This window comes from Dendrobates tinctorius, unplaced genomic scaffold (assembly GCF_039654945.1).
Source record: "Dendrobates tinctorius isolate UK_male_01 unplaced genomic scaffold, ASM3965494v1 ptg000505l, whole genome shotgun sequence".
Taxonomy (NCBI): domain Eukaryota; kingdom Metazoa; phylum Chordata; class Amphibia; order Anura; family Dendrobatidae; genus Dendrobates; species Dendrobates tinctorius.
Window position 1 is genome coordinate 260,418 of NW_027362164.1, and position 72,089 is coordinate 332,506.

Here is a 72,089-nt window from a genome sequence, read left to right on the forward strand (position 1 = left end):
CCATATACCCATCACATCCTCCATCCCATAGTCCCGTGCCCATATACCCATCATACATATACACCATCCCATAGTCCCGTGCCCATATACCTATCACATCCTCCATCCCATAGTCCCGTGCCCATATATCCATCATACATATACACCATCCCATAGTCCCGTGCCCATATACCCATCACACATCCTCCATCCCATAGTCCCGTGCCCATATACCCATCATACATATTCTCCATCCCATAGTCCCGTGCCCATATACCCATCATACGTATCCTCCATCCCATAGTCCAGTGCCCATATACCCATCATACATATCCTCCATCCCATAGTCCAGTGCCCATATTCCCATCATACATATTCGCCATCCCATAGTCCCGTGCCCATATACCCATCACACATCCTCCATCCTGTAGTCCTATGCCAATATACCCATCACACATATCCTCCGTCCCATGCCAATATACCCATCATACATATTCGCCATCCCATAGTCCAGTGCCCATGTACCCATCATACATATCCTCCATCCCATAGTCCAGTGCCCATATACCCATCATACATATCCTCCATCCCATAGTCCAGTGCCCATATACCCATCACACATCCTCCATCCCATAGTCAACCATTATGACATCATAATGAGCGGCGGGGGCTTGCAACCTATGATAACATCAGCATCACCATGGCAACCATTATGACATCATAATGGGGGGCAGGGCTTGATACACACACTTTTTCCCCATTATGTAGATAGGGGCAAAATACACACACTTGAGCTTTATATATTAGATTTGCATTTTGCAGTGAGAAATCAGACATGGAGAAGGACTTGTTGATCCTAGTTAATGATAAACTTACCTGGAGCAGCCAGTGCCAGGCAGCGGCTGCCAATGCAAACAGGATCATGGGGTGCATTAAAAGAGGTCTGGATACACATGATGAGAGCATTACACTGCCTCTGTACAAATCCCTGGTTACACCGCACATGGAGTACTGTGTACTAGAGATGAGCGACTTTGCCTTTTTTCTGGTCGAGTCGGGTTTCATGAAACACGACTTTCGCAAAAGTCGGGTCGAAAGAAATCGGACGATTATCGTGAAAAGTCGAAGGCCGACTGAAACATGAATCCCAATGCAAGTCAATGGGGAAGAAAAGTCGGCAGTGAGTGGAGGACAGGAAACACACCTACAGTGCCCATTTTAATGTCAAAAACATCAATTCTTATTACTTAAGCTTGTCAACCTTAATTTACTTCCTAATAATAGGCACTGAAAAATGGGGGTTATTTGGCTAAAGTTGTGGGGGGGTAGGGCTGGCTCCAGGTTTTCGTGGGCCCAGGGCCAAAGAGCGCCCCTTTAACACATAGCACAACTCATGATGCTCCGATACTGCAGAGAAATAGCGGTATAGTACAATGAAAAATACTTCACTTCTTACATCTCATGACTGATATCCATTTTTAATAGCTCCAAAAACGGACAGTATATAACTCCATACAGTATTATGGCCACCGCATAGTGCGCTATACAGAGTAATGAGGCCCATATATTTCTCCATACAGAATCATTGGTCCCATATAATGTTTGAAACAGTATATGATGAGCTCCACATAATGCTACAGTATATGTTGGTCCCCATAGATGAAGCTCCACTGTGTTATGGGTCCAAATAATGCTCCATACATAATGGGCCCCATTTCTAATGCTCCAGTGTATAATGGGCCCTGTAAATGCTGCTCCAGTGTCTGATGTCCACCTTTGGAATGTTCCAGTGTATGGTGGGCCCGATCTATCATTCTCCAGAGTATAGTGCTCCCCAAAAAAAGCTGTCCCAAGATTGAAAACAATTAAATAAGGCTGGTTTCACATTTGCGTTTTTTAGCGCTGGAAAAAAACGCTAACCTGCGCATGCGTTTTTTCCCCTATATTTAACATGGGTGCGCATACCTGCGCACTGCCATGCGCATGTATGCGATTTTCATGCGCTGCGTTTTTTTGGGGTATGCGTTGGTATTTTCCAGACGCAGCATGTTGCATTTTTTGGCCCTGCAAAAAAGTGCATGCGCACATATGCGCATGTTTTGCGCTAAAAATGGCCATTATAGCCTATGGGTGCGCATATGTGTGCATTGGCATGCTTATGTATGCGTTTTTTTGCACAAGCGTTTTTTTTTTTTTAACCATGGAATTTAGGGGTTTGGGTTAGAGTTAGGGTTAGTTAAAGGGGTTTAGGGTTAGGGTTAGGGTCAGGGTCAGGGTTAGGGTTGGGGTTAGGGTCAGGGTTATGGTTAAGTATGGTTTGGTTAAGGGTTAGGGTCAGGGTTAGGGTCAGGGTTAGGGTTAAGTATGGTTAGGGTCAGGGTTAGGGTTAGGGTTAGGGTCAGGGTTATGGTTAAGTATGGTTTGGTTAAGGGTTAGGGTCAGGGTTAGGGTCAGGGTTAGGGTTAAGTATGGTTTGGTTAAGGGTCAGGGTTAGGGTCAGGGTTAGGGTTAGGGTTAGGGTCAGGGTTATGGTTAAGTTTGGTTAAGGGTTAGGGTCAGGGTTAGGGTTAGGGTCAGGGTTAGGGTTAGGGTTAGTTAGGGTTAGGGTCAGGGTTAGGGTTAAGTATGGTTTGGTTAAGGGTTAGGGTCAGGGTTAGGGTTAGGGTTAGGGTTAGGGTCAGGGTTAGGGTTAGTAAAGTCTTGGTTTGGGTTAGTGTGAGGGGCCACCTAATGTTGGAAAAAAACGCAAACGCGGTAAAAACGCACTAAAAACGCTTACAAACGCATAAAAACGCTGCGTTTTTTTTCATGCATGCTCATAAAAATGCTTGAAAAAAACGCAGCAGTTGTATGCTTTTGTATGCGTTTTTTTAATGCGTTTTTTTGCGGGAAAAACGCGCTGCAAAAAAAAGCAAGTGTGAAACTAGCCTAAGTCTCCTCGCTAGGGAATCCGTGTACTAGTCTGGACTCCTCGTCCCCATCGTCCATCTCACTGCACTTGGCTGTTTAGGCAGAGGGCAGTGCAGACATGATGTCATTGCGCTCTCTGATCAGAATATCACTGTCAGGACACGCGGAAGACGTCATGGTGGTGGAGCAGGGAGAGGTAAGTATTTAAACTTTGCAAGTGCTGTGATCCTGAGCAAGCAGGGGGGGCCCACTCGTTGGCAGTGGCACAGGGCCCCTCTAATAGTACGGCGGTGTGTGGCGGTGTGTCTGACGGCGGGTGGGGGTGAGACATCGGCAGAGACACTTTTGCGTACTATGAGGGGCTCTGTGCCAGTGCCGTCGCCCATGAGTATGCCCCCCCACCAGCTCAAGGAACCTACACTTTCATCTGCACCTTCCTCTTTGTCACCGTGTAAGGTGGTATAGTATGCGGGAAGGGGAACCGGAGTTTCCTCTGGGTCAGATTGTGGCTGTGTAGAGTGTGAGGGGAATGTAGTGGTCTGGGTCAATGTACCAGCAGAATCATCTAGCAGTGGCTGGGCATCAGTGCACTTGTGGCGCCCCCTGGAGTACGGTCGCCACAGTGGCATTACCTTCCTCCTAGGGAGTGTGATGTCATGCTTGGGAGCAACGAAGGATCTCTCCAGCAGTTAAACCAACACACAACACAGCTCCCACTCCAGGCCAGCAGGGAGACCTCTGAACATGACTGCTGAGGAGCTGCTCTCTGTGGTCGGGAGGAGGTAAGTTAGGCCATTCTGTGCAGGGAAGGGGAAGTGTGTGGACGTGAGAAGGGGAGCTGGAGGATGAGCAGAGTTAAGGCTCACTCCTAGCTGGAGCGCGTGGTCCGGATTCCGGTCTCCGAGTTTGTAGGGACACTGACGTTCCTGCAGAATCTGGAGGAAGTAGCAGCTGTAAATGCTCTGTACCCAACTGAGGCTCGGAGGCCCCAGCATCGACGTGTGGGAGGCAGAAGGAAAAGGCTACGGCTGCCAGCCATACGAGAAAGTTCCAGAAGAGAGTCAATAGGGGGAACTTCATTGAACTCAGCACTGCGAGTACCTCAGATAAGCGCTAGAACGGAGGCCACACTACCTATCTGCAGAGAGAGAAATCCAAATTGGCTTCCAGGCTGACCAACTCCTTCTCCATCTGTACTCTGGGTCCTGGACAGCACCTACCAAGTACAGGTAAAGGAACTGCACGACTGTGTCTGTCATCTTTCTCCTGCGCCTGGTGCACGGCTCAGCTACATCCTGCACTGTGCACCATCTCCCAACTCTTTCATCTGCCCTGCGACTACGGCCCTACCTGTGCAGGTCTTCTACATCTTAGCTGCACCACAACATCTGTCCCACAGAAGCGACACTGCCGTGCTGGTCAATCAAATCAGAAACCAGAGGTGGCGTCACATATCATTCACCTATAAACGTAATTCACCCCTTTGCATGGACGCCCAGGGTCACTGAACGGGTCACCACCACCGTGACACATCCCTGTGAGACACTGGCCCGGTACCGATTAACCCCACTGCCCTGGCTGGCCACCCACACTCCATGTCAGATTCATCTTGGACTGGGGAATTCACGATTTGACTTGATAACCCAGGCATGGTATGATAGAAAGAGCTACATGGACTAATGTGAAGTGTTGCCTGCTGCCTCATTCAGTTTGGGTGGGGGTGCAGGACACAAGGAAAGGGGTTCTTCCTGACCAGGAGCCAGCACTTAACGACTCAGTGCTTGCAGTTTTTGAAATTTCAGAAGAGGCGGTCATATTTGATGGAGTCTGTTTCGGCAATGTAAGCCCAAACCAGTTCCTTATGCTCCGGCTTTAAAAACGGTTAACCTACTCCCAGAAAAGGTATCATTCCAGGCGTTCCGGAGCCAGACCAGGACGCAGGCTCAACACCTCCTGCCTTAGCTGCTATTGTGCTTTTGCCACTACCAGCAGATGCACCACCACCATCATCACCAGCTGGCCCCCCCACGCGGCTCTTCCACCAAACTTCAAAATTTTGCACAAAATAGACACAAAATAACATCAGATATATGGCACTGTATCAGAAATGTACAGCTCTATTCAGTCAAAGGATAATTGTCAATCTCCATATATATTCCATCAGTCACACAGACGCTCACAGGCTCAGTATGGATTAGACAAGATTATAAAAAGTAGACAAAGTGTACAGTATCAGCAGATAGCAGGTATATATAGCATAGTTTAAACATTAACAATGTACGTCTATATATCAGGATTAGTGTTGAGCCACCACGCTAGTGTTTTGGATCGTCACACAGGAGGCAAGTTCGTCGAATGTTCGTCGAACCCCATTGAAAACAATGGCAGGCAAACACAAACACATACAAACACAAAGAAAACAATTACAAAACACCTTAAAAGGTGTCCCAAAGCAGAGAAAATGCTAAGAAGACAAAAATTACATATGGAAAAGGGCAACTACATTTAGAAAAGAGGTGGAGGAGTAAAAGGAGGAGGAGGAGACACAGATATAGGCTTGTCATTCCCTTATGAAGTCAAGAAAGGCTGGAATAAAAATGTAAAATACCAACCAAAAAAAAAAAAATTCTGAAATCGAACACGATCATATACCATCGGACTTCCCACCAATAAATTATGCCAACTGGCGATCGGGCGTTATTCCCACGAACCTCCAAACAGCGTCCATGAAGGCAAAGTGTTTGCTTTCCGGGGGCAGTATGATTGCAAAGCTGAACCTTAAAGGAATGTCCAAAAGGGCACCACCAGGAGTGGAGCCTGCGGCTTAATTGTACTCCACCCAGGAAACCATAACCATGCCGCCTCAAGAAAAGATGCACACATTGAAAGCTTTGTTGATTCTGTGTGTGGTGTGGTATGTCCGTTTGTAGTTGTGCTAGCAATTTGTCAGCTTTATTCCGTTAACGACCGAGACTCCGGCATGCCCCCGCAGTATGCGTCAAGCTTTCTAGAGAGATACGCGAGGCTCTGGCACTATCATGGTCTATCATGGCGTTACATGTCCGGGACTGCATGCGCGCTACACTGAAAGGACCAGCTTTTGTCACTTACAGGTGCAGATAACCAGCAGAACACCGTTAGTGATGGGGATCTGTGATTCCAATTATTCCCCGCGAACGATGATTTCCCAGTAAGTGTAGGTTAACCGCAATTCCTGAATTAGGCCTAACCGGCATTCCTGAAAAAATGCAAAAAATTACGTGTCCAAACCACAGGTGCTGTAGCTTGCTTAACAGCTCGCCAGCCGTTCTCAGGCCCAGTATGGATTCGACAAGATTCTAGAAAGTTGATAAAGGGTACAGTTTCACCGGGTAACACGTATATCTGTAGCATAGTTTACACATTAAAAACCTATGTCTATATTTCAGGAGGCAGGCTCAGATGGTCTCAGGCCCAGTATGGATTAGACGTGATTGGACAAAGGTGAGAAAGGGTAAAGTATCACCGGATTACAGGTATGTATAGCATAGTTTACAAATTAACAACCTAGGTCTATAGATCAGGAGGCAGGCTCAGACGGTCTCAGGTCCAGTATGGATTTGACCAGCTTGTACAAAGTTGAGAAAGGGTATATTATCACTGGATAGCAGGTATATAAAGCATAGTTTAAATATTTAAAATCTCCATGTTCTCAGTATGGATTAGACAACAATCTAAAAAGTAGAAAAAAGGAAATGTATTTGAAGCGTACACCAGTCTACACTTTTGGTGGTATTTTTAAATCTTCATATATATTTCTGTCTCAGTAAGTCAGTCCAGACTCTCCGCAATAGGAAATGAGATGCATACAATTACTGACATAAATTCTTGTGATGGCAGAAATCTAGGAATTCCTATCCACAGGATAAACGTCCGTCACAATTCTCAAAGGAGATGCAGACCCTCAATTAATTAGTGTGTGGAGACAGCGAAAACCTTTCTTTGTGAAGAAAGTGTTGCTGTATCGCAGTACCGTTGATCCCATCGCCATTACTCATATCCATATAATTTTGATCACAGGGAGAGATGTAAACATGGTGCTCACTGCATATCATGATCTGTCACGTAACTTTGGAGTGCAAAAGACAGAAGCCACAGGCCGTAGGCGATTCTATGGGATTGGCATGAGAGGGCACATTTAAAAATGTGTGCTGGAATGTCACACGTCTGTGGGTAGGAAAACTGTGAAAGCTGATGAGAAACCACCACTGCTTCTCATTGTGAGTCGACGTCCATAAGAAATGGAAGCCATTGATCATCTGAAGCTAGATCCCGGCCTCTTCTATCAGTTCACCAAATTTGTAGTGGTAGTCCCAGTGAAGGATTTGACAGCCCAGACTACACATCAGAGGAGCAGGGAGACGTAAACATTGCAAATGCTGGGGCCCTGCCCAAGCAAGGTGGGCCCACTCATGGGCGTCGGTACTGGCACTGGGCCCCTCATAGTACGGCGGTGTGTCTGACGGCGGGTGTGCACCCCCACCGTCAAAGACACTTGATTGCACTATGAGGGAGCCTGTGCCAGTGCCCGCGCCCAAGAGTCGGCCCACCCACCTGTCCAGGGCAACGCACTCGCACGGTTGCGTGCGCTAGGTGGTGACCCCGGCCATGGGGGGAGGAGGCAGCCCAGTTAGGGAGGTTTACAAAATGGCATAAGTTGATGTGGGACATTCAGCTGCTGCTAAAGGCGAAATTGTTCAAGTCCCAGGAAGAGGAGGACCAAAGCAAGCCATTTTTCTGTCAACCTATGTGTCATCAGGGTAAGGTGTGACAAAATCCTTGGAAACCCATGCATGGTTCATTCTAATGAAGGTTAGATCATCCACATTTTGGGTCGACAGATGGGTCCTTTTTCTGTCAGGATTGATCCAGCAGCACTGAAGACTCTTTCCGATAGCACACTTGCAGCTGGGCAAGCGAGCTTCTGTAAGGCATATTGTGCCAATTCAGGCCAGGTGTCCAGTTTAGCTGCCCAATAGTCAAATGGGAATGACCTGTGAGGGAGAACATCGATATGGGACGATAAGTAGTTTGTAACCATAGTTGACAAGTGCTGTCTCCTGTCACTTTCAATTGATGCAGTATTACCAGTGGTTTGAGCGGGACTTGAAAAATCAGTCCACAACATGGTCATGAAACCCCTGTCTCCAATGCCACTTCTGATGTGTGCACCACCAACACCTCTTCCAAGTTGCCCCGGCCCGTACGGCTCGTGTGAGAACCATCACCACTGCTGTGTGCTGGGAATGCCTCAACCAACCGGTTTACCAGAGTTGCTTGTTTGTTAGCCAATATTAGGTCAAGGTTCTTCTGTGGCATGATGTTCTGGAATTTGCCTTTATAGCGTGGATCCAGGATGCTGGCCAACCAGTAGTCATCATCGTTCATCATTTTGGCAATGTGGGGGTCCCTTTTAAGGATCTGCAAGGCATAATCACACATGTGGGCCAATGTTCCCGGTGTCAATGATGCACTGCGAGTGCTGGGTGGAGGAGCACTTTCAGGGAAATCCACATCCCTCCAGTCACGCACAAACCCAGTACCAGACCTTGCCACGCCAACATTTTCTCTTGCCCCACGAGAAGCATCCGCCTCCCCTAAATAATCATCCCCATCATCAGCCTCCTCCTCCTCTTCTTCCTCTACCTCGTCCATGACAGTTCCCTGAACAGACAATGGCTGACTGTCATCAAGGCTTCCCTTCTCCTCTTCCTCATCATCCTCGGCTGCAGACGCCTGCTCCTTGATGTGCGTCAAAGTTTGCATGAGCAGACGCATAAGTGGGATGCTCATGCTTATGATGGCAACGTCTGCACTTACCAGCCGTGTGCATTCCTCAAAACATTGAAGGACTTTAGTGGTCTTTCAGCTTCGACCACTGCACACTTGTCAACTCCATGTCTGCCCTCAAAGTGCCTGTCCGGGTATCCTCCCACAAATGCATTACAGCCTGCCTCTGTTCGCACAGCCGCTCAACCATGTGCAGGGTGGAGTTCCACCTTGTTGCAACGTCGATAATTAGGCGGTGCTTGGGAAGGTGGAGCAATCGCTGCAGCTTCTGCATACGACTGGAGTGTACCAGCGACCGGCGGATGTGCGAGCACAGTCTTCGAACCTTATGGAGCAGGCCTGTTAACTCCGGATAATTAGTGAGGAAGCACTGCACCACCAGGTTCAAGGTGTGAGCCAAGCAAGGTATGTGTCTGAATTTTGAAAGGGCTATGGCTGCCACAAAATTTCGGCCGTTATCACTAACTACCTTGCCTGCCTCAAGATGTAGACTGCCCAGCCATGACTCAGTTTGTCGCTGAAAGTAGTCGGCCAGCACCTCGGCGGTGTGTCTGTCGCCCAAACACATCATCTGCAACACAGCCTGCTAACGCTTTCCACTATCTGATAGTGGGACACATCGTGTGCACCACTGTCAGCTGCGGATGCAGTGCTCGTGCGACTGCGCTCAGTGGACGAGCTTTCGCTTCTGGAGGGGGAGGAGGGTTGAACGCCTGCAGCCAACTGTTTCCTATACCGTGGGCTAGGCAGCACTGTGCCATCACAGCTGTCCCCTGTGGACCCTGCATCCACCACATTAACCCAGTGTGCAGTGATGGACACGTAACGGCCCTGGCCATGCCTACTGGACAATGCATCAATTGTGAGGTGCATCTTTCCACTCAATGATTGCTTGAGTGCATAGACAATGCGGTCTTTCACATGAAGGTGGAGGGCTGGGATGGCTTTGCGAGAAAAGTGGCGACTGGTAAGGTCATAGCGTGGTACTGCGTAGGCCATGAGTTCGTGGAAAGCTGCGCTTTCAACCAACCGAAAGGGCATCATCTCTAACGAGATTAGTTTGGCAATGTGGGCGTTCAAACCCAGTGTACGCGGATGAGAGGATGAGTACTTTCTTGTCCTACTCATAGTCTCTGGTAGGGTGAGCTGGACTTGAGAGCTGCATATGGTGGAACTAGCGGTGGACATGGCGGACTGAGAGAGGGTTGGTGATGGTGATGGAGTTGGTGTTCTTCTGATGGCCTAGATTCAGTCTTTCGTTGCAATAACAGTGGGATTCCCTGACTGATTTGCCCTTGCGACGACAACTCAACATTTGCTGCTGGTGGTGTGCTAACCGGTGGACTTACAGTGGGGGAAACAATGTAGCGTTGCTGACTACCTTCTTTGGGAGCAGTAGCACATGTGGTACGTGAGTTTTGGTAGTCCATCCATGCTTGCAAGTGTTAAATGTCTTAGCATGCAACTGGTATTCAAATTTCTCAGATTTTTCCCTCGGCTAATAGTCTTTGCGCACTTCTTACAGATAACCTTGGCCTGATCATTAGGATTTTGTTCAAAAAAGTGCCACACTGCACTCTTCCTAGTATGGAAGACATTTTGAGGCCTTGCACGCTGTGCTATTTTGACCGTCTGGCCAAGCTGTCCTGCAACTCTTTTGGTTTTTGTAACCCGTTTTTGGACTGCTCCGGGACTGCCAGATAACAGCTGTTGCGATGTCGATGACCGCTGCGGATGCTCCTCCTCCTCTTCTGAGCTATTGGCAGCGGCACCCTCTACACCCAATGGATGCCAATCTGGGTTAACAACTGGGTCATCCATCACCTCCTCTTCAATGTCATGTGCACCTTCCTCTGTGTCACCGTGTATGGTGGTATAGTATGCGGGAAGGGACACCTGAGTTTCATTTGGGTCAGATTCTGGCTCAGTAGACTGCAAGGACAATGTAGTGCTCTGAGTGAATGTACCAGCAGAATCATCTATCAGCGGCTGTGCATCAGTGGACTCTGTCAGATTCATCTTTGCCTGGGTAATTCACGATTTGACTTGATAACCCAGGCATGGTATGTGAAAACAGCTCCATGGAGTAATCTGTAGTGTGGCCTGCTGCATCCTTCAATTTTGGTTGGGGTGAAGGACACAAGGAAAGGTGTGGTTCATGAACATGAGCCTCCAATGATGACTCAGTGCTTTTATTTTTTAAAACTTCAGAAGAGGAGGCGATAGAGCTGGAGGCTGAGTCAGCAATGTAAGCCAAAACTTGTTCTTGAAGCTTCGGCTTTAAAAGCGGTTTACCTGCTCCAGGAAAAGGGAGCCTTCGAGGCCTTGTGGAGCCAGACGATGACGCAGGCTCAATACCTCCTGCATTAGGTGCGATTTTGATTTTGCCACTACCAGCAGATCCAACACCATCATTACCAGCTGCCAACCCCCGCCCACTTCCACCACACTTCCTCATTTTTGGGGAAAATCTACCCAAAAAAACACCTACTATATGGTACTGTAAAACAAGGTACAAGGTGTATATAGTAGTGGGGAGAATTGGAATCTCTGTAGACTTCAGGACACAGTTGGATTCTGTCAGGCCCTTTTTATTTTACACTGCAATGTGACAGTCAGATTATAGATGGTGTAAGAAAGGTGGATAGAGGACTGTGGAGAATTGGAATCTCTCTAGACTTCAGGATACAGTTGGATTCTGTCAGGCCCTGTGTCTATAACACCGCAATGTGACCGGCAGAAATTGCCTAGTGTATGACAAACTACAAGGTGTTTACAGAATTGGGCAGAATTGGAATCTCCCTAGAGTGTAGGTCTGTAAGAACGGACAGACTGCTCGGCTTTTCCTTACAGAGTCACACACTTAGCTTCAATTTGGCCGTGATAACAGCCGTTACACGGTACTGAGAGAGGAGCGTGCACGTACACCGCTGTACCGTGTATGTAAAATTGTCAAGCTCCTTGGTTTTGTATACGGACTGACACGCTGTCTCTCTCTAGTTTTGAGTGTAATCAAACAGCAAATATACTAAACTGTTTGAAAAACAGACAACTATATGGTATAGGTCTGTAAGAACGGACAACCTTCTCGACTTTTCCTTACAGAGTCACACACGTAGATAGCTTCAATTTGGCCGTGAAAACAGCCGTTACATGGTACTGTGTGAGGAGCATACACCGCTGTACGGCGGTGTGTGAAAAAATAAACGCTCACTACCTCACCAGGACAAAAAAATACAATTTGGATTGCTTTTAAAAAAGTAGTTTGAACACCAGTGTGCACACAGCAATGCAGCTAGCCTTAAAAGGCAGCCTAATCACCACCAGCGCTGCTGCACAAAAGCAAAAATCTTCACCTTTCACTGCACATTAACTACAGTGAAAAGCACTAGCAGCTGAAGCAGTTTTTTTTTTTTTTTTGCCTTCCTAACGCTCTCCCTACAGAATCAGCAGCAGCTCTCCCTATTCTGAGATCAGCATGAGTAACATGGCGGTCAGCGTCCCCGCCCTTTTATACCCCCTGTGATGCCACACAAAGCAAGTCAATCACTTGCCCTTCTCCAAGATGGTGGTGACCGCTGCCTATGTCATCACGTTGCCCACAGTGTCCGTTCTACCTGATTGGCTGAAAAAGGGCGCTAAAGCATTATTTGAAACGCGACTTTGGTGCTAAAGTTGCCGACCTCGTGGCCGACCTCACGCTAAGGTCGGGTTTCATTTCATGAAACCCGACTTTGGCGAAAGTCGGCGACTTTTGAATTTTTTTGACCCGTTTCGCTCAACTCTACTTGTACTGTTTTGGGCACTGGTGATCAGGAAGGATATAATGGAACTAGAGCGAGTACAAAGGAGAGCAGCAAAATTAATAAAGGGGATAATCTCCTCCCGAAATTACCTAATTTCTGGTCAGCTTCCAGTTCGTCACTTCCGGTGGAACGTCACATGCGAATTGGGGCTCCGCCGTGTACTCCTGTGTTCTTGGGAAAAGTAACCTCCCGGCCGGGGAAGTGGGGCAGACTCAATCGGGACTGTCCTGCTGGATCCAGAATGGTTGGCTGGATCCAGAATGGTTGGGAGGTATGAATGCTCCCCTCCATACACCTTGTACATGCATGGCTCCACACACCTCACACACACACACGGTTCCACTTTGTATGCCTCGTACACACACGGCTCCCCTCCATACACCTTGCACACACATGGCTCTACTCCGTAAACCTCGTACACATGCGGCTATACTCCGTACACCTTGTACACATGCGGCCACGCTCTGTACACCTTGTAAACACATGGCTTCACTCCGTACACTCGCGGCTCCGCTCCGTACACCTCATACACACAGCTCCGCTCCGTACACACGTGGATCCGCTCCGTACACCTCGTACACACACGGCTCCACTCCGTACACCTCGTACCCACAGCTCCACTCCATACACCTCATACACACGGCTCCGCTCCATACATCTCGTATACACACGGTTCAGCTCCGTACACACCCGACTCCACTCCGTACACCTCGTACACACACGGCTCCGCTCCGTACACCTCGGACACACATGGCTTTGCTCCGTACCCGGTACCAAGGACCACTGCTGACTACTGATGATTAACGATGACCATTGTTGTGTACTGATGAGTAATGATGAACACTGCTGACTACTTATGAGTAATGATGTCCACTGATGAGTTATGATGCTCATTCCTGAGCACTAATGACTAGTGTTAAGCATTCCGATACCGCAAGTATCGGGTATCGGCTGATATTCGCGGTATCAGAATTCCGATACTGAGTTCCAACACTTTTAGCATATCGAATACCGGAATCGGAAGTTCCCATAATGCTATTAGCCAGTTTGATTTGATTCAGCCAATGACAATCCTCAGAAGTGTGGGCACATCCTGTTAGGCATGTTAAGTAATGGCATGGCTGTGATTGGCTGCTTAAATGATGTCATGATGCACTATAAAAGCCGCCGCCGCCATTTCAGGTTCACTCTGCTGTGAATTCAGTTAGGGACAGGCTGCTGTTCAAGATTCTGAGGGACAGTTAGAGATAGCGATTCCACAAAACATATAGTGCTTAACCCAGGCTACATAATCCACCACTGCAGCTTTCTTTTGCCTTGCAGCAGTGTTCACAGCTGTCTGCAAGGTCTGTGTGAGTGCAGCTCACGCTGTGTAGTGTGTCCTGCAGCAACGTCTGGTTGTAGGCCGCTCAGCGTGCGTCACTCCCTCATACATATTTTTTCTTTTATTGCTGCTCATTTTTCATTCTCCTTTTAGTGTGCATCCATCCGTATCCATATACGTTGGTTGCAAACACTATAGGAGTAGACAGCGGAGCCTCTCTGCAACCTTTCAGTGCTAGTTCCCAGTTATCTGCACTGTTCACGGCTGTCTGAGCGGTCTCTGTGTGTGAGTGCAGCTCATGCTGTAGTGTGTCCTGCAGCCACCTCTGGTTGAAGGCCGCTCAACATGCGTCACTGCCTCATACATATTTTTCTTTTATTGCAGCTCATTTTTCATTCTCCTATTAGTGTGCATCCATACATATCCATCTACATTGGTTGGTTGCAAACACTATATAGGAGTAGATAGAGGAGCCTTTTTTCTGGCTTGTGCCCTTCAGCCGCAGCCAGATTAGTATTACCCTATTTTTTTGGAGCCTCATCTTTTGCATTGCAGGTTACCTTCCTGCATTGTAATAGCTCCAAAAAGTTTGTGATACTATCGCTTTCAAATCTTTGGTCACATCCTTTTTGTTTTTTTTGAAAAAAAAAAAAACACAAAGTTCACCAAACACTACATTTGACTGTTGTGTAGGCCACATTAGCTCATATTAAAGTGTAGTCGACACACACACTTCATAAAATTAGTGTTTCTTATACCTGTTACCAGCTGTTCAGGAATAAGCACACTAAGCCCCCCCTTTGTACTTTTCTGCCTATCTTTATCAGTCTACCAAGATGAAGAAGGCAGGGAGTAAGGCACGTGGGTGTGGGCGTGGGGATTCTGCAGGGAGAGGACGTGGGGATTCTGCAGGGAGAGGACGTTGGGATTCTGCAGGGAGAGGACGTGAGGATTCTGTGCCTGCTGTTGGCACCAGTGAGTCAGCATCCCCCAGTTTTACCAGGCAACAGTCCTTTATGCGCAGCTTTGTATGACCTCGCCGTACCCCACTGCTGCGGGAGGAACAAATTGAAGCCGTTGTCGGATGGATGGCAGCTAACTCATCGACTTCAATGACTTCCACGTCCTCTCAGGGCCAGAGCACTGAAGAGCAACCATCTGTTTCTTCACCACCTACCAAATTGCCCAGGCAGTCAGAGCACTGTACAGGAGCCATCAGTCTCTACTTCTGTTCTCTGAATCTGTTGGCTTGGAAAGAGGGGGCCAGCCAAGCAGCATTCAAGAATGTGAAGAAGAGGGAGTATGCAGTGATGTGCAACTGCTTTGTCCCTCTGAATCTGAAGAGGCGGGTGGGCCAGTGCCTATGGTCAGCAAACCTCAGTACGCATCAGATGATGACGAGACTCAGGTGCCATTTTCTGGTGCATACGGTGCTGGCGACACTACCCAGGAGAAGCAGGTGTTTGAAGAGGGGAGTGTAGATGATGAGGTCCTTGACCCATCATGGCGTGAGGAACAGGAAGGTGGTGGGAACAGCTCTGAGGAAGAGATTCCCCGAACGGCCAAAACAGGAGGGAGAGGGAGGGGTGTTGTGAGTTCATTTTTCCCTTCACCATTGAGGTCTGATGAACTCCCTCCTCTAGTGAAGGAAGGTAGTGAGGCTGATTATCAAACACCTGGGCAGCTAGATGATGACTGGGTGGCTGGAATTGAGGACTGGATATAAGGCTGCCAACGCCCTTCTTCCTGGCTGGTGATTTTCCTGCTGGATTCTTGGAGACCAGTCTGATTCCTGCATCTCAAAGCTAAGTTTTTCTGCTCTGCTTTGTACTCTTCAGTTTTGTTTTTGTTTTGCCTTGTTTTTTGGGAGTTCTGCCATCCCCGGCCGGGGGTGAGCTGAATTCCATTTTTGTCTCTGATCAGTTGTTCTTTTGCTCTGTCTTCAGAATATACCTGAGTGCTAATCTAGTCTTTTGAAGCCTAGCGACTTCAGGGCCTGTCTTTCCTATCAGTCGATTGGCTCATTTTGATAGGGTTTTTGCGGATGGCAGACAGCAGCTTTCCTATCCTGTCCTATGTAGTTAGCTTGGGCCCCATCATTTGCTCAACCTATCTTTCTATCTGTGTTAGTGTTTTCATCTTGCTTCACCGTCATTATATGTTGGGGGCTGCCTATTGCTTTGGGGTCTGCTCTGGGGCAGTTTAGTTTTTCCCCTTTCTGTCTTTAGGCTATGTAGTTCTCCGGCTGTGATTGAGGGGTCTAGGGCACCGTAGGAACCCCCCACGGCTACTGCTAGTTATTGTGGATAGGTTCAGGGGTCTGCAATCCGATAGCTGCCAACCTCTCTGGTTTTTCTGGACTTAGCTGGTATTTTGTTTTTTTCCTCCTTCGGTGACTCATCATAACAGAGGGGGCAGACTTGGTTGCCTGTAGCCTCCACTTCGGCACCCGTTAAGAGCATTCCTTTTCCAAAAGCCAAAACGGGCGCTCCCAAGAATTGCAGTGCGTGGTCTTTTTTTGACACCGTTGCAGATGAGATTTGCTTTGTCAAATGCAAGCTGTCATCAGAAAGTCAAAAGAGGGAAAAGTGTCAGCAACCTCAATACCAAAAATATGTGGAAACATGTGCGGACCAAGCACGTGGTGGAGTTACAAAGACACACTGAAGACGTAGGCCAACCTACAGCACCACCTACCACCTCTTCAGCTCGTGTTGTAGCTTCTTCCTCCAGCTCACACACAGCTGGTTTAGCTTCCTCACTGGATCGCCATGGAAGAACCTCTGGCACTGTTGTCCAGAGACCCAGTGACATTCCACCCACAGCACCACGTTCCCATTCATCCTCACACTCCCAGGCCACTCCACAGCCATCGGTAGCACAGGCATGGGAGAAAAGGTGGCCATACTCGGCAAACCATCCCTGAGCACAGGCTCTGAATGCTGGCATTGCCAAATTACTGGCCCTTGAAATGCTCTCATTCAGGCTGGTGGAGACTGACACCTTCCGGAACTTCATGGCATTGGCAGTCCCACAATACACAGTGCCCAGCCGCTTTTATTTCAGCAGGCAAGCCGTCCCTCCCTGCAAAAACATGTGGAGGGAAAAATTAAACATGCACTACTAAACGCCGTCAGTAGCAAGGTCCACCTGACCACCGATGCGTGGACCAATACCCATGGACAGGGACGATACCATTCCCTCACTGCCCATTGGGTCAATGTTGTGGAGCCGGGTACAGATCTTGAGAGTGGCGCTGTATGTGTTCTGCCAACTCCAAGGATTGCAGGAATCCAGTCTGTACACATTGACTCCTCCTCCTACTCCAGTTCCTCAGAATCAGCGCAGCAGGAGCCTGTTACGACCGATATGAGCACAGCCGTGGCTAAACGTCAACAGGCTGTACTGAAATTAATTTCTTTGGGGAATCGAAGCCACACAGCGCAGGAGCTCTGGAATGCCATCAAGCAGGAGAGCGACGTGTGGTTTCTGCCAGCGAATCTCCAGCCAGGCTTGGTAGTGTGTGACAAAGGCCGAAATCTGGTGGCAGCTCTGGGCCTAGGCAACCTCACTCACATCCCATGTCTGGCACATGTGCTCAACTTGGTCGTGCAGAGCTTTCTGAGGGACCATCCGGATCTTGATGCACTGCTGCACAAGGTCCGCATAGAGTGCACTCACTTGCGGCGTTCCAGCACGGCAAGATCGCGCATTGCAGCGCTGCAGCGCCGATTACACCTTCCGGAACATCGCATCATATGTGACCTACCCACCAGGTGGAATTCAACGTTACATATGTTGGAGCGGTTGTGTGAGCAGCAGGCAGCAGTAATGGAGTACCAGCTGCATCAGGTGCAAACAAGTCGCACTGTGCACCAGTCACACTTCAGCCCCACTGAGTGGGCCTGTATGAAGGACATCTGCATCGTTTTGCGTGCCTTCGATGATTCCACGCGGATGGCGAGTGCCGATGATGCACTAGTCAGCATGACTGTCCCCCTTATCTGCCTGCTTTAAAAACACTGCAGGCACTAAGGGAGGAGGTTTTGGAAGAGGTGGAGGATGAGGAGTCACAAATGCCATCAGCTTCTGGACAGTCTGTGCTACGTGGTTCCTCACAAAGGCCTAGGCAGGGGACACTTTGTGAGGAGGATGAGGAGTCAATGGAGGAGGAAGACATCTCTCCAGAGGAGGAAGGTACACAATGCTCTAGTCAGTATGTAGAGCGAGGGTGGGGTGATGCAGAGCAGGCAGAGATGACGACTCAAGCAGGGGACAGCGTTTCTTGGGCAGTTGGGAGTCTGCAGCACATGGTTGATTTCATGCTGCAGTGCCTGAGAAATGACTGCCGCATCACCCACATTCTCAACACGGCTGATTATTGGGTGTACACCCTCCTAGATCCTCGCTACCGGGACAACTTACAAAGCCTCATAACACCGTTGAACCGGGAGCGTAAAATGCGGGAGTACCAAGACACATTGGTGCAGTCCATCATGTTCTCCATTCCACCCGACAGCAGTGGTGCTAGTGCTTTACAAAGCAGCTCTGTGCGTTGAGGCAGTGGAGGAAGCTCTGCACAAAGAGGGAGCAGAGGCAGCGCCTCAGCACAAGGCAAGACCAGTATGGTAATGTGGCAAAGTTTTGTGTGCACGTCACAAATGTCTACACCATCACAGACGGCTCCAGTCAGCAGAAGGCAACGTTTCCGTCAGATGGTGACAGACTACATGTCTTGCCCTGTCAGTGTACTCCCAGATGGCTCTTCCCCCTTCAAGTTTTGGGTCTCTAAGCTAGATACATGGCCAGAGCTTAGCCAGTATGCATTGGAGGTGCTGGCTTGCCCTGCTGCCAGTGTATTATCGGAACGTGTCTTTAGTGCCGCAGGTGGTGTACTAACAGAACGTCGCACGCGACTATCCTCCGATAACGTTGACCGGCTTACTTTTCTGAAAATGAACAAGGCCTGGATCCCGCCAGAATTTGCCAGTCCTCTTCCAGAATAAATAATTGGTTGGCAACAGGATCCAGGTCTCCCGTTGTGTTCATGTTTCTACCACCTGAACTGTAATCCCTGGGCTTCAACACAGCCAGTTGTTGCTCAGAACTGCCGTCTGCACAGAGAAAAACACTAGCTCCTGTGTTAATGGGGTTCAGTAACGCCAGCTGCTCCCCTGCTGTGTGGACGGCAATGCCTTCTGCTGCCTCCACATTCACACTAATACTGATTTCAAACTTTCTCCAACTAGGCCTCTGGCTCCACTCTGTTTCTAGTATTTCCCCTGGCCTCCAACCCCGCCAGTTGCTGTTCAGAAGTGGCGTCTGCACAATCAACACTTGTTCCTGTGTTACTGGGGTTCAGTAACGTCAGCTGCTCCCCTGCTGTGTGGATGGCAAAGTCTCCTGCTGCCTCCACATTCAAACTAGATCATATTTTCAACTAGCTCCAAGTAGGCCACAGCCTGCTCCATGATTGATCCTGGGCTTCAACACAGCCAGTTGTTGCTCAGAAGTGCCGTCTGCACAGAGAAACACATGCTCCAGTGTTAGTGGGGTTCAGTAATGCCTGCTGCTCCCCTGCTGTGTGGATGGCAAAGTCTCCTGCTGCCTCCACATACAAACTACATCACATATAAAACTTGCTGCAATTAGGCCTCAGCCTGCTCAATGATTGATCCTGGGCTTCAACACAGCCAGTTGTTGCTCGGAAGTGCCGTCTGCACTGAGAAAAACACATGCTCCAGTGTTAGTGGGGTTCAGTAATGCCTGCTGCTTCCCTGCTGTGTGGACGGCAATATCTCCTGCTGCCTCCACATTCAAACTAGATCATATTTAAAACTTGCTGCAATTAGGCCTCAGCCTGCTCTGTGGTGCCCCTGAGGCTTCAGTCGCCACAAAGGTACTGCACCTTCTCCTAAGATGTAGTGCCCCACCATCCAGGTAGGCTGGGAACTCCTGTCCGCATTCCAACACCTGCACCCCACACACAGGATAGTTTAGCAGGGACCCATCCATGCTTTATGCTGGAAAGGTCATAGGGTGCCTTTTGTGGTCCCTGGCTTCGTAACAAGAGAGGTGCTGGAGAGGCGGGTGGAGTGAGATATAAAAGAGAGGGAAGGTATAGGATTTCAGGTTAGTCTGGGGTGAGTCCTAGAGAGGGAGCAGGCTGACAGCAGGTCAGCCTGAGAGGAGCTCAAGGCGGAGGAAGGCAGTCAGTCAGGAGAGGCTGAGGACTGGTCTTAGTGGAACAAGCTCCTCAGGGAAGGAAGAGAAGGAGAAAGAGACGTAGACTGAAGACTACAGACTCCATAAGAGAGAGAGGACAGAACGAAGGAGAATAGAAGGACGTTGGGAAGCAGGTTGAGAAAGAGAGAGAACCCTTCCAGTCCAGAGAGCACAAAGGCCGGGGCCCGGTCCCCGAGATTGATTGGATCTTTATGTCCGGCGACACACCGGAGGAGTAGTGAGCCGCTAACGCCTTGCTCCCATCATAGACTAGGGACACAACAGCAACTGAATAGAGAGCCGGGATGCAGTGAGGAGTCCCCGAGCAGGCTACAGCTGTCTGTCATACAAGTAAAGACTAGGAACACCTAGAGAGAGGCATTTCAGGGTAAGTACTGGAGTGCTTCGCCCCTAAAGGCGCATTGGAGGAGTCGTTCAGTAAGGTACATGTTGGTGGAGTGTGGAAGGGAGAATCCTATCCTGCCTGGAGGTTGGCTGGAGCCCTGACCTGGAGAACACAGTACGGAGGCAGGCAGTGGTGTGAACTGCAAACAGTGAGTAAAGCTTTGGAACCGCATACTCTGGTGTCCTCCAGTTATTCCAGCACCACTACACCTACTATTAGTGGGAATGTGGACAGAGCAGGAGACATTGCTGGACACACATCAGGGGATCAGCAGACGTTACTGAACCCCAGTAACACAGGAACAAGTGTTGATTGTGCAGACGCCACTTCTGAGCAGCAACTTGCGGTGTTGGAGACCAGGGCAAATACTAGAGACAGAGTGGATCCAGAGGCCTAGTTGTAACACGTTTAAAATCAGTAGTAGTCTACAACAGATATTAAACTTGATGAAATTAGGCCTCAGCCTACACCCTGATTGACCCTGGGCTCCAATATCGCCAGTACCTGCTCAGAAGTGTCTTTGGCACGGGTACTCCCTGTAGGACTGTGGGTTTCGGTATCTGCGGCTGGCTCGTGGCCTTGCAACTTTGTTTTTCATGGGTACCTTCTGCTACCCATCTGGGTTCCAGCATCGTCAGCTGGTCCTCGGCAGTGCCTTTGGCCTAGGTGCCTCCTTCTCGGTATCTGAGTTCCAGCAACGTCTGCTGGTCCTTGGTAGTGCTTTGTAGCACAGGTACCTCCAGATTATTAACCGTGTTCCAGCATCGTCAGCTGATCCACGGTTGTGCCATTGGCTCTTGTTCCTTCAGCTGCCACTCTGGGTTCCAGCACCGTCAGATGGTTCTCGCTAGTTCCATTGACTCTTGTAGCTTCTGCTACCCATCTGGGTTCCAGCACCGTCAGCTGGTTCTCGGCAGTGTCTTTGGCACGGGTAATCCCTCCTGCCCAGCCTGGTTCCAGCACGCCTGCTGTTTCCGGGTAGTGTCAACATCACTTTGCCACCAATACGTTGTCCTGTCATGTTGCGGTCGGGTTAGCCGAGTCTATGGTGCCTGCAGTTTCGGTGCTTCCTATGTGGTCTGCAGGTTCTGGTAATAAAGGCTGGTTCCGTAGTGCCAATAGGACAAGCACCCTCTGTAGGACTGTGGGTTTTGGTAACTGCGGCTGGCTCGTGGCCTTGCAACTTTGTTTTTCATGCGTACCTTCTGCTACCCATCCGGGTTCCAGCACCGTCAGCTGGTCCTTGGTAGTGCTTTGTAGGACAGATACCTCCTGCTTATTAACCATGTTCCAGCACAGTCAGCTGGTCCACGGTTGTGCCATTGGCTCTTGTTCCTTCTGCTGCCCCTCCGAGTTCCAGCACAGTCAGCTGGTCCTCGCTAGTTCCATTTGCGCTTGCAGCTTCTGCTACCCATCCGGGTTCCAGCACCGTCAGCTGGTTCTCGACAGTGCCTTTGGCCTAGGTGCCTCCATCTCGGTATCCGAGTTCCAGCAACGTCTGCAGGTCCTTGGTAGTGCTTTCTAGCACAGATACCTCCTGCTTAGCAACCGTGTTCCTGCACCGTCAGCTGGTCCACGGTTGTGCCATTGGCTCTTGTTCCTTCTGCTGGTCCTCGCTAGTTCTATTTGCGCTTGCAGCTTCTGATACCCATCCGGGTTCCAGCACCGTCAGCTGGTTCTCGACAGTGCCTTTGGCCTAGGTGCCTCCTTGTCGGTATCTGAGTTCCAGCAACGTCTGCTGGTCCTTGGTAGTGCTTTCTAGCGCAGGTACCTCCTGCTTAGTAACCGTGTTCCAGCACCGTCAGCTGGTCCACGATTGTGCCATTGGCTCTTGTTCCTTCTGCTGCCCCTTGGGGTTCCAGCACCGTCAGCTGGTCCTCGATAGTTCCATTTGCTCTTGCAGATTCTGCTACCCATCCGGGTTCCAGCACCGTCGGCTGGTTCTCGGCAGTGCCTTAGACCTAAGTGGCTCCTTCTCGGTATCCGAGTTCCAGCAACGTCTGCTGATCCACGGTTGTGCCATTGGCTCTTCTTCCTTCTGCTGCCCCTCCGGGTTCCAGCACCGTCAGCTGGTCCTCGCTTGTTCCATTTGCTCTTGTTCCTTCTGCTACCCATCCGGGTTCCAGTACCGTCAGCTGGTTCTCGGCAGTTCCTCAGCCTTCTTGTACCTTCTGCTACTTTTTCAAGTTCAAGCTTGTGGAAATGGTTTTTGGTTCTCACTCTGGATCTCCCTGATGACGACCCTGAAGACGACGACCATGAAGACCACACAGAAGAAGACCAAAAAGATGACCCTGAAGAAGATGACCAAGAGGACAAAGAACATGAAGACAACCACCAAGATGCAGAACAACAAGAGACAGAAGACCAAGAAGCAGAAGAACATTAAGCATAAGACTAAAAATCAGAGTAAAAAATATTATCTAAATTATAAGCAGAAGACTAAGCAGTGTATGGGGGTGAGTCTGTTCCTCCTCGTGGTGCCCCTGGAAAATGCCTGCTGCTGCAGGCCTAACCGAACACGGACAAATCCTGTTGTAAATCTTTTGTGACAGGCTGAACGGAAGGTGTAATCTTCAAACTTTTATAGATAACAACTACAGGAATGCCTGTCACAAATAAGAATATGATGAAGAAGAAGAAGAAGATGAAGAAGTAGAATATGAAGAATAATCGTTGAATAAGAAGAATATGAATAACTAGCTGAAGAGCCCGGCGCTGCCCGGGCATAGTAACTAACTGTGGTTAGTTATAACAAGTTATAGTTATCCTCCATCCCATAGTCCCGTGCCCATATACCCATCATACATATCCACCATCCTATAGGCCCGTGCCCATATACCCATCATACATATCCTCCATCCCATGGTCCTGTGCCCATATACCCATCATACATATTCTCCATCCCATAGTCCCATGCCCATATACCCATCATACATATTCGCCATCTTATAGTCGAGTGCCAATATACCCATCACACATCCTCCATCCCATAGTCCCGTGCCCATATACCCATCATACATATCCTCCATCCCATAGTCCAGTGCCCATATACCCATCACACATCCTCCATCCCATAGTACCGTGCCCATATACCCGTCATACATATCCTCCATCCCACAGTCCAGTGCCCATATATCCATCACACATCCACCATCCCTTAGTCCCATGCCCATATACCCATCATACATATCCTCCATCCCATAGTCCCGTGCGCATATACCCATCACACATCCTCCATCCCATAGTCCCGTGCCCATATACCCATCATACATATCCTCCATCCCATAGTCCAGTGCCCATATACCCATCACACATCCTCCATCCCATAGTACCGTGCCCATATACCCGTCATACATATCCTCCATCCCACAGTCCAGTGCCCATATATCCATCACACATCCACCATCCCTTAGTCCCATGCCCATATACCCATCATACATAACCTCCATCCCATAGTCCCGTGCGCATATACCCATCACACATCCTCCATCCCATAGTCAACCATTATGACATCATAATGAGCGGCGGGGCTTGATGACATCAGCGTCGCCATGGCAACCATTGTGACGACATAATGAGGGGCGGGGCTTGATACGCACACACTGTTTCCCCATTATGTAGATAGGGGCATTATGACATCATAATGAGGGGCGGGGCTTGACACGCACACTTTTTCCCCAGTATGTAGATAGGGGCAAAATTGTTTGGTGAATTGGAACGCGCAGGGTTAAAATTTCACCTCACAACATACAGTAGCTTAGGATGCTCTCGGGGTCCAGACGTGTGACTGTGCCAAATTTTGTGGCTGTAGCTGCGACGGTGCCGATGCCTATCCACACACACACACACACACACACACACACACACACACACACACACACACACTTTGAGCTTTATATATTAGATGTACAAAAAAAGAATAATAGGAAGAAGGTGAAGAAGAAGATGAAAAAGATGCAACTGCTGCTGAGGATGATGAAGGAGAAAGTGTGGGAGAAGTAAAAAACGTGAAGAGCATGGAAGTAGTGAAACATTCATATCTGACAAAATATAAAAGAGGTTAACATAGTCAATATCTTTGTAACTCCAAACGTCTTTAAAATAAAAAAAATATTCCTGCTATTCCATTTGATTGGGCTAAACCTCTATGGCTTTAATGTCTCCTCCACCTCCCCCAATACATTCTACATTATTATTAGTTGTTTTTCTTCATGTAGAATTAACCTACAGGGAAATAAAGGGTTTATTTTAATTCCGATATTTCTGTCCCATTGACTTGCATTGGTTTTCGGTATTGGAATCGGCGATACCTGATACTTTTTGGGTATCGGCCGATCCAATCCTATCCGATATTTCTCAATGTCGGATGGTATCGCTCAACACTACTGATGACTATTAATGGACACTGATAACTACATGGTGTAGGACACAAGAATGGAGCTTGATGACTGTCATCTGTGTCTAGTCACATGTGGAATGAGGGTCATTGGAGTCGTCATTTTGCCCTCAGCTGCAAGGCCACTGTTGGATAGAGCCGACATTGCAGAAGACCAAACCCTGATTAATAATAAATGTTGTAGTGAATGCTCAAGAGTAGAGGACCAAATCCAATTTGTGGAGTTAAATCTTCACTAAACGTTTTAATTAATTTTTGATTAGTTGTAGAAGTCTAATTGTTAAGACATGAGGAGAAATCCTCATGCGCCTGTAATTCCATTTATCCCCGAGGAACTCCATCCTCACAAGCCATGTGTGGGATTAATTTTGGGATGTGGAGATGACAAAGACCCTCATCCTTGAATTTTACATAGCCTTTCTTGGTTTATCGTGAGAATTTCAAGAACCAAGACTAGGGATCAAACCATCTGATGAGAACAACTGATAATACAGTATCTACAGAAATACTACAACCAAGTATGATAGAAGGAGCAGGGTGGTGAGAACATTTTAGTGTCCCGATTGCACAGTGACTGGTCAGGAAGGGCTGTGTCTGGTCAGCAGCAAAAGCGAACCTGTCAGCAGGATTTTAGTAAGTAAACTACAGACACTGTCAGGCTGCCGCTGTTATACTGATTCAAATGATAACTGGGGTGAAGAAATCTGTCTTGTGGTTCTTCTATAATCCGTGTTAGAAGTTTTCAGTTAATGAGACCCCCGTGCTCTGGGGCTGTAGGCAGAGTCTTATCTTATTCCTCTAAGCCACAGAAACCAAAGAAAGACCAGGGAGAGACTTTGCCCACAAGCGGTCCCGAAGCACAGTCTCTCTCTCTTTCTGTCTCTATGATGAGGAACATGTTTGTGCTTTAGGACCACCTGTAGGCAGGTCTCTCCTTGGTCTTTCCTTGGTCTTGTAAGGCGGCCAGGGTGGTAGTTGTGGCAATGGGCTTTACGGTTCCCACATCCTGGCACCCCACCAATAAAACACAATGTCCCTTCTGCTGCACATGCAGCGTGTGCAGCAGAACACTTACAGTTACTGGCAGAGTTCCTTCCAGTTCTGGCACTCTGGCTCCATGTTTCCAAGTTTCTCATAACACCTTGGAGTCACGGTCTTTTTCAAACAGTTCAACTTTCCTTATCAAAAGGGCACTCATCACCTTGGCAGCACAATTCACACAGAGCCATGTATCCTGCGCTTTCCCTGCCTTCTGGGCAGACTCTACTCTTTCTGTAATCTCTCTCTCTTTCCTCCTGGCAATCCCTGCCATCTCTTTGGACAATTTGTGTTCCATCCATGCCGCCATCAATGCAAGAAAAAAAGGGCCATAACATATGACTAGTGCACACTTGAAAGTACAAAATGTAAATAATCCTTTATTAACATCACAACACACATGAAGTTAAAAACAAGTAAAAACAAACTGCCCATGTCCCACTAGGGACAACCACAAAGTGTCACACATGTGCATGAACATGAATATAGTAATGGGTAAGCATTAAGAGGTGATCTGGCTGCTGATGATCATTAAACAGAGTGACACCTATAATATAATGCACCCCAATAATGGGGAATGAGAAGTGGCTGAGTTACTAGTCTAGAGATACATACAAGATAAGTCAAAAACCTCAAGAAAATGTACAAGCAAGTACCCCTAGTTTAATCCAAATGAGCATATCGCCGTCAAGGGCGTCCCCATGAGCAGCATATAACCAACCTGATGGAAAAACATGAAATGTTGAAGCACTGGGTTGTCCGCCTCCCTGAATGATATTAAATGTTGTGCAAAAAATGCCACCAGCCCACAAGGGGTCCAGACCAAATGAAAACCAATTGTGAACAGTCAGTCAAAACTGTGTTCAGAAAAATAGCAGCAACAAGTCACTTTATGTGGGAGAAGTACCACCTAACCGTGACTGCCAGAGGAAAATACCAAAGAGAGATCACCTACAATACAGGGATAGGAGGCTCAAGGATTATTTACATTTTGTACTTTCAAGTGTGCACTAGTCATATGTTATGGCCCTCTTTTTCTTGCATAAATTGCAGTTTCTTCCATACATGTAGTAGCAACTTGCTATTTAAGTGATTATATTATCCCAATGTGGTGCACCCAGCGTTTTTTGTCTTCCATCCATGCTGCCAACGTCACATCAGTCCCTTGTCCAGTGTCAATTGGGAAAGGTGCTGGAATGCCATTTCTTCTGTTTCCACCCTGGACATAGGCCCTGGATCCTTCCTGGGGATGATCCTGTTGAGCTGTTGCCTGATTGCACTAGTCTCGGCTTGGGGCCCATTACTGCCATCACAGCTTTATCCCCACAGGCAGTAACTGTCTGCTCCACTGCTTCTCAAACAACCTGCCCTGGGCAGGCTGCCGGGGCTCTGCTGCCTAATCAGGAAGTGTCCTGACTATATCTCCCTACTCTGCGCTGCGTGCATGACAGCACAGCAAACACCACTTCTGATCGGCAGTGAAATCGTCCCCACCGGTCAGAGAGACACGTTTCCCATGCTGTCAAAAGACAGTGTGAGCATTCAGCTGTGATTGGAGGTATGAAGTTTACCTCCGGTCACTGGTGTCAGAGCATTGGACTAAAACTCCCATTAACACCTGCTGCCGCTAATAAACGTGAGAGCAGGAGGAGCGGCTGATGAGTGTATTCATCAGGAGAATAAGGGCTTCGGTGGAGTAGGGTTTTGGTGAGTATAACTGTGTTTGTTATTTTTAAATAAAAAAGTAAAACTGTGTTTAGTCTTATTTCTAATAAAGGACCTTATTCTGGCTGTGTCTTTATTTACCATACAACTATAGGATTAGTAATGGATAGGTGTCTCATAGATGGTTCTCCATCAGTATTCCGTGGGCTCGATGTCACCTGACAATACAAAGGTGACATCAATCCCACAAATATGAATCCCACTTGCTACTGCTACAGGGCAAGTGGGAAGAGCCAGGTTAGGCTAGTTTCACATTTGCGCCGTTTGGCGCAGTTTCATGCACACATAAAACGCATGCCAAAAACACTTACAAACGCTTGTAAACGCTGCGATTTTTTTATTGCATCAGTGTGCGCATGATGACAAAAAAACGCAACGTTTGTATGCATTTTTGCATGCGTTTGTGTTTTTTATGCGCATGCGTTGTCTAGGTGTCACATTTCACAGGAGGAAAATCCTTGCAAAATTCTTGAAACAGACTCCACCAATGGGACAGCAGTGGGCGTATGTCATGGGAATTCTTTATATAGACCCTGTTTACAGCTGAATTCTTCAGATTTGGTTGCTTTTTCCTTTGTGAATATGGATCTGCGCTGGAAGAGTTTTCACTTCAACTTGGATCTGGACATCAGGATGGCTCAGGCTTTTGCATTTGTTTGCCACCAACAAAGGGGGAGAGAGAGACAGCGAAGACGGCAGCGGGGGCGTTTGTGGATACATCTGATTATTGAACTCCGGGAGAGCCGTGGGGCATACCACACCCTCTACAGCGAGCTCCAGGCAAACCCAGAGAAATTTACTGATTACACACGGATGTCCCAACAAAACTTCAGGTATTTGCTTGGTCATGTCCAAGAAGCCATCCGGAGACAGGACACACAGCTCCGTCGTGCGATTCCTCCTGAAGAACGGCTCCTGGTGACATTACGGTACGTAGTATTGCAAAACCAATGCCTGCATAATTTTTTTTGTTCTGCCATCTACTATTCTCAAGCCTGCAGAATTATTGTTCTGCCATGTAGTAAACAAAAGGCTGCAGAATTATTTTTATGCTGTGTAGTAATCAAAAGCCTGCAGAATTATTGCTATGCCAGGTACTTTTTTTTTTTTATTTTATTGGTTTAAAAAACCATATACATAAATATTAATTTTTGTTCTTTCTTGGTTTTGCAGATTCCTGGCTACTGGAGAGAGCCTCTCTTCACTCCACTTCCAGTACCGGATTGGAATCTCCACCTTGTCGGGAATTGTTGCAGACACCTGCCGGGCTTTGTGGAACGTTCTCTGTCCAGAAATTATGCCCCTGCCCACCGCGGAAAAGTGGATTGAAATAGTTGAACAATTCTTGACAGTCTGCCATTTCCCCAACTGTTTGGGAGCGGTGGATGGGAAACACATCCGGATAATCAAACCCAAAAGAACTGGATCTGAGTACTATAACTACAAAAAGTACTTTTCTACAGTACTCATGGCCATTGCAGATGCAGACTGTATGTTTGTTGCAGTGGACATTAGGGCATTTGGCCGTGGCAATGACTCCCAGGCTTTTATTGCAAAGAAAAGGAGACACAAAAGCGCAATAGGGTCTTATCCACGTTACAAGGAGAGATTACACCAAGAAACTTGCTCACCTGGTTAGGAAGAAAGCATAAAGGCTGGCGACTGCTCCAGATCCACAGGTCCTCAACGACCAGAAGTAATCAGGTATTCAGGGGAATTTGTAGTTATATTCCGCGCTGCCGCAAGAAAGGATTCCAGGAGATAGATGTCAAAGATTCACAGTGGTTTATTCAACGCGTTTCAGGGGTCTCATGCCCCCTTCGTCAGGTGTGGTATTTCCTGACGAAGGGGGCACGAGACCCCCGAATCGCGTTGAATAAACCACTGTGAATCTTTGACATCTATCTCCTGGAATCCTTTCTTACGGCAGCGCGGAATATAACTACAAATTCCCCTGAATACGTGATCCCAGGCTTTTAAGAACTCGGACATGGGTCGGAGGTTGTATGGCAACCATTTCAATTTCCCCATGCCACGGCCTCTTCCCCCACACCCAAGGTCTGCCACAGCCATTTGTAATGGTTGGGAATGAGGCCTTTCAAATGTGCCAAAACCTGCTGAAACCATACTCCAGCCGGGACTTGGACCACAACAAAAAAATCTTTAATTACAGACTGACCAGGGCACGAAGAACTGTAGAGTGTGCCTTTGGTATTCTTGTATCCAGATGTCGCATTCTCGCCACAGCCATTAATCTGAAACTGGAAACAGTGGATGAGGTGGTGAAGGCCTGTGTGGTTCTTCATAATTTTGTGATGGCTAAAGAGCACCCTAACTTTGAATTAGATGATGCAGCTCCAAACCCATTGCCTGAATTCACTCCGCACCCTCTCCGGTCATCCGTTGAAGCTGGACAAATGAGGGACCAATTTACTGCCTACTTTATCTCAGATGTAGGACCTGTGGAATGGCAAGATCAAATGGTGCAAAAATGTTTTCTTGTGTCTATGTTAATAAAAAACCTGTTTTGATACCTGTACCGAGTGCACTCTGCTTTTATATACTCCAATACCATAATCACCTGCCCAGGTGTACCAGTGACTTCACGATGCTGTGTTTTGTGCATCATGAATTTACTAGTACTCCTGACCAGGTGACTATACATACACACAAGTTGTATGACCTTTATCATCTCTACAGTCTGTGTTCAATTTACAGCGACGGTGGAGATAATACAACTAATATTTGTGTCACATGTCTTGATGCAATAGTATCCTTCACTCTTTATGACACCTGACCATATGACTATAAATATTAGTTGGATGATGTCCACTGTGGCTTGAGTATGAACGCAGACTGGAGAGATAATAAAGTTTATACAACTTCTACAATCCCCAGGCCTGGTGTCTTTCTGAAGTGAGGACGCCCAAAATAATGCATCCTGACTTCAGAATGTTATCATACCTGGGCAGGTGAATACACATATGAGTTAAACTGCAGCATCGCTCCAGTCTGCGTGCAATAGATAATGCAGACTGAAGTGACGCTGCAGGTTAAATCATATTCACCTGCTCAGGTGTGATAGTTATGATATGAGGCCAGGATATTGTACATGACGTGTATTTTCTCCATCTCAGTTTTCACCCCGCACACTGAATAGAGGATGCGGTTAATTACAAGGTATATCTAGAATCCCCTGGCCTTGTGTCACAAAGAGTGAAATGATGATGGTAAAAACACACCATTATCAATTAACTTTTTATGATACCTGGCAGGTAACAATAGATATGCCTTGCACTCAACACCATCCTCTATTCAGTCTGTGCAATATTAGACTGAAGATACTAATGGTGGTGAAAATACAAGTCATATATTTTTGTTTTGACAACATATATCTCCAGGACTGACACAAGAAAAATGTGTCATTAATGGAGCTATGTGGTGGCAAAAACACAAAGTGTACGGCACAGTGTGTGTAGGCGGCAAAAAAAACAATTATCAAACAGTATTATGGGAAACCAAGTTTTATCATTTATTTAAAAAAAAAAAGGTTTTATTGGGAACGACGTTTGGGGGAAGATGATGGCACGTTGGTCATGTGGAGAGACGAGGAAAGGCTGGAAGGCGTGGAAGGGGTTCGATGGGAAGGGGCGACAAAAGTTGGGGGGAAGTGAGCACAGGGATGGAACGAGAGGCAGGTTGAGAGACAGTGGAAGGTGAAGGGGGAGAGACGCTCAAAGTTCTCCTCTTTTCTTTGTGTCTCTTTTCGGTTTGTGTCCTGCCTGGACCCTTTGGAGCTCCCTGACTGCCTTCCTGACCGCCTGGAGCTGGGGGACCTTTGCTGCGTTGGAGCAAATAGAGAATGTGGGTCCCCACTTTGATGCTGCTGGGTGGTGGCGGCAGTGCTGTTCCAGGCGGTAGCAGTGGTGGCGGCAGTGCTGTTCCAGGCGGTAGCAGTGGTGGCGGCAGTGCTTGTCCAGGCGGTAGCAGTGGTGGCGGCAGTGCTGGTCCAGGCGGTAGCAGTGGTGGCGGCAGTGCTGGTCCAGGCGGTAGCAGTGGTGGCGGCAGTGCTGGTCCAGGCGGTAGGAGTGGTGGTGGCAGTGCTGGTCCAGGCGGTAGGAGTGGTGGTGGCAGTGCTGGTCCAGGCGGTAGCAGTGGTGGCGGCAGTGCTGGTCCAGGCGGTAGCAGTGGTGGCAGCAGTGCTGGTCCAGCCGGTAGGAGTGGTGGCAGCAGTGCTGGTCCAGGCTGGAGGAATGGTGGTGGTGGCGGAGATCGAAGAAGGCGTGGTGGTGGCGGTGGTGATCCAGACAGGAGCAGCGCTTACCATGGTGGTGGCGGTGGAGTGTCCAGCAGCACTCGGACTTGAGGTGGTGTAGTGGTGTCAGGCTTGGCTTGGAATGCAGGTGGCCGTGCAGTGGTATGTAGCAGAAGTCGGTAGTGAGGTGAAGCGAGTCAGTGGTGATACAGTTGGAAATGACACCACTGACTGCTGCACATACCGATTGTGCTGCATAGCCTGCAAGTAAGCAGTGTTGCAGGCCTGCAACAGTCAGCTTTTGATCAGGACTAAGGTGTTCCGCCATGGCCAGTTCAATTTTGCTGAAAAAATGGTGCGCCGGTCTGTTGAGATCGGCTTCCAGATGGTCAAGGCAGGCGACTGTTGACAGAGTGGAAGCGGTGGTCCATGTGGTTAAAACCGGGCTCCATGAGGGAAAAACCGCTGTATGACACCGCCTTGAGGGCATTCTGAAAGGCCGAGCTCAAGTGAATGTACTCAGGCATGACATTCCTGTCTGAGGCCCTCTGCCGCTGGCGGGAAATGCCCGCAAAACCAGTGGCAGAGACCTGGGACAGGGGAAGACCTGACATGCCAGCTTCCTGGTCTCCAGTTGTCTGTGTGGCTGACCTGCAAGCTACTTCCTGGCTGTTGGATGGCTGGGACGGGTCAGAGGACGTCCGATGAAGGACCGCTCCAGGGACAGGTTGCAGGGTGCTGCTCCAGGTGCTGTGAAAAGAAAAGAAAAACATTAGTATCGTACATTTACAAGCGCCAACTGCTGTGGAATAAAAAATCACAGAGTAAAAAAATAATACAATACGAAAAATACTTACGCTCTGGTGGCAAGGAGCGGTCTTAGGAACTCCATCGCCTGATGGTATCGGTATTTGGTTCTTGTCCTTGCCCCAGCACCACTGTGAACCTGGCCCTCATTACGAACATCCCTGTTGAAGCGGTCCTTCATCAAGCGCCAACGGGTTCTGACTTTATTCACTGTGGGAAAAAGAAATAAAAAAATTAGACAATGCACTGATGGCCAAATCACTATCATCACACCCACCTGTGTGATCACGGCAAAGGTGACTGCAGCATCACACAGCAATACAATAGACAAAGCACTCACTGTTGGCCATGATAACACAATTGTGTATGATGCTAGAATATATCTGGCATGACACACACCTCTGTCATCACGGACAATAGTCACTGCCGCATCACAGACCATTGAAATACTTACGAAAATCCTTGCGGACCCTGGTACAGGCCTTGTCCCAGCCTTCCATCAGCGCTGCGGCCACCTCATTCCAGAGCCGACGGTCACCACTTTGTCTGCGTGCTGTGGATCACGGCTGGAAAAAAAACATTAGAATCTTTCAAATATTTAAAAATTAAAAAGATAGAAAAGAAGTCAGATTTAAGATGAAAAACAGGACAGAAAAAATACCAAGGAAAAAAAAAAAGGACATTCACAGTCAGTCTCTACTTACAGCCCGTCTCACCACCGGCACTTGGCTTGGCTGCTCCTGCACTACGGACTCTGATACCGTGTCCGATGATGTCTGAAAAGAACAAAAATTAATTTTACCCATGTGTAGCTGCAGCAGCTATACTTACCCAAAATGTAGGGCAGGAAGATATGCTGCAATAAAAAAAAAATAAAATAAAAGGCATTAGTACATAATACATTTGAAAGGACAGGCAGACATTAAGTTTTATAATGCTCACATTCTTGATGTTGCAGCTTTGCTCCAAATTCAGAAAGGGCTCTGGTCTCTTGCAGGCTGTCTGTAGAGTATGGTTATGCCACTGCAGACACCTTTTTTATCTACACAGTCACCAAACAATGTTGCTTTGTGTAGGAGGTGGCTTAAATCAGTGTCTAGACATTGTTTACTCAAAAAGCGCATGCGCTCAAAAGCACTGGAGTGCGCATGACCAAGCGCACGCCTACGACCCCATAGACTGTAATGTGTTATTTTGGCGCATTCCATGTGCACACGATCGCATGCTTTTTTTGACGAGTTTGGGCGGAACAAAAAATGCAACATGTAGCGTCTAGCGCGTCTGGGCGCACACCTGGAAAAAGCGCACGAAAACGCTGATGAACGCGTGCAAGCGCTAGACCATGCGCCCGCCATGTTAAACATAGGGGCGCATGGCGCATGCGCCCGATAACACACAATGCACTGTGCGCAAAAACGCTAATGTGAAACCAGCCTTAGGTGCCAGAACTGGTGCATCTAATAGATGCGCCTTTTCTGGGCAGCTGTGGGCTGCTATTTTTAGTCTGGGGGGCACTACCAATGGCCCCTCACCAGCCTGAAAATACCAGCCCCCAGCTGTAGCTGTCTACTTTAGCAAGGCTTGTTGCCAAAAATGCCTGGCTGTTATCAAAAATATAGGGAAACCCATGCTGTTCTTTTTTAATTATTTACAGCACGGGAGGCAGCTAATGAATACAACCATCAGCTGCTCCTGCTCTCGCTGTTATTAGGGGCAGCAGGTGTCGATGATGGGAGCTGTAGTCCCAACCGCTGACACCAGTGACTGGAGGTAATCTTTATACCTCCAATCACATCTGAGCGCTCATGCTGCCTTTTGACAGCTTGGGAACCCCGGCTCTGACCGGCAGGGATGATTTCACCGCCATACAGAAGCGGTGTTTTGCGCTGCCATGCACATGACAGTGTGACAAACACCTGGTGTTCGGGCAGCCGAACCCAAACAGTAACACGGACTTCCTGGTGAAGTCCATGTTCGGTGTCAGTGCCCAAATAGTAGGTGTTTGGTACCGACACTGAACTTTATTGTTCAGTTACACCCATTTCTACTCGTGACTCTTCTCAGCATTACCTGAAGGATAAAGCCGATGGAATTTTAATACCCAATCCTTCCATTTTCAGAAGCTGCTGCCAGAGGGGTCTGTAAGTGAGAGGTGGAGATAATGCAATGTGCTGTCTTCTCTACAACTACAGAAACAATGTGATTGTGATGCTGTAACAAGGTGGCACGGGGTGGTAGTTGTGGGAGAGTCTACTGCAGCAGAGTCAGTCCACACCCCGGCCCTTTGCACATAAAATGACAGTTCTGGTCCCAGCCCCGGGTCACAGTGGGTTACCTCAGTCCTGCGGTTGTTCTCCATGATGGGACGGCATCCTCCGGATGAACCACACTTCACACTGTATAACAACAGTGGTAACTTGTATTTTAATAATAAAGATGTAGAAAGAAACCAGAGACATAGAATTCCTGCTCTGTCCCTAGTCAGAGCCTTGGCGGCGGCAGCAGCAGATTCCAAAGCTGCCAGTAAGCTCTCCGGAGCTAAAAGTCTCTGGTGAGTCCCGGAGCCCAACAGTCCTGGCAGAGAAAAAAATTCTCCATAGCGGGGGTCTGTTCCGTCCCAGTAAGGGGGCACACATATTCCCCAGACGGATGTCCCTTCTGTCCCAGACAGGGACTCACATCCTGCCTCAGGCAATCCTGCCTGGCCTCTGAACAGCCTCAGCCTCCTCTTCCCTTGAGGCTGTTGGCTCAGCCCACTAAATTAACCTCTTCTGTCCCTGCCTCTAGCATGTGCATTACAAACACAGCACAACAGTCATACATGGCAGACACAGCCCATTTAACAGTGTAAAACACAAGAGGATAACATTAATATGTTAACATAGAGGTACATCATTCGGGTACCGCATAAGGTGCACGGGATCAGCACATAGGAGAGAGGGGAAGCAATGAGGTCCTATGGAAATCACCTACATCACATTGATGTCTGGTGACATCTGGCACCCAGTCTCTGCAGAGGAACTTACTATGGTGGGAAAGACGCAGCAGTGGTGGCTCTGGTGTTGCTGGGTAAGTCTCAGAACTCTGTGGTCCTTATTTGCCCTGCACATTGGAGGGGTCACACCAGAGGGACTGGCTATGGTTGGGAGGAGCCTGGGGTAGTGGTGTTGCCAGGCAGGTTTCAGAACTCTGTGGCCCTAATCTGCCCTGCACATTGGAGGGGTCACAGCAGAGGTGAAGCGATGGCAGGGGGCCCACCACAATGCAGGGAGGTGCAAGATGAGGTGCAAACAGCAAAGGATTGATTTATTGACAGGTAAGGAATGCAATGTTAGGAAAGTGCAAATCAGGGGTATGCAATGAAAACAGACAATATACAATAGTGATATTCTTTAGCTGGGCCGTCAAGCAGCATGGTGCACCAACTATCACAGCTCAGTGTATTTATCCAACAGGCAAAACAACACAGTAAAGTACAGTATGATGCTACTCTAACTATAACCTATTTGGCCTTTGCTACCCAGGCCACACGGCAGCCGTGCTCTATCTACTGCAGCCTATCCTAGGCACTAGCATGTGCACAGAGGGAGTTAACACTCACAGTAGCGTTGGTATCTCAGTCCACTCCCGGGGGCCCCTGCAGCTTTGCAAGATGGTGCGCACGTCTTCCTGGAAGCTCTGTGCAACGTGGTCTTCCCCTTATGTGTGGGTCCGGAGATGCTCAAAGAAACAGTGGATTCTCTCCTCTGGGTTCCTTACTTGTATTTCTTCGTGGCTCCTCACGGCAACACAGGAAAACCACCTTGTTATCCCCACAATAGTTTACAAAGTCACGCAAGTTCAGTCTGTCTCAGGCTGTACTTTCTTTTCCTCACAGCTCCAGGCATGTCTGCTTCCTGCAGAAATCTTGGCTCTCAACACACACAGAAAAGCAGTCCCTCCCCTCTCCAGTGCAGGTAGAATAATCCACACAGTCTCTTCTGCAGGGGAGAGCAGAATGTCCCATTGCTCTAACCAAGGTGGGTGCTGTCTCTTAAAGTGGCAGCTTATCTCTACTGTTCATAGCAACACCACCCCTTTACAGAGGGACTGGCAATGGCGAGGAGGCTGCTATAGTGGCTTTGGTGTTGCTGGGCAGGTTTCAGAACTCTATGCTTCTAATTTGCCCTGCAGATTGTAGGGGTTATAGCAGGACTGGCTATGGGGAGGAACGGGCTGCGGTGGTGGCTCTGCTGTTGTTAGACAGGTCTCAGTACTCTGTGGCCCTAATTCACCCAGCACATAGGAGGTGCCAAACCAAAGGACCTGGCTATGGTGGGGAGGAAACTGCAGCTCTGGCTCTGGTGGTGTTGGACAAGTCTCAGTACCCTGTGGCCCTAATTAGCCTGGCACATTGTAGGGGTTACAGCAGAGGGACTAGCTATGGTGAGGAGGAGGCTGCGGTGATGGCTCTGGTGTTGCTGAGCAGGTCTCAGTAGTACTGCGTGGCCCTAATTCGCTCTGCACATTGGAGGCGCCACATCAGATGAACTTGCTATGGTGACAAGGTGTAATAATTATGAAGGTACTATGGAATCTGATTGCGTGGGATATAACGAATCTGAGACTAATGTTGAGACAAACTGTATTAACAACGCAAAGAGTATAACCTAAACTAACAGGCAAATTCCTGAAATTACAGCGAAATGCAACCAGCAAAAAAACGGAAATGTCTAGAGACTGTGCTAGCGGAGCTCGACCGCTAACACAAGCAAGTCCAGAAATGATATGAGGCAAGAGTGCGACCTGCACTCATACGTGGTAGTCTAGAAATATGCAAACAGTGAAGCCGGCACCTTTTAATAGAAGTCCAGAAATATGCAGATGGTGAACTACAAGGAGAAGGTTTTCCAGTGCACTTCTTTTAGGGCTGAAAAAGTCCCGCTAAAGTCCAGGACCGCAGCCCGCACAGACATAGTCAAGGAGTAAATACTCAGATAACAATGTCAAAAAGTCTTACAGACCACAGCAGTTCCAGAGATGTGTAGCTCCTCTCCTTAAAAGTCTGGGCAATAGCTAGCACAGCCTGGATCAGGAAGCGGTGCAGAGGACTGAAGGCAGCTGGAAGTGATGAGGCAGAGCTCAGAGTAAGGCCGGCTTCACATTTGCGTTCGGCAGAGCTGCGGAGGGCTGCATAGTTTCTCCGTGAAGCTCCGCTCACTGCCGTACCGCCTCCAGTCAGCTCCACCTATGTCTGCATGCAGCATGCGTACCTATCTTTAACATTGGCTACGCAGGCCATGTGGATGTATGCAGATGCGTCCGCTTGTGTTGTTGTGACGCTGTGGCGACCCGCTTCAAACGCAACGTGTTGCAATTTGTCAAAATGATGCATGAAGATGCATCAGTATACATCTACATGGCCTGCGTACCCAATGTTAAAGATAGGTATGCAGACGTAGGCGGAGCTGACTGGAGGAGCTGCGGCGGAGCTTCACAAAGGAACTACGCAGCCCTCCGCAGCTCTGCCGAACGCTAGTGTGAAACTAACCTAAATGAGCAGCAGTAGGAACTTCAGAAGCAAGTCGGGAGGAAAATCGGAAGCTACCAGCAACAAAATACTCAGGCAAGGAATATTTCCCAACACGGACTTAAACATTGCGCAACAAATTTCAGGGAATTTCTTCTTCCCTGAAAAAATGTTGCTGTATTGTATAGATTTTGATATGCTGAACATGAATGTGCTCCAAAAGTCTGTATTACTTAAGGTTTTTAACAAACAACAGTTTACAGTCTACTTTATGACATCTGAGACGCTACTTTACATACATGTGCATAGATGTCAGTAGCAAAAGCAATTGTTCAAAAGTGTTTTGCAGACGACTTTCATTTATAATCCGTGTCAGATGCTTCTCGAATAAGATTCCAGCAATAGTCAGCCAGCATTGATGTACTCCACTTTCCCTGGTACCTTTTCTCCATCAGCGCAATGTCGTGGCGAAATCTTTCATTGTGTTCATCGCTAATGGCTCCAAGATGGGCTGGAAAAAAGTCCAAGTGAGAATGTAGAAAATGCATTTTTAATGACATCTTGCATTTCATCAAATAATATGCTGTGAGCATGTTGTCCACGAGTTGTTCAAAGTTCGGTGGGTGCCCTGCTGTTGAGAAGGAAGTTGAAGGTCACATCTTTAAAGGCTCTCCATGCCACTTGTTCAGCACCTTGCAAAAGACCATCAAAGCTACTGTTCATTATATCTCTGATCAGTGGGCCAATAAAAATACCTTCTTTAATCTTTGCATAACTTATTCTTGGAAATTTCTGTCGCAAGTAAGGAAAGGCTTCCGATTCTTTGATCATTGCTTTGCCAAAATTCTTCATAAGCCCAATTTTAATATGCAAAGGAGGGAGAAATATCTTTGCTGGATCATCGAGAGATGTTGTGAGTTCATTCTCGGGTTCACCAGTTGTGAGTTCCCCTTCTTGACTCCCTCTGATGGTGACGGGAGGTGGTGCAGCTGGTTTGATCAGTGGAGATCTGCCACCTGAGAAGAGGATGACGATTGGATCTCAGGATTCTCAGATTGGATTTAAGACAGCTGACGCCCTATTCAGTTGCTGGTGATTCCTTCTGGCTTGTCAGCTCTTGGTTTTCAGCTCTGTTCCAGTCATCTAAAGCTAAGTTTTTCTGCTAATGTTCACACTTGATTTTGTTGGTCTATTCAGTTTTTTGTGTGGTCTGCCAGCCCCAGTTGGGGGCTGAGCTGAATTTCCACTCTTATTTATCAGTATTTTGCCAATTGGCTTTTTGTCCCTTACTAGTTCGGTCTCTTTTTGCTCTGTCTCAGAATATTTCAGAGTGCTGATATAGTGGGAGAAGTCTAGTGACTTCAGGGTTAAATTTGCTATCAGAAGTGTTGGACATTATTTTTGTAGGGTTTTTTGCAGGTTTAGACAGTGTCTTCCCTTTCCTGTCTAGTTAGTTTGGGCCCCATCATTTGCTCAGCCTATTTTCCTGCCTGTGTTTGTGCCTTCATCTTGTTTCACCATCAATACATGTGTGGGGGCTATCTATTCCTTTGGGGTCTGCTCTGGGGCAGTTAGTTTTCCCTTTTCTTGCTTTAGGCTTACGTATGTCGTCCTCCGGCCGTGACGAGGCGTCTAGGTTCATCGTAGGCAAGCTCCACGGCTACTGCTAGTTGTGTGGTAAGATCAGGGATCTGCAATCTGCATAGTTACCAACCACTCTGGTTTTCTGTGGCTTAGCTTGCTTTGCTTTTTTCTCCTCGGTGACCCATTCATAACAGAGATAATTATTTTTTACATTCTTCTGTCCAGCAACCAGGTTTTTGCGGAGTGGCCAGACCTTTCTGAAATAGTGCATTTCTTGTGCACGACTATCCCATTCAGAAATAAAACAACAATACTTGGTATATCCAAGCTGCAGTCCAAGAAGAGTGCAACAACTTTTAGATCACCACATATGTTCCAGTTATAAATTCTACAATAAATGTTGGTCAACAGTAACTCCATATTCTCATACGTTTCTCTCATGTGTACGGCATGTTCAATAGGTATTGAAGGATAGATATTTCCGTTATGTAGCAAAACAGCCTTCAGACTTAAAACTGACACGTTTGTTCTTTTGTGCTTTCATTGTATATTCTCCACATATGTAGCAGAAATTATCACTGCTGTTGACACCAATGCAACATTTCAAAATAAATCTTCAGTTTTTAAAATGAAAAGTATTCAGGTGAATCGCATATATGATAGTAACTAGATGGAGGCCCGATGTGACAGCATCGGGAGGGTGGTAATGTCACGATGAGGGCAGGTTTTGCAGCATTGAGAATCTCTTCCCCCCTCATGTGCTCACCCACCTATCCACTCCCTCTTCCCCCATGTGCCGACTTCTCTCACCTGTGCTCTCTTTAGATCGCAGAGGATACATTTTGTGAAGTAAAATATTGTTTAAAAACAGTCAGTGAAATATTTTACCTCACAAAATGAATCCTTGGTGATCCCCTGCTGTAATGTCAGTATTGTCTTTTGATTCCTCCACTGCCCAGGAGATGTGGCATGCTCGCTACACGGTCAGCGGAATGATTCATTGCGCCTGCGCGAAATTCCCATAATAAGTGCTTGCATATGTGTAGATCAGCGATTCATGTTATTTCAGTGGAAAATTCAGAATATACTGTTTCAGAAAAAGTTCATATGAGTTTTTAGAATTCTAACAGAATATTATAATGTTTCGTATCATTTCTCAAAAACCTTACCTGAAGTCATTTCTGAAATCAGCATGAAAAAATCAGGAACATTCAAAATTGTCCGAGGGACAAAACCTTGGTAAAACAGTGTAACAGGACAGACAGGAAGTTTAAGAACAGGGCGAAGTATCAGACTCCATCTTGGACGAGGGCACAACAGGCTCCATTGAACATTCGGAAACCTTACATTACTCTCATCTTAGAAGAGGCCTCAGTATGATCCAGGACTAGGTTTCCCAGGATATTTCTGATGAAACAGCAATCTTTTGCGGTGCACAGATATTACTTACAGGCTCCCAAGAGTTCTCTTCAGATAAATATCCCTGCCACTTAATGAGGTACTGCAGCTGATTCCTGCAGATTCTGGAGTCCAGGATCTCCTCCACAACAAATTGTTCTTGCCACACACAGGCTGGAGGAGGAGGCGTAGTACAACCCTGAAAAGTATTTGGAAACACAGGTTTTAATAAGGAGACATGGAACACAGGATGTACCTTCTTGGTCCTTGGTAACTTCAGACAGCAGGCAACGGAGCTTAGGATACTAGAGATATTGAATGGTTCGATGAATTTTTGTCCCAGTTTCTGTGAGGGAACAGTCAATTTCAAATTTTTAGTGGATAACCACACAGAGTCTCCTACCTTGAACATGGGTGCAGGTCTCTGGAACCTATCGGCTGATTTTTTTTGTGTCTCTCTTGTGCAGGAGATAGCATTTCCTTCAGAGTTTCCAGATTTCGTTTAATCACTGCCAACCTCTCACCTATTGCAGGCACCGGAGCATCGATCGGGGATCTGGGAAAAATGCTAGAATGATAACCCTGATTGGCAAAGAAGGGTGTTACCTTAGTAGATGCACTCTGTGAGTTATTGTAAGTGAACTCTGGTAGAGGAAGCAACTCCAAGACAGTCATCCTGCGAGTGGCTGATGAAGCACCAAAAGATACTGCTCCAGAGTTTGACTAGTCTGCTTCGTCTGCCCATTAGTCTGAGGATGATACGCTGAAGACAGACATTGATACCAAGCTCAGAACAAAATCCCTTCCAGAATCTGGAGGTAAACTGCACTCCCCGATCAGAATTGATCTCATCTGGAACTCCATGCAGCTGGAATACATTCTGAATGACCAGATCTACCGTCTCAGCTGAGGGAAGACCAGTATAAGGGATGAAGTGAGCAGCTTTAGTAAGGCGATGTACTACAACCAGAATAGAATTCTTTTCCCCAGAGGTGGGCAATTCCACTATAAAGTCCATAGAAATAGACCCCCAAGGGCGAGCAGGAACGGGTAGTGGTTGCAGCAATCCAGTAGTTGATACACGAGGAGTCTTAAAACATGCATATATTTCACAAGAGAGAATGTACCTCTTCACGTCCCTCAGACAGGTACGCCACCAAAGGAAATGGCTCAGGAACTCTTGTGTCTTCTGTACCCCCAGATGACCATCCAACTTGGAGTCATGGACAAACTTGAGGACCTGCAGCCTTACGACCTACAAAACGTATTATCGTCGATCCCAGACCCACATACCATTCTTGAGAACCAAGTTCACATCATCAGACAGGTTAGGGAGTGGGTATGTGTCATAGGCCTCTTTAATAGTTTTACATAAGTCCTTATTCTGGACGACTCAGACAAAGTTGGCATCCTCCAAAATGGTCTTGGACGGGGTCCCAGGTACGGTATCCGTGGTATGGATTCGGGACAAAGCATCCGCTTTCCAATTACGTGAACCTGGGTGGTACAAAATGACAAAGTTAAATTGATTCAAAAATAGACTCCAACAAGCCTGACATGGAGAAAGACATCTAGCAGATCTAAGAAATTCCAGGTTGCGATGAACCATGAGCACAATAACTTGCTGTGCCTCCCCCTGCAGATGGTGTCTCTGTGGCGCCCCTGAGGGTTCAGTCGCCACAGAGGTACTGCACCTCCTCCTGAGGTGTGGTACCCCACTATCCAGGTAAGGTGGAGACTCCTCACCACGCTCCAACACCTGCATCCCACACAACATAGTAGTGTAGCAAAGCACCCTTTGGTGGCTCCCTGCTTGGAACACGAAGCGTGCTGGGAGGCGGGTGGAGTTTATTTTTGCACCAAAAGAGCGGGAAGGGTGTAGGATTGAGTCAGTTAGTCACAGGAGTATGACGAGGTCAGTCTGTGAAAGGAGATCCGCGGAGTGGGATTGAGGAAGGAAGTGCTGCAGCCGACCTCAGTGACCTCGGTCCGCTGGCACAGGAAAGGAACATTGATAGAAAGCCTGACTCTCCATAAGAAGGAAAGGATTAGTACGGAACATGAGGAGAAGAAGAGAACTAAGGATCAGGGTTAGAGGAGAACCTTTCCCAAGTTCTAAGCGCAATGCCGGGGTCCGGTCCCCGAGGTTGTATGGATACTAATGGTCATGCAGCAGACACTGGAGGAATAGAAGTTATGACCACTTTATTCCCACACCAGACTTGGGGGCACAACAGCATCGTGAGTGAGCCGGGACTAGGCAGTAAGGAGTCCCCGAAGCAGGCTACAGCTGTCTGCCGTACAAGTACAGTTGATAGGAACATCGGACAGGAGGAACTCCAGTGTAACTCAGTACTGGGAGTACTTCACTAAAGGCGCTATAAGAGGGAGACGTTCAGCAAAGGCACATGTTGGCGGAGTGTTGGAAAGGAGTACTTCATCTTGCCTGGAAGTTGGCTGAGCTCCTGATCCGGAGGACACGGTATGGATGCGGGCTCTTGTGCCAAAACAGACTGAGTAAAGCTTTGGAACTACATGCCCTGGTGTCCTCCACTTATTCCTGCGCAAACCTGCTCGGCACTGCTACATCCCCCCCGCGCCTGACACTACACCATCTACGTGTCACTTCACCTACTCTGCCCTGGGACTACAGCCCTGCCTGTGGAGGGCTATAACATCATTGCTGCACCACACCATCTGTCAGAGGATCTGTCTGCAGCGTCGGCTTAACATCTTCATTGCCAAACAAACAGGTGGCGTCACGACTCATTCATTCATAAACTCTAACCATCATAAGCACACTGAACAAACCCCTTTTACAATGGGCGCTCAGGGCCACAGGCCGGGTCCCAGCTGCTGTGACATCTCCCATTGAAGCTCATCGGGCCCGGTACCGAGTACCCCACAGCCCTGGGAGGGCGACCCATCTCCATTCCTTAAATGCAGCGATAATGGCTAGAGGCTCTTTATCTCCCACATCATAATTCTTTTCCGCAGCAGAAAGTCCATGAGAGAAATAAAGCACACAGATATAACAGACCTTTCTCTCCTGTCCTTTGCTAAAGGATGGCCCCCAGAGCACAATCCGAAGCATCCACTGCCACAATGAAAGGATGTGCTGGCTTAGAATGAATCAACAGGTGCAGAAGTGAAACGGGACTTAAGACAATAAAAAGCCTCTTGAGCTTGTGTAGACCACAAGGAAATCTTTTCCTTCTTGGTTAGTTGCGTAATATGTCGAACAATCTCATAGAAATTACGAATAAACCGTCTATAAAAGTTAGCGAACAACGATAAAACATTGTATCTCCTTGACATTTTTAGGTGCGGGCCAATCAAGAATAGCCTGGATCTTACTTGCCTTCATGTTGAGCCCCTGTGGCGAGATGACATAACCTAGAAATTGAATCTCTGTGCGATGGAACTCACATTCCTCAGGCTTGATGTAGAGAAGATTCTCTTTCAGGCGTCTTAAACAGTCTTAACATACTCTTGATGTTACTGCAATGAATCAGAAAAAAATCAAAATATCGTCCAGATAGTTTGCGACAAAATGATCTAACAGATCTCTAAAAATGTCATTAGCCAACTGTTGGAAGGTTGCCAGAGTGTTACAGAGAACAAAAGACATCACAAGGTTCTCGAAGTGCCCATAACGACATCTAAATGCCGTCTTCCATTCATCCCCAGAGCGGATCCGAATCAGATTATGCGCTTATCGAAGACCCAACTTAGAGAAAATCTTAGCATGTTGTACTCTTTCCAGCAGTTCAGGACTTAACGGCAAAGGATAACGGTTCCGAATGGCTACCTTGTTGAGCTCCCAATAATCAATACAGAGTTAAAGAGCTCCATCCTTCTTTTTTTCTAAAAAGATGGGTGCTCCTGCCGGTGATGAGGAGAGGGGAATGAAACCCTTAGCCAGATTCTCATCAATGTCCTCCTTTAAGGCCTGCAGCTCCGGAGCTGCTAGTGGGTAGACCTTCTTGAATGTTCAATGCGACAATCATAAGGTCTGTGAGGACGAAGCTGATCTGCCATTTTCTTATCACAAACATGAGAAAATTCATTATAAATGGATGGCAACATAGATACCTTAGTGGTACATTCCAAATCCCGAGAACTTGCCTGACTTGCTATTGGTGTGTCCCTTGGTGGAAAAGTGATCTCCTTGGCCTCCCAGTTGATGACTGGATTCTGTGACTGCAGCTAGAAAATTCCTAGAATTAAAGGGACATGTGGAGAAGAAATTAACATAAAGGACAGCACTTACTGATGATTGGGTTCTATGAAAATCTCCAGAGGTACTGTCTCCTGATCCACCAGTCCTGAAACTAGAGGGGAACCATCCATTGTTTCCATGGTTACTGGGGTGGCTCTCTGTTGAATGTGTATGCCATTTTCTTAGGTCCATAAAGTTACCTCCTGCCCCAGAATCTACCATGGCTGCACAGGAAATCCATTGTCTCGACAACAAGTTCTTAATGGGGAGGGAGCAATGAGTATCTTTATCCTTCCGTACTTTAGGAGAGGCAGTCACCTACAGAGAATGAAAGATGGCATTCAAAGAAGAACTGGACCCAGATACAACAGATTCAGCATCCTGATCCTCATACTCCTCTACCACGGCTAGTACCTTGTGAGGCCGCTTGGGACAGTTCATCAGGAAATGGTCTTATTGACCGCAGTAGAAATACAAACGCTCACAGAAACTATGCTCCCTGCGCTCATTACTCTCACACCACTGTAAAGCATCCACTTGCATGGAAATTGGTTCCAATTCCCAGGAGGATTTGCCAGCAGGTTTTTTAAGAAAAAGTGTAGCGTTAGTGAAATGATTAGAGGTTGGAAATTTATCCTGTCTATGTTCAGTAATACGTATGTCAATGCGCACGCAATGCCGTATGAACGCCTCTAAGTCTTGAGGAGCATCTGTATGGACTAACTCGTCTTTAACCATACTACAAAGTCCCCTCCTAAAAATGGGTAATTGAGCATAACAGTCCCAAACCGTATCCACCGCCAGCCGTCTAAATTTAGTAGCGTATTCAATAACCGAGCGCTTACCCTGATGTAGCGATAACAATGCAGTTTCAGCAGTAGTGTGGCGATTAGGATCATCAAACACCATAGACTTGGCAGCAAGAAAATCATCTGTTATTCAAAAGGGGGGCATGAGTCTCAATCAGGCCCGGATTGGCAATGTAACCTACCGGGCATTTTCCTGCTGGGCCGCAAAGTTTTCCATCGTAGTGGGCCGCGGGCCGGTGATGCCCGCTGATCCGACTACCGGCCCGTTTTTCTGACCGCCGGCTCTTTAAATCTGCCGCACGAGGGTTGAAAATAGAATGGAGTGGATTGTATAAGGTAATGATGTCACCGGAAGGGGCGGGACTAGCGCCGTCTAGATTGGAGATGATTTTTTGTGATCCTCGTCATTTTAGCCACTTCAATCTAGACAGCGCTAGTCCCGCCCCTTCCAGTGACATCATTACCTCATACAATCAACTCCATTCTAGTTGCTACTGTCCCGGAACTAGAGGAGCTGCTGCTGCCAGAGAGATCTCTGTGCCGGCAGCTCTGTGACTGTCTGCTAGAGATCTGTGCCCGCCTGTGATATAAATGTCCCCCTGTGATCTCTGTGGCCCCCTCAACTATGTGCCTCCCAGCTATGTGCCCCCTGTGACCTCTATGGCCCCAGCTATGTGACCCCCCCCTGTAATCTCTATGGCCCCAGCTATGAGCCCCCCTGTAATCCGTGCCCCATAGCTTTATGTCCCCCCGTGATCTCTCTTCCCCTGTGATTTCTGTGCCCCCCCATGTGATCTCTCTGGCCCCAGCTATGTGCCCCTTGTGATCTCTGTGGCTCCAGCTATGTGCCCCCTGTGCTGTCTGTGACCCCAGCTATGTGACCCCCTGTGATCTCTGTGACCCCAGCTATGTGACCCCCTGTGATCTCTGTCGCTCCAGCTATGTGCCCCCTGTGACCTCTATGGCCCTAGCTACATGCCCCCCTGTGATCTCTCTGGCTCCAGCTATGTGCGCCCCCGTGATCTCTCTGGCCCCAGCTATGTGACCCCCTGTGATCTCTGTGACCCCAGCTATGTGACCCCCTGTGAGCTCTGTGGCTCCAGCTATGTGACCCCCTGTGATCTCTGTGACCCCAGCTATGCGACCCCAGCTATGTGACCCCCTGTGATCTCTGTGACCCCAGCTATGTGACCCCCTGTGATCTCTATGGCCCCAGCTATGTGACCCCCTGTGATGTCTGTGACCCCAGCTATGCGACCCCAGCTATGTGACCCCCTGTGATCTCTATGACCCCAGCTATGTGACCCCCTGTGATCTCTGGGGCTCCAGCTATGTGCCCCCTGTGATCTCTGTGGCTCCAGCTATGTGCCCCCTGTGACCTCTATGGCCCCAGCAATGTGTCCCCCTGTGACCTCTATGGCCCCAGCTATATGCCCCCTGTGACCTCTATGGCCCCAGCGATGTGCCCCCCATGATCTCTGTGGTTCCAGCCATGTGCCCCCACCCCCTGTGATCTCTCTGGCCCCAGCTACATGCTCACTGTGATCTCTCTGGCTCCAGCCATGTGCCCCCCGTGATCTCTGTGGCTCCAGCCATGTGCCCCCCCATGATCTCTGTGGCTCCAGCTACATGCCCCCTGTGATCTCTGTGGCCCCAGCTACAGGCCCCCCTGTGATCTCTCTGTCTCCAGCTACATGCCCCCCTGTGATCTCTGTGGCTCCAGCTATGTGCCCCTCTGTGATCTCTCTGGCTCCAGCTATGTGTCCCCCCCTGTGATCTCTGTGGCTCCAGCTATGTGCCCCCCTGTGATCTTTGTGGCCCCAGCCACATGCCCCCCTCTGATCTCTCTGTGGCCCCAGTTACATGGCCCCCTGTGATCTGTCTCCAGCTACATGCCCCCTTGTGATCTCTCTGGCTCCAGCTATGTGCCCCCCCGTGATCTCTGTGGCTCCAGCCATGTACCCCCCGTGATCTCTTTGGCTTCAGCTACATGCCCCCCTGTGATCTCTTTGGCTTCAGCTATGTGCCCCCCTGTGATCTCTATGGCTTCAGCTATCTGCCCCTCTGTGATCTCTCTGGCTCCAGCTATGTGCCCCCCCGTGATCTCTGTGGCTCCAGCTATGTGCCCCCTCAAGATCTCTGTGGCTCCAGCTATGTGCCCCCCATGATCTCTGTGGCCCCAGCTATTTGACCCCCTGTGATCTCTGTGGCCCCAGTTACATGCTTCCTTTTGATCTGTCTCCAGCTACATGCCCCCTGTGATCTCTATGGCTCCAGCTATGTGCACCCCTATGTGATCTCTCTGGCTCCAGCTATGTGCCCCCCGTGACCTCTATGGCACCAGCTATGTGCCCCCCGTGATCTCTGTGGCCCCAGCCATGTCCCCCCCGTGATCTCTGTGGCCCCAGCTATTTGACCCACTGTGATCTGTGGCCCCAGCTATGTGCACCCCTGTGTGATTCCTGTGCCCCCTATGTGCCCCCCTGTGATATTTGTGCTCCCTTGTGATCTCTGTGCCCCTGTGATCTCTGTCCCCTCCAGCTATGTGCTCCTCTGTGATCTCTGTGCCCTTCAGCTATGTGCCCTCCTGTGATCTCTGTGTCTCCCCGGTGATCTATGTGCCTCCCCGGTGATGCCTGTCCCCGCCAGTGCTGTATATCCCCCTTTTTTTTGTTTCCTGCTCTACTTACTGTCCAAGCCAGAGACCGGCTCCTGTGCATGCCCACAGATGGACGCACCTCAGCTGTTGATCCTCCCCATCTCAGGGACCTGGGTGAGTCCCAATATGGAAACTTTGTTTTATGTATCTACAGCACTTGCACTATCGCCTGTATACTGTGTATACAATATATAGGTGATACTGGCTGCTAAATCTGTGTATACTCACAGTATCACCTATATAATGTATATACAGCACTCACCTATATGATATATGCAACATAATATAGTATAATGCTGTCTTAATATAGTGTATAATGTAGAGTTGTGTGTGTATATAGTATAGAATGTACAGATGTTTTATATAGTATGTTGCTGTGTATATAGTATATAGTGTTGTAGATTGTGAGCCTTCGCGGGCAGGGTCCTCTCTCCTCCTGTACCAGTTGTGACTTGTATTGTTTAACATTATTGTACTTGTTTTTATTATGTATACCCCTCCTCACATGTAATGCGCCATGGAATAAATGGCGCTATAACAATTAATAATAATAATAATAATAATAGTTTGGAATCCACACTAAATACACTGGCACATCTCTACACTATATATTATATACACAGCTCCACTCAATATTCCTTAACACAGTATATATTGTGGAGCTGTATATACTTCTCCTATCCTCCAATAAGTTTTGAAAAAAGTGGCGGACTCTTTATTAACCCATGTGGCAACATTTCAGATCCATAACATAATCTTTCTCTGCTATGGAACTGAAATGTTGCCACATGGGCTAATAACGAATCCACCCCTCCCCGCTTGCTCAGGGCCCCGAAACTTGTGATACTTACCTCTTCCCGCTCCCCTGCTGCGGCATCTTCTGACTGACGTTTCAGGTCAGAGGGTACAATGACGTCACGTCTGTGCTCCCTCTGCCTGAACAGAGAGCCAGTGCAGAGAGCCAGAAGATGCCAAAGTTTAGGAGTTCAGAGCAGAGCAGCAGCCAGCAAGGAGAGGTGAGGATTTCAGTTTTTGTTTTTAATGTTTTGAGCAATATATGGGGCCCATCATACCTTGGAGCATCATATTGGGCCCAGTATATATGGAGCCTCATATGGAGCCTAATATAGGGCCTATTCTGTTTGGAGCAATATATAGGGCTGATTTTAACTGTATGGAGTATTATATGGTGCACATTATAGTGTTTGGAGCATTATATGGGGCTCATTGTACTGCATGGAGCAATATATGAGGATCATTATTCAGTATGGAACATTATATGGTGCTCATTATACTATATGGAGCAATATATGGGGCTCATGGAGCAATATATGGGGCTCATTATACTGTATAGAGCACTATATGGTATCCAAAATACTGTGTGGAGCAATATATGGGGCATGTTATTCTGTATGGAGAGCTATATGGTGCCCACAAAACTGTATGGAGGACTATGTGGTGCCTATAATACTGTATGGAGCAATATATGGGGCTCATTGTTCTGTATGGAGCAATATATGGGCTTGTTATTCTGTATGGAGCACTATGTGGTGTCCACAATACTGTATGGAGGACTATGTGGTGTCCATAATACTGTATGGAGCAATATATGGGGCTTATTATTCTGTATGGAGAAATATATGGGGCTAATTATTCTGTTTGGAGGGCTATGTGGTACCCATAATACTGTATGGAGAAATATATGGGGCTCATTATACTGTATGGGGCAATATATGGTGCTCATTATTCTGTATGTAGCAATATATGGGGCATGCTCTGTATGGAGCACTATGTGGTGCCCATAATACTGTATGGAGCAATATATGGGGCTTATTTTGTATGGAGCAATATATGGGGCTCATTATACTGTATGGAGCACTTTATGGTACCCAAAATACTGTGTGGAGCAATATATGGGGCATGTTATTCTGTATGGAGAGCTATATTGTGCCCACAAAACTGTATGGAGGACTATGTGGTGCCCATAATACTGTATGGAGCATTATATGGGGCTTATTATTCTGCATGGAGAAATATATGGGGCTCATTATTCTGTTTGGAGGGCTATGTGGTACCCATAATACTGTATGGAGAAATATATGGGGCTCATTATACTGTATGGGGCTCATTATTCTGTTTGGAGGGCTATGTGGTACCCATAATACTGTATGGAGAAATATATGGGGCTCATTATACTGTATGGGGCAATATATGGGGCTCATTATTCTGTATGTAGCAATATATGGGGCATGTTCTGTATGGAGCACTATGTGGTGCCCGTAATACTGTATGGAGCAATATATGGGGCTTATTATTCTGTATGGAGCAATATATGAGGTTCATTATAATGTGTGGAGGGCTATGTGGTTCCCATAATACTGTATGGAGCAATATATGGGGCTCATTATTCAGTAGGGAGCAATATATGGGGCTTATTATACTGTATGGAGCAATATATGGGGCTCATTATTCAGTATGGAGCAATATATGGGGCTTATTATACTGTATGGAGCAATATATGGGGTTCATTATAATGTGTGGGGGCTATGTGGTGCCCACAATACTGCATAGATGATTATGTGGTGCCCACAATATTGTATGGAGCAATATATGGGGCTCATTATTCTGTATGGGGCAATATATGGGGCTCATTATACTGTATGGAGAAATATATGGGGCTCATTATACTATATTGAGCAATATATGGGGCTCATTATAATGTGTGGGGGCTATGTGGTGCCCACAATACTGTATGGATGACTGTGGTGCTCATAACACTGTATGGAGCAATATATGGAGTTATTCTGTATGGAACAATATATGGGGCTCATTATACTGTATGGAGCAATATATGGGGTTCATTATAATTTGTGGAGGGCTATGTGGTGCCCATAATACTGTATGGAGCAATATATGGGGCTCATTATTCAGTATGGAGCAATATATGGGGCTCATTATACTGTATGGTGCAATATATGGGGTTCATTATTCTGTATGGGGGGTTATGTGGTGCCCAGAATACTGTATGGAGGACTATACTGTCTGATTTATGACCTCTTGTAGAATGTACAATAGTTATCACTCATGTAATGTAAGAAGTGAAATCTTTGGCATTGTATACCTATATTTCTTTGATGTATCTGTAATTATGAATTGTGGTACGTGTTAAAGAGGCCCACTGAGACTTTCACCCGGGGCCCACAGAAACCTGGAGCCGGCCCTGTATACACTGCACATTACCACTTCTCCTGTCCTGTTGTCGAAGAGGCAACATTGGACTTTGGAAGGGTCAATGTTGGTTTAGTATTTTCAATATTACTATGGCCAAATAAAAATAAAATATTGGAAAAGCTGTTTAAATGTATTATCCCAAGTAATCCCCTCTCCTCTGGATAGGGGATAACTTTCCAATTGCTGGAGATCTGACTGCTGGAACTTCCATGATCCTGAAAATTGGAGCTCTGTAGAGCACCATGTAAATGCAGCTGTGGTCGATCATATGCACTGTGGCACCATTCACATGTGGCTCTTCAAATATCTCCTTTTAGGAGAGTGAGGGGCATGATAAAGTATAGCAAAATTCACTGATCGGGGTGAGGAGTGTTATAGTTTGTGGGCTGGTGGGGTTTGTGTGGCAGGGCTGCTTTTTTGTCCCCGTCCGGCCCTGTCTCAATAAGCGGATTTTCCCAAGCGAGATCTCGTGAGGTAAGTAACATGATTATACATAGGACCTTGGATAGATCTGTACGAAAGTGGGCAGCATGCACAACAAAATACATCGATAAATAAACCCATGAAATTTGTAGCGGTCTCCATTGAATCTAAACGGTGATACCTTGGGTGTGCTAGTTGGCAGTGGCTGCACCAGAGGTAGAAGTGCCTGTGCTGTTATTTGATTGCTTATTCCCGCAGAGCCTGTCTGAGTCAGACCTCACAGTTAGCAACCTTGTTTTGCAGAGCCTCCATGTCCTCTTGTAAATCATGAGTTAATCATGGAGAACAACTGATCCAACCTTGCCTCAGTCGTCATTATCCCAGCAGATTCCTTATTTGTCCTGAGTATCCTGTAATAATTATGAAGGTACTATGGAATCTGATAGCAGCAGTAGGAACTCCAGAAGCAAGACAGGAGGAAACTCAGAAGCCACCAGCAACAAAATACTCAGGCAAGGAATATTTCTCATTCAGACTTAAATAACAGGACAGACAGGAAGTTCAAAAACAGGGTGAAGTACCAGACTCCATCTTGTACTAGGGCAAAACAAGCTCCATGGAACATCCAGAAACCTTACACGAGGAGGCTTTGTTGCTGGCTCTGGTGTTGCTGGGCAGGTCTCAGTACTCTGTGGCCCTAATTCGCCCTGCACATTGTAGGGACCACAACAGAGGAACTAGCTATGATGGGGAGGAGACTGTGGTGGTGGCTCTGGTGTTGCTGGGCAGGTATCATTACTCTGTGGCCCTAATTCGCCCTGCATATTGGAGGGGTTACAGCAGAGGGACTGGCTACGGTGGGGACGAGACTGAGGTGCTGGCTCTGGTGTTGCTGGGCCGATCTCAGTACTCTGTAGCCCTAATTCACCCTGCACATTGGAGAGGTTACAACAGAGGGACTGGCTATGGAGGGCAGGAGGCTGCAGTAGGAGCTCTGGTCTTGTTGGGCAGTTCTCAGTACTCTGTGGTCCTAATTCGCCCTGCACATTACAGGGGCCACAAGTGGTGGCTGCGGTGGTGGCTCTTGTGTTGCTGGGCAGGTCTCAGAACTCTGTGGCTATAATTCGCCCTTCACATTGGAGATGTCACACCAGAGGCACTGGCTTTGGTGAGGAGGAGGCTACAGTGGTGGCTCTGGTGTTTCTGGGCAGGTCTCAGAACTCTGTGGCCCTAATTTGCCCTGCACATTGAAGGGGTTACAGCAGAGGGACTGGCTATGGTGAGGAGGAGGCTGCGGAGGTGGCTCTGGTATTGATGGGCAAGTCTCAGAACTCTGTGGCCCTAATTTGCACTGCACATTAGAGGGGCCACAGCAGAGGGACTTGCTATGGAGGGGAGGAGGCTTCTGTTGTGACTCTGGTGTTTTTTGGCAGATTTCAGAAATCTGTGGCTGTAAATTGCCCTGCTATCACGATTCATTTTTGGATCTGTGACAGATCTGGCTCCTCAGATTAAAACTTTTTTCCTTTCAGGCCATCGGGGGTTAATGTAAGTATTTTCCCCAGTGGCCTGCTGTCATAATTGCATTGCTGATGGGTTGGCTGATGTGGGTGGTGACTACTCCCACCATTCTTCAAGAGGTCACCTGATGCATCAGCTGACTGTCGGTTTTAGAGGTTTCTACTGTAACCAAACTGGAGGAAGGAGCTGGCTGGGTGCAGTGGTGCTTTGCTGAGTTCACTGATCTGGTGTCTTTATTCTGCTGTGCGGTGCTTTGCAGCAGAAAGCTAAGTGTTGCATTTTTTGTTACGTTGTCCCTTTTGGTGTCCGTCTTTCCATTCCTTTTGTTGTATTAGTGCAGCGGTGGGACTAGTGCTCTCATCTGCCAGTTACAGGGCAAGTGAGGGACTAGGTATCCTGCTCAGCGACGGGGTGAAAGAACCCGTATAGGGATGAGAGTGAGATCAGGGCACATCCTCAGGTGAGTGCAGGAGGTGTCCATTCACCGTTCCCTATCGACAGGGCCCACCGTTGTTACTGTTTCCCTGGTGTTCCCTTGTGTGTCGTGCTGTTTGGAGACCAACCAACCGTTGGATCATGTCAAACTGGGTCAGTCACGCCGTGACACCTGCACATTGGAGGGGTCACAGCAGAGGGACTGGCTATGGTGGGGAGGAGGCTGCAGTGGTGGCTTTGGTGTTGCTGGCCAGATCTCAGTACTCTGTGGCCCTAATTCACTCTTCACATTGTAGGGGTTGCAACAGAGGGACTAGCTATGGCAAGGAGGAGGCTGCGGTGGTGGCTCTGGTTTTGCTGGACAGGTCTCAGTACTCTATGGCCCTAATTTGCCCTGCACATAGGAGGTGCCAAACCAGAGGAACTGGCTATGGCAAAGAAGAGGCTGCGGTGCTGGCTCTGGTGTTGCTTGGCAGGTCTCAGTGCTATGTGGCTCTAATTTGCCCTGCACATTGGAGGGGTCACAGCCAGGGTCTGACTGGGGTGTCTGGGGCCCACCAGGGGAATGGACTCTAGGGGCCCACCCTACGGTTATATGCAAATATCTGTCAGTCGTTATCCCCATTATAGTGGAGCATCGGCTGTAAAACACAGGCGGCTCCTGCACATCTACTGTGCACCCCCATAACTGAGGTGTATAATTACAATAGCTTACATTAATGGGGTTCTTTGGTTAAAACAAGTCATCACCGATCCATGGGCTCCACAGGATAGATGATCACTTAGGTCAGACCATTAGAAACTGCACTGATTGGAAGAATGAGGAAGTTTTATCCCTGATAGGACACTTATCCCCATTTTAAAATGGAGCGGCAGGTGGGATATCTGACCGAAGCTCCATTCATTCTCTTTGGGGCTTCTATAAAAAAACAAGTTCAGCCACTGAGGGAATGAATGGATCAGTGATCAATTCAGACATGCCACTCCAATCTAATGGGGATAAAAGCTCCACATTATGCTGACTGGGTCCACATAGTCTGCCAAACAATATTATGGGCAACCACATAGTCCACCATACAATATTATGGGCAACCACATAGTCCGCGTGTTACGTGTTACAGAACCACTCAGCACTCAGAATATGTTGTGCAGTTATATGTATGTATAATAGGTTCTATGTGAGATGCATATCCCTAATGCATCAGCGTCCGCCCTCCCCCCACCTTTGTAATTCCCACAGTAAACATCGGCAGGCTCCGGCCACCTGCAGCTTTTGTAATGCATGTCTGGCCTGCTGCTTTTCTATTGGCCGGGCCTCTGTATCTGTGTGATATATTCTGTGTCCTGTGAGTACGTGGAGAAGCTTTGATCTTTTATATGCGCCCATGTAACCAAGGAATTCCAGCCAGCGTCTTTCATTCAGACTCCAGCCAACGCAGAGCAGTCCTCCGAAAACACGGGGTGGTACTGAAAGAGGTACCCCAGCTTGGGTAGACCCCGTTACACTGGTGGCAGACAGCGGGATATGATACTCCTTCTACAGGAGGAAAGGAATGAATGGAAAATAACTACCAGAAGTTAAAGAGGGCTACATTAAAAGATCTGGTGGAAGCCCTAGGGTTGATCGCCAGCAACAAAACAAAAGCGGATTTGATAGCAGCCATCATGGAACACGACAGTGCAGCACCCCCCAATGTGAATGTGGAGGAGACCGAATTCTAGAGGGAGGTAAAGAACAGACTGGCGTTCTGTGGCCTAAACCTTGCAGTAGAGATCATACGAGAGGTGATGGCTGATGTGCGTACTGATCTGAAGGAAAAGATGGCCGAGCGGACCAGGATAGAGCTAGCCAAGATGGAGATGGCAGAGCGGACCAAAGTGGAGCTGGCCAAGATGGAGATGGCAGAGAGGAGAGTCAACGAGCAGGGAGAGCTCTGGCCTTCGACCAGGTACCTTCAACAGTAAGCCACAAAAAGATCCAGTATAATGCCTTCCGACAGTGGGGGAGGCAGAGGAAGACATTGATGGTTTTCTGCAGGACTTTGAGAGGCAGTGCGCCCTTCATCAAGTGAATCCGGAGGAACGGGTACAGATTCTGGCCAGCAAGCTAACAGGCCGGGCAGCGGACACCTATCGCACGGTACCTGATGAGGACTGTATGGACTATGACCAGATTAAAGAAGTGATCTTGGCCTGGTATGCGCTGACACCAGAGGCCTACCGCCAAAAGTTCCGCTGACTTATAAATCGTGTAACCGATACCCACACTGAATGGGCCTGTAAATTACGGCGGTCACTGCTACAGTGGGTACAAGGGAGCCAAGCAACCACTAAGGAGGATGTCCTCCAGTTCTCCCTGTTAGAACGATTCTTTAATGGACTGAACCCCGAGACACAGGAATGGCTTCGGGACAGGCGGCCAACGACTCTTGAGGAAGCCGCTCATCTGGCCGATGAACATCATGATGCCAGGAGGCCACAGTTGTCTGGATCGAAGGTGTTCACTAGGGGCCTGCCCATGGACCTGGAGGGCCCCAAACCACCGAAGATTGTAGGGGGACCAGCTAGAAACCCGGCCTACCACAGTCCCCCTGGGGCTCGATGCCACACCTGTCATCAGCTTGGCCACCTGCAAAGACAATGTCCTAACCGGACTCAGCATACCCAGTGGTCAAAGGCGGGAACAGCTACCTTCAGCCGGGCTGCTGTACACTGCTACCAAGGCGACGCTGACCCGGCATTGGGGGCTGCGACTAACCAAGGGGTGGAAGAGATGGAGGAAGAGCTGCATGAAGTAGACCGCATGCAGGCAGCCCGGGCAGATAATCGACAACAACATCGACAGGTCGTGTGGGTTAATGGGAAACATATGCAGGGACTAAGAGATTCTGGGGCAACTTTGACCCTTGTGAAGCCTCATCTCGTCCGGGACCAAGAAGACGGACCGGACAGTGGCAGTCCGTGTAGCAGGGGGAGCTATACATCGACAGCCCACTGCCAGGATTCACCTGAACTGGGGAGTCGGGGATGGCCTTGTTGAGGTTGGCTTGATGGAGGATTTGTCTGCAGACGTCTTGCTGGGAAATGACTTGGGGCCCATGTTGTCTGCATTCTCGGTTGCCCCTCTGGCTGAGACATATCCTGTGACCACCCGGAGACAAGCTCGAGCTGCGGAGGCGGAATCACACTCAGAGGAGGCTCAGTTAAGACATCCCAGCCCTACATGCATTCCCATAGCCAGACACATTTCTTGGGCCACCCCAGATGAATTTAAGAGGGAGTTACTTGAGGATCCTTCATTAGATTAGGATTAGGATATCGTGGGAAGGCACAGGAGGGGAGAGAAGTACTGGAAGGGGAACAGTTTGTATGGAAGCAGGGACTCCTCTACCGGATCACAGAACAGCACCACACAGGTACGAGCCCCACTATAAAACAACAGCTGGTAGTTCCCAAGAAGTATAGGCAGGAGTTGCTGCGAATCTCTCATGATATACCATTGGCCAGGCACTTCGGCGTTAGTCGCACCAGGCATTGTCTGACACAAAACTTCTTTTGGCCGGGGGTGACCTATGATGTTCGTCAGTACTTCCAGACCTGTGACAGTTGTCAGCGCATTGGCAAGAGGGGGGATCGATGCAAGGCCAAATTACGCCCCCTCCCCATTGTGGAGGAACCATTTAGCCAAGTAGCGGTCAATCTGATAGGGCCGTTAGCCAAACCTAGTCCGTCAGGGAAAAAGTATATATTGACAGTGGTAGATTACGCCACACGGTATCCAGAGACAGTTGCGTTACCTAACATACTGGCAGAGACGGTGGCGGCCGCCCTGCTCCAGGTTTTATCACAGGTTGGATTTCCCCGGGAGATTATCTCGGACCAGGGTACCCAGTTTACAGCAGAGGTGACCAACCAAATGTGGAAGCTGTGAGGCGTAAAGTCCATTAGAAGCGCCCCGTACCACCCGCAAACCAATGGGTTGTGTGAACGCTTTAATGGGACATTAAAACAGCTCATTGGGACTTTTACCAGGACCTACAGGGACTGGGAGAAATTCTTGTCACACCTCCTGTTTGCCTATCGGGAGGTGCCCCAAGAATCCACGGGGTTCTCCCCTTTCGAGCTGGTATACGGGAGACGGGTAAGGGGACCCCTAGACTTAGTGCTGGAACACTGGGAGGGGGAGGGCATCATAGAAGGGGTACCTATTGTACCCTATGTGCTGGAATTCCAGGACCGCCTACAGGAGCTGACCCAGGTTGTACGTGAGAACCTGCAGGCGACACAGCGGTGCTAGCGCGTATGGTACGATCGGACTGCCAGAGAGCGCACTTTGGAAATAGGGCAGAAGGTCCTGGTGTTAGAGCCCACTAAGAAGAATAAGTTTCAAGCTGCATGGCAGGGGCCCTACCAGGTAGTGGGGAAAATAGCCGACACAACCTATAATGTCGCCGATTGTGACGACCCCAGGGTTATCCGCATGTTCCACGTGAATATTCTGAAGCCCTACCGGAAGCGCCCTGAAGAGGTAGTGGTCATCTGTGCACCTGAAGCAGAGGATTTAGCCGGACTTCCCTTGCCGGATGTCTTAGGGGAAAGGAATCAGTTTAAAACATGGGACCAGGTACACTGGGGTGAAGGCCTAGGCCCCCGGGAGAGACAGCAGGCGGAGGCGTTGTTGAGGCTGCGACAGAGGATGTTTTCAGAGAGACCGGGGTACACTCGCCTGGCACAACACAAGGTTGAGACCCAGAATCAGACCCCCCTACGACAAAACCCCTTCCGCTTCCCTGAGTCTGTACGAGAGGGGATGCGACAAGAGATACAAGAGATGCTGCGTTTAGGGGTCATTGAAGAGTCAGTCCCTGGGCATCCCCCGTAGTGTTAGTGCCCAAGAAGGATGGGACTACACGGTTTTGTATAGACTATCGTAAGCTCAATGAAAAAACAGTGACGGATGCATACCCCATGCCGCGTGTGGATGAGTTGTTAGACCGGCTGGCGGGGGCAAAGTATTTGACCACCACTATGCAAAGGCTACTGGCAGATTCCCCTTAGTCCTGATGCTATTCCCAAGTTGGCATTTGTCACCCCATTCGACTTATTCCAGTTTTGAGTTATGCCATTCGGGATGAAGAATGCCCCGGCGACCTTCCAAAGGCTGGTTGACCGCCTTCTGGATGGTCTCCAGGACTATGCTTGTGCCTACCTGGATGACATCGCCATCTACAGTGCAACATGGGAAGAGCATCTAAATCACCTAGAGACAGTATTGGACAGGATCCACCAGGCCGGAATCACCCTGAACCCAAACAAGTGTCACGTGGGCAAAGCAGAGGTTCAGTATTTAGGGCATTGGGTGGGAAGTGGGAAACAGCGACCAGAAACAACCAAGATTGAGGCCATAGCCAAATGGCCCATCCCACGCACTAAAACCCAGGTCATGGCGTTTCTAGGGACAGCGGGGTATTACAGGAAATTCGTTCCCAATTACAGCAGCGTAGCCAAGCCCCTCACTGATCTGACCCGTAAGAACCAACCCCGCCAGGTAACCTGGACCCCAGAGTGGGAGGAAGCCTTCCGCCAACTAAAGGACGCCCACACCAATACCCCTGTATTGGCCGCACCCGATCCAACTAAACGTTTCCTGGTTCACACAGACGCTTCTATGTTTGGATTGGGGGGAATTCTGAGCCAAGTCGGGCCGGACGGCCAAGAACACCCGGTAGCTTACCTGAGTTGCAAACTACTGCCCCGTGAAGTAAGCTATGCGGCCATCGAGAAGGAGTGCCTGGCGGTAGTATGGGCACTCAAAAAGTTGCAACCATATCTGTATGGACAACAGTTTTCCCTCCTAACGGACCATAATCCCCTAGTCTGGCTTAATCGGGTCTCCGGAGACAACGCCAGATTGCAGCAGTGGAGTTTAGCCCTACAACCTCTGGACTTCACCATCCACCACAGACCTGGCAAACAAAACGGTAACGCCGATGGACTAAGTCGACAAACGGAACTTGTACCAACCCCATAAACTTCGGTCATCCCCAAACCGATCCGTTGAGGATCAGACTGTGTATGCCGATCGCGTCGCTGAAAAGGGGAGCTGTGTTACGTGTTACAGAACCACTCAGCACCCAGAATATGTTGTGCATTTATATGTATGTATAATGGGTTCTATGTGAGGTGCATGTCCCTAATGCATCAGCGTCCGCCCTCCCCCCACCTTTGTAACATAGTAACATAGTAACATAGTAATTAAGGTTGAAGGGAGACTTGAAGTCCATCTAGTTCAACCCATATCCTATCCTAACTTGCCCTAACATGTTGATCCAGAGGAAGGCAAAAAAACCCCATGTGGCAAACAGTAAGCTTCACATTGGGGAAAAAAATTCCTTCCCGACTCCACATACGGCAATCAGACTAGCTCCCTGGATCAATGCAACACTAAGGAAACTAGTGTATATACCCTCTAATATTATACTTTTCAAGAAAGGCATCCAGTCCCTTCTTAAATTTTAGTAGGGAATCACTCATTACAACATCATATGGCAGAGAGTTCCATAGTCTCACTGCTCTTACAGTAAAGAATCCGCGCCTGTGAGTATGCTTAAACCTTCTTTCCTCCAGACGTAGAGGATGCCCCATTGTCCCCGTCACAGGTCTAAGAGTAAAAAGATCATTAGAAAGGTCTTGGTATTGTCCCCTCATATATTTATACATTGTAATAAGATCACCCCTAAGCCTTCGATTCTCCAAACTAAATAACCCCAAGTGTAATAACCTGTCTTGGTATTGCAGAGCCCCTAGTTCCCTAATAACCTTGGTTGCTCTTCTCTGCACCCGCTCCAGTTCAGCTATGTCTTTCTTATACACCGGAGACCAGAACTGTACACAGTATTCTAAGTGTGGTCGCACTAGTGACTTATCTAGAGGTAACATTATGTTCTCATCATGAGCATCTATGCCTCTTTTAATGCATCCCATTATTATATTTGCCTTTGCAGCAGCTGCCTGACACTGGCCACTAAATGTGAGTTTGTCGTCCACCCATACACCCAGGTCTTTTTCAGTGACAGTTTTGCCCAGTGTTTTACAATTAAGCACATAATTATACAACTTGTTCGTTCTACCCAAGTGCATGACCTTACATTTATCCCCATTAAAGCTCATTTGTCATTTATCAGCCCAAGCTTCTAGTTTACATAAATCCTCCTGTAATATAAAATTGTCCTCTGAATTGATTACCCTGCAGAGTTTAGTGTCATCTGCAAATATTGAAATTCTACTCTCTATGCCCCTTACAAGGTCATTAATAAATATGTTAAAAAGAAGCGGGCCCAAAACTGATCCCTGTGGTACCCCACTGCTAACCGTGACCCAGTCCGAGTGTGCTCCATTAATAACCACCCTTTGTTTCCTGTCCCTGAGCCAGCTCTTAACCCACCTACACATATTTTCCCCTATCCCCATTGTTCTCATTTTATGTATCAACCTTTTGTGTGGCACCGTATCAAAAGCTTTTGAAAAGTCCATGTACACCACGTCCACTGCATTCCCTTGGTCCAGTCCGGAACTTACCTCTTCATAAAAGCTTATCAGATTAGTTTGACAGGAACGGTCCCTTGTAAACCCATGTTGATATTGGGTCATGAGGTTCTTCTTCTCCAGATACTCCAGTATAGTATCTCTTAGAAAACCCTCCAGGATTTTACCCACAGTTGAGGTTAAACTTACTGGCCTATAATTTCCAGGTTCAGTTTTTGTCCCCTTTTTGAATCTTGGCACCACATTTGCTATACGCCAGTCCTGTGGTACAGACCCTGTTATTATGGAATCTTTAAAGATTAAAAATAATGGTCTATCTATGACTATGCTTAATTCCTGCAGTACTCGGGGGTGTATCCTATCCGGGCCCGGGGATTTGTCAATTTTAGTGATTTTTAGACGCCGCCGTACTTCCTGCTGGGTTAAGCAGGTGACATTTAATGGAGAATTTTTATCCCTGATCATGTTATCCGTCATGGGATTTTCTTGTGTAAACACTGTTGAAAAAAAGTCATTTAGCATATTGGCTTTTTCCTCATCCTCATCCACCATTTCACCCAGACTATTTTTAAGAGGGGCAACACTATCATTTTTTTAGCTTCTTACTATTTATGTAGTTAAAGAATATTTGGGGATTATTTTTACTTTCTCTGGCAATAAGTCTCTCTGTCTCAATCTTTGCTGTCTTGATTTGCTTTTTACAGAATTTATTTAATCTTCTGTATTTAGTTAATGCCTCATCACTACCTACTTGCTGTAATTCTCTGCTTTCTTTTTGCCCCTTACTGCGCCCCTTACAGCTCTATTTAGCCATAGTGGTCTCCTCCTATTTCTCGCAGGTTTATTCCCATACGGTATATATTGTGCACAGCTCCTATTCAGGAGGATAATAAACGTCTCCCATTTTCTTTGTGTATTTTTATGTCTCAGGATATCGTCCCAGTTAATTGCACCAAGATCATCTCTCATCCGTTGGAAATTTGCCTTCCTGAAGTTTAGGGTCCTTGTAACCCCTCTACTACACATCTTATTAAAGGATACATGAAAACTTATTAATTTGTGATCACTATTACCCAAGCGACCCCCAACCCTTATATCTGATCTGCGGTCCGGCCTGTGGGGTAATATTAGGTCTAGCAGTGCCCCCCCTCTTGTTGGGTCCTGAACCAGTGGTGAAAGGTGATTGTCTCTCATAGTGGTCAGACACCTATCACCTTTGCTGGAACTGCAGGTTTCAGTTCCCCAATGTATTTCAGGGTAGGTGAAGTCCCCCATAATAATGACTTCTCCTTGAGTCGCAGCTTCATCTATTTGCTTTATGAGGATATTCTCTGCTGCTTCCATTATTTTTGGAGATTTATAACAAACCCCTATCAGTAATTTATTATTTTTCCCCCCTCCCCTTATCTCTACCCACAGGGACTCTACATTTTCATTAGATTCATATATATTATCACGAAGGATGGGTTTTAAGGATGATTTTACATATAAACACCCGCCGCCCCCTCGCTTATTTGTTCGGTCATTTCTGAACAGACTATAGCCCTGTAAATTATCCCCCGGTCACGGCTCTCGTCCGGCCATGTCTCAGATATCCCCACCATGTCAGAATTATGCTCCAACAACATTAACTCCAATTCCTCCATCTTGTTGGCGAGGCTTCTGGCATTAGTATACATGCACTTTATGTATCTCTCTGTACCTCTATTCTTTCTTAAATTATTAACTGTTCTAACCCCACCCCCCATGCCACCCCCACCCCCAATGTCATTATCTGTGCCCAGGTCTCTATCTGCACTGTCTTCCCATCCTATAAAAGGAATACCCTCCCCCCCGTCCCTAGTTTAAACACTCCTCCAACCTTCTAGCCATTTTCTCCCCCAGCACAGCGGCACCCTCCCCATTGAGGTGCAGCCCGTCCCTAGCGTAGAGTCTGTAGCCAACTGAGAAGTCGGCCCAGTTCTGCAGGAACCCAAACCCCTCCTTCCTACACCAATTCCTGAGCCACTTATTAACCTCCCTAATCTCCCATTGCCTCTGGCGTGGCACGTGGTACAGGAAGTATTTCTGAAAATACCACCTTGGAGGTCCTTGCTTTAAGCTTACAGCCTAATTCCCTGAAATCATCTTTAAGGACCTTCCACCTACCTCTAACTTTGTCATTTGTGCCAATGTGCACCATGACCGCTGGATCCTCTCCAGCCCCTCCCAGTAATCTGTCAACCCGATCAGCGATGACGGACTCGAGCGCCAGGTAGGCAGCACACCGTCCGACGATCCCTGTCTTTGTGACAGATTGCCCTATCTGTTCCCCTAATAATTGAGTCTCCCACTACCAGCACCTGTCTGGCCTGCCCTGCTCTCCTATTTCCCCCCTTGCTGGAGCAGACACTCCTCCGGCTTTCAGAGGACATGCCTTGCTGCAGCAGCGCTACTCCTGCACTGACAACTCCCTCATCTGCCAACTTAGCAAACTTATTGGGGTGTGCCAGATCAGGACTAGCCCCCCTGGTGCTCTTCCCTCTACCCCGCCTTCTGTCACCCAGCTGGCTGCTTCATTGTCCTGCAGCTCCAACCTAGCATCCCCCCCCTCATCTGTCCCATTGAGCGTCTGCTCAGTGAGCAGAAGACTCCTTTCCATATTGTCTATGGATCTCAGTGTTGCCAGCTGCACATTTAGATCCAGTATCTGGGCTTCCAAATGCACAACATGCTCACATCTTGCACAGCAGTATGCATCCTCGACTGGCTGTTCAAGGATTTCATACATGCGGCAAGACGTGCACTGGATGGCATTGGTAATAGTGGAGCACATCCTAATGGGGATTGCACCAGACAGGAAAGATGAGCAAAAATAAAATAAAAAGTATTAATAAAATATAACAGTAATTCAGTAATACCTCCCTTGGAAACTCCCTGAATCCAAAGTCACTGAATCTGTGTAATTCCCACAGTAAACATCGGCAGGCTCCGGCCATCTGCGGCTTTTGTAATGCACGTCTGGCCTGCCGCTTTTCTATTGGCCGACCCTCTGTATCTGTGTGATATATTCTGTGCCCTGTGAGTAAAGTGTTGTCAGACTGGAACTACGTGAAGAAGCAGTGATCTTTTATATGCGCCCATGTAACCAAGGAATTCCAGCCAGCGTCATTCATTCAGACTCCAGCCAACACAGAGCGGACCTCCGAAAACACGGGGTGGTACTGAAAGAGGTACCCCAGCTTGGGTAGACCCCGTTACACCGCCATACAGTATTATGGGCACCACATAGTCCACCATACAGTATTATGGGCAACCACATTTTTCCACCATACAGTATTATGGGCACCACATAGTCCACCATACAGTATTATGGGCTTCACATTGTCCACCATACAGTATTATCGGCAACCACATTTTTCCACCATACAGTATTATGGGCACCACATAGTCTGCCATACAGTATTATGGGAAACCACATAGTCTTCCATACAGTATTATGAGCACCCACATAGTCCGAAAAACAGTATTATGGGCACCACATAGCGCGCCATACAGTATTATGGGAAACCACATAGTCTTCCATACAGTATTATATGCAACCACATAGTCCGCCATACAGTATTATAGGCAACCACATTGTCCGCCATACAGTATTATTGCACATGCCCTGCACTTTCCCTTAGAGAGGACGCCCCTCTAAAGGAAAGTGCAGGGCATGTGCAATATAGGGTGAGCTGTGGACTGCCCTTGTCAGGGTGGGAGTTTGGGTATCAGATGGTGGTTAGATTGAAGGGATTTGACAGGGCATTGTCCTCCCATCACCATCTTCCTGGGTGCATACAGAGAATCCTTGAAGACTCCCGGCCCTCTACTTAAATCGGTGAGATCGATCCTTTATTATTTATATCTCACTCACTGATTGTGGCCACAAATTTTGTTTGGATTGTGTGCTAAATTGTCAACTAGTGCTGTATTCCTTAGATAAATTGTTGCCTGGTATAGAACAATAAGCAACATTTTTATATCCTGAATGACGCATTCAGGTGGTCCCATTTTTCTTCTAGGGTCTAACCACTGAATTAGCGTCTTTTTTTGATATTTTAACCACTCTTTGGTGACACATTCTGTTTGGTTCTTTTAATTTGCATATTAAAAGCTATGTTTTAATTCCACCTACTGCTTTATACATATAACTTTGTGATGAGATCTGTATTTTGGCAATTTTTTACAGAAATTGGCCTTTTTGCTTTATTGGCATAGTCCGCCATACAGTATTATGGGCAACCTGTTATGAATGAGTCACCGTAGGAGGCAAAAACAGAAATACTAGCTAAGTCCAGAAAACCAGAGAAGTTGGCAGCTATCGGATTGCAGACCCCTGAACCTATCAACAACAACTAGCAGTAGCCGTGGGGGGTTCCTACGGTGCCCTAGACCTCTCGATCACAGCCGGAGAACTAAATAAGCCTAAAGAAAGAAAGGGAAATCTAAACTGCCCCAGAGCAGACCCCAAAGCAAAAGGCAGCCCCCAACATATAATGACGGTGAAGCAAGATGAAAAAACACTCACACAGATAGAAAGATAGGCTGAGCAAATGATGGGGCCCAAGCTAACTAAATAGGACAGGATAGAAAAGCTGCTGTCTGCAATCCGCCAAAACCCTATCAAAACAAGAGCCAACAGGCTGATAGGGAAAAAAACCCTGAAGACGCTAGGCTTCAAAAAGACTATATCAGTACTCAGGTATTTTCTGAAGACAGAGCAAAAAGGAATTCAGCTCACCCCAGCAGGGAATGGCAGAAATCCAGAAAAACAAGGCAAAGCAAAACCAAAACACAAATGCAAAAAGCAGAGCAGAAAACTTAGCTTTTGAGGAGCAGGAATCAGACTGGTCTCCTAGAATCCCTCAGAGATCACCAGCAAGGCAGAAGGGCGTCGGCTGCCTTATGAGTATATCCAGTCAGCAATTTCCATCACCCAGTCATCATCATCCAGCTCAGGTGCTTTGTAATCAGCCTCACTACCTTCCTTCAGCAGAAGAGGGAGTTCATCAGACCTCAATGGTGAAGGGGAAAATGAACTCACAACAGTACCTCCCCCTTGAGGAGGTGTCACCGAACCCTCATCCACGCCACCAGGGCGATCAGGGTGAGCCCGATGAAAGGCACGCACCAATCTTTTGGCATGAATATCAGAGGCAGAGACCCAGGAATTATTCTCCTGACCATAACCCTTCCACTTAACCAAATACTGGAGTCTCCGTCTAGCCAGACGGGAATCCAATATCTTCTCTACCTCATATTCCATGTTACCTTCAACCAATACAGGGTCCGGAGGTGCCACCCCAGGAACTACTGGTTCAACAAACCTCTTCAACAAGGACTTATGAAACACATTATGGATTTTAAATGTGACAGGAAGAGCCAACCGAAAAGAGACCGGATTAATAATCTCCAAAATCTTGTAAGGTCCAATAAATCTAGGCTTAAACTTAGGAGAAGCCACCTTCATAGCGATATTTTTTGATGATAACCAAACCATATCACCAACCTTAAACTGGGGACCAATGGTCCTATGTCGGTTGGAAAACCGCTGGGCCTTTTCCTGGGAGAGAGATAACTTATCCACCACTTGGTCCCAGATATGGTGCATTCTCTCCACCACAGTGTCAACACCTGGGCAGACAGAAGGCTCCACCTGCCCTGAAGAAAATCGAGGATGAAACCCAAAGTTACAAAAAAATGGTGACATCAAAGTGGCAGAACTAGCTCTATTATTTAAAGCAAATTCGGCCAAGGGCAAAAATGAAACCCAATCATTCTGATCAGCGGAAATAAAACATCTCAAATACGACTCCAAGGTCTGGTTTGTTCTCTCCATCTGCCCATTGGTCTGAGGGTGAAAAGCAGAGGAGAAGGACAACTGAATTCCCAGCTTGGAACAGAAAGTCCTCCAAAATCTAGACACAAACTGAACTCCTCTGTCAGATACAATGTTCTCAGGAATCCTGTGCAAGCGAACCACCTGTTGCAAAAACAGGGGCACCAACTCAGAGGAAGATGGCAACTTAGGGAGTGGTACAAGATGAACCATCTTAGAGAACCTACCACAAATCACCCAAATAACAGTCATTCTCTGAGAGACAGACATATTAGAGATGAAATCCATTGAAATATGGGTCCATGGCCTCCTGGGGACTGGCAAAGGCATCAACAAGCCACTAGAGCGAGAACAAGGTTTAGACCGGGAGCAAGTCCCATAGGACTGCACAAAATTCCTGACATCACGAGACAAGGTGGGCCACCAAAAAGAGCGACTCACCAGATCTCTAGTACCAAAAATACCTGGATGACCAGTCAATGCAGAGCAATGAACTTCAGACATCACTCTCTTCTTCCACTGGTCAGGAACATACAACTTTCCACTGGGACAACGCTCAGGTTTGTCCTCCTGGAACTCTTCCAGAGCACGTCTCAAATCGGGCGAGATGGCAGAAAGAACTACCCCTTCGCCTAAGATGGTAGCAGGCTTGGTCACCACAGGAGAATAAGCAAAGAAGCTCCTAGATAGAGCGTCAGCCTTGACATTCTTAGTGCCAGGAAGAAAAGAGACCACAAAATCAAAACGTGTAAAAAAACAAGGCCCACCTAGCCTGTCTAGGGTTCAAGCATTTGGCCGACTCCAGGTAAATCAAATTCTTGTGGTCAGTGAGGACCACGACTTGATGTTTAGCTCCCTCCAACCAATGTCTCCACTCCTCAAATGCCCATTTCATGGCTAACAGTTCCCGATTCCCCACATCATAGTTACGTTCAGATGGAGAGAACTTTCGGGAAAAGAAAGCACAGGGATTCATTTTAGATGTTACAAGATCCTTTTGGGACAAAACAGCTCCTGCACCAATCTCAGAAGCGTCCACCTCTACCTGGAACAGGAGTGAGACATCAGGTTGCCGCAAAACCGGGGCAGAAGTGAATCTTCGCTTCAGCTCCCGAAAGGAAGAAACAGCCTCCGGAGACCAATTCAGCACATCAGCACCCTTCTTAGGCTACTTTCACACTTCAGGTTTTCGGCGTCAGGCGCGATCCGGCGTCATGCCGGAACGCCGGATCCGGCAAATGTTTAGTAAAACCGGATGTGACGGATCCAGTTTTCTGCCGGATCCATCTTTTTCTTGACAGACAAAACCGGATCCGTCTCATCCGGTCCATCCGTTTTTCTATCCGTTTTTCGACGGATTACGCCGAATCCGGTTTTTAAAATTGACCCTTGTGGCCTTCCGAACGGGATTGGCTACTGGAAAACTATATATAGCATGTTCCTACAGCCCTTCTTTGACAGGTTGTAGAGGAGAAAGTGCAGGTTGGAGAGAAGAGCAAGTTACTGGCGAAGATGGATGTTGTCATTGGAAATATTTTGAAGAATTTGGCGGATTTTATAGCGGAGGCGAATCGTTTGAGGGTGATTGTTCTGGAGAAGGAGAGAGCGAGACAGCAGCGCATCAGGCATCGTAGACGACGTTTGTGGATCCACCCCATCACAGCCAAGAGAATGACGCGTGGGGTCTATTCTACACTCTGCATGGACCTTCGACGAAACCCGGATACATTTTTTGGATATGTTCGGATGAAAATGGAGAATTTTGATTACTTGGTGGAGCGCATTGCACACCTCATAAGAAAAGCGGACACCTATTGCTGCTTCTCTGTTTCACCCGCAGAGCGTCTGATGGTGACTTTAAGGTAAGCCACATTTATTGGATGTGATCGCATCAGAGCACACTTTCACTGCAATCTTGTTGGTGGTAGTTTGTATCTCCAAGTGTTATAGCTCAGTTTTGGTATGTAATGCTGTGATTTAAAACTAATTTATTGTTTAATTCCCCACAGATTTCTTGCAACTGGAGAATCCCTTTCGTCACTGCATTTCCAGTACAGACTCGGGATTTCCACCATATCTGGAATAGTGAAGTACACATGCCGTGCACTGTGGGACTCCTTAGCTGAAGAGTTTTTACCAGAGCCCACAACAGAGAGGTGGATTGAAATTGCTGACAAGTTTCAACAGATATGTCAGTTTCCCAACTGCTTGGGCGCTGTGGACGGGAAACATATCCGCATTGTAAAGCCAGCTGGATCGGGATCGGAATATTTCAATTACAAGAAATATTTTTCAATTGTCCTCATGGCCATCGCTGATGCGGAATACAAATTTATTGCGGTTGATATTGGGGCCTATGGCCGCTCCAATGACTCTCAAGTTTTCAAACTGTTTGCCATGGGGCGTAAACTGTATGGAAACACCTTCCAGTTCCCACCACCTAGACCGCTGCCGCAAACATCTGGTCCACCTATGCCATTTGTCTGTGTAGGGGATGAAGCCTTCCAGCTGTCAGAACACCTTTTGAAACCGTACTCTAGCAGAGGATTGACAAGACCAAAACGCATTTTTAATTACCGCCTCACAAGAGCAAGAAGAATGGTTGAATGTACCTTTGGTATTCTGACAGCCAAATGGCGGGTCCTATTGACTGCGATCAACCTCAAGACAGAAACTGTGGACGAGGTGATCAAAGCGTGCGTGGTACTCCACAATTTTGTTATCTGCAAGGAACCCATTTCCATTGAGGACACCTCTGAAGAAACCACCTTGCAAGATTACCATGACATTACCACTAGAAGTTCTGTGACGGTTTCAGTAATGAGGGACAATTTTGCACTATACTTTATGTCACCTCAAGGCAGAGTACACTGGCAGGATGACAGAGTGTGAAAGATTTGTGCCCAACCAAACTTGTGTACCTTCTGTACCAACAGTATATACCTTTGCCAACCAAAGTTGGCTATCTTGTCATGGTCTCTATTTTTAGCTTTAGGCCACAGGTGTGTACCTGGTTGTGTTTTATGCAAAGTATTTCACCTTTTAACAAAAGTTGTGTACATTGTTATGAAATCACCAACAATAAACACAACTTTTTAGGTGAAATACTTTGCTTCAAACACAACCAGGAACACAACTGTGGCAAAAAGCTAAAATTTACCCACAGTTATATACCTAGTTTTGAATACCTTTTTACCTTTTAAATACCCTGTATTTAACCTTTTTCGCCGCAGAAAGAAATGACAGACAACCAGTGTAAAATAATTTAACTTTTATTGAAAAATGTTTTTTTTTAGTAAACTTTTTTTAAATTTTAATAAACTTGTTTAATAAAGCTTTGAAACCATAAAACTGGTCATTTTTATTTAAATACACACATTATAAATCTGTGTAGTGTGTGGTGGAAATACTGCTGTAGGGGCTGCGGGACACTTCGACACTGGGAGTGTGGAGAGAGGACTGGGATCGTGGTGGGGAAGGAACAGTTAGAGGTGAAGGTGTGGAAAAAAACTACAGAATGGGTGGACATGTGGGAAGCAGAAGAGGTGGTGGGTGGTGGAGTGGAGGGTTGGGCAGGGACTGTAGGAGCAGCTGATGTTGATGGCAAGTTGTATGGGGAAGGAGTTTGGTACGGGGCAGGTTGCTGGAAGTGGGGAGATGTCTGGTACGGGGCAGGTTGCTGGAAGTGGGGAGATGTCTGGTACGGGGCAGGTTGCTGGAAGTGGGGAGATGTCTGGTACGGGGCAGGTTGCTGGAAGTGGGGAGATGTCTGGTACTGGGGAGTTTGCAGGTACTAGGGAGTTTGCAGGTACTGGGGAGGTTGCTGGTACAGGGGAGGTTGCTGGTGCTGGGGAGGTTGCTGGTGCTGGGGAGGTTGCTGGGGAGGTTGCTGGTGCTGGGGAGGTGGATGGTGCTGGGGAGGTGGATGGTGCTGGGGAGGTGGATGGTGCTGGGGAGGTGGATGGTGCGTAATAGGAGGGGGAGGATGGAAAGTGGCTGGAGGGGGTGTAGATGTAATAGGAGGGGGAGGATGGAAAGTGGCTGGAGGGGGTGTAGATGTAATAGGAGGGGGAGGATGGAAAGTGGCTGGAGGGGGTGCAGGTGGAGGAACTACTGTGGTGGGAGGAGGAGGTTGGGAGGTAACTTGCTGGAGAGAAGCGTGGCATGAATGCATTACATGCATCTGC